Here is a 60948-nt window from a genome sequence, read left to right on the forward strand (position 1 = left end):
TTTGTTGACTGGAAATTTGTTAGGAATCAAAAATAAGAATAATTATAAAGGCTTTGAAATCAGTGAAAACTTAGAAGGGGAGTGTGAAATCAAGCCCAAAAAGCAAACATTAAATTCAGAAATCCATAGTGAGGCATTGGCTATCAGTTTGGGTAAATCCAAAGTAGGTCTAAATTCTGGGTTTCTGGTGTTCATAATAAATTCAAATCTGTTCAATATCAGGAGGTAGAAGATGCAGTAGGTTTAATGCGCACATATGGGAAAAATTGTGGGTTGTTTAAACTGGATATTCAGAATGCATTTAAAATCATTCCAATACATTGTTCAGATTGGGAATTGTTGGGTTTTACTTTAGACAATGAATACTATTTTGACAAAACTCTCCCTACGTGACTTAGTTTTTCTTGTCAGTTATTTGAAGAATTCAGTACTGCAGTACATTGGGTATGTGAAAACAAGTTAGGCTTACATGGGAGACTAGTTCATGTTTTTTTTCAAGGATATTGGTATTCCAATTAAGGAGTTAAAAACTGTCCTTCCCTGCACTTCGCTTATATTTTTGGGTATTGAGTTGGATTCTATTTTGATAGAGTCATGTTTACCACAAGACAAGTTAACTAAAGCTAGACACCTAATATAAATTCACAAGTCTAAAAAATCTATAACATTACTAGAGTTACAGTCTGTAATAGGTCTGTTAAACTTCGCCTGTTCAGTGGTCATTCCAGGACGCCCATTTCCTAGGCGGCTAATTGATCTGTCAATTGAGTTAACTCAACCTTTTCATCATAAGAGATTGAATAAGGAAGCTCGGGCGGATTTAAATGCTTGGGGTTTGTTTTTGGAGCATTTACATGGCAAGTCGCTGTTTTCATCAGAGCAATGGGACAATTCTGACTCATTACAGTTGTATATGGATGCAAGTAACATTGGTTTCTGTGGTTATTTACGAAATCAGTATTTTAGTGGTATATGGCCTAAAACTTATCATATTACAATAAAAGGAGTTATTCCCCAGCGTACTTGCATTTCAGCTTTGGGCAGATCAGTTAGAAAATTGATGTATTATTAAATTTTTTTCACGGATAATGATGCTGTTGGGCACATCATCAACAAACAAACCTAAAGAAAAGTCAATCATGGTTCTTGTTTGTCGTTTAGTAGTGCAAGATTTAAAACACAATATTTTATTTCAAGGAAGACATGTACCGGGTTTAGATAATGTTTTAGCTTATCATCTTTCTCGCCAGCAGATTCCACAGTCCCTACAAATATTTTCCCACAACAACCCTGTAGCATGCCATAACAACGGGGACAATCTCAAAGTTTAGAATCAATAGCTTCAGACCTAATAAATCAGTCATTAGCATCATCAACTTATAATACTTATCAAAGGGCAATTGAATATTACCATTGTTTGGTGTCAACATTTTGCTTTGCCAAGGAAAGGTGTACCAGCAAAAGCAAAGATATCATTTTGTTTATAGTTTATTGTTACTGGCAACCTATGTTTCAGCATTAAGTATTCAACATAAGATAAGGAATATGAAAGGCCCAACTTTTAGTGAAAAAATGTTTAAAAGGTTACAAGAATAAGACAAGCTTAGTGGACCCTAGGTTACCTATAACACCAATCATTCTTAAACAGCTGATAGCTTCTTTACAATATACAACAAATTTATATTTTGTACAGGTACTTATGAAAAGTGTGTATTTAGTGGCATTTCACTGTTTTCTTAGGATTGTAGAATTTACAGCTTCAAAAGACAGAAATTGTCATTTATTGTCAGTACAATCTGTACATTTTTTAGAAAATACTTCAGACTGCCCAATAGGGTTGGAGTTGACTATGAAAACTTTCAAACATGGTAAATTGATATCTTCCACTTTGCATGTGGAAAATGACAGCAAAGATAACACAATATGTCCTGTTCAGGCCCTATAGACATATTTTCAATTACGAAAACCAACTTCTGGTCCTCTTTTTACTTTCATGGATGGGTCACCGGAAATATTGTACAGATCAGTTATGTTTGTCATTAAATTGGTGTGGGTTAGATTGTAAACGATATAAAGGTCACAGCTTTAGAATCAGAGCAGCCACAACGGCTTTTTCCAATGGATTTCTAGAGCAAAAAATTAAAGCAATGGGGCGGTGGTCATCAGACGCTTTCAAAAAGTACATTCGAATCCCCTTTGTAAACCTTTGACCGCTCACGAGGTGAGGTTGAGGTAATGAGTTATGACCATGGTGACAAGAGCATCTGGTCAGATTATAATTCATGACATTTCAAATCTACTCTGAGTTGAGTTCCTATAAAATAGTGAGTAATTTGTTAACTTGTTTGGTTGATTGCAATCAAGTGTTTTAATTACTGGTGTCACAAAATTATACCCAATCATGGTGACAAGAGCATCTGGTCAGATTATAATTCATGACATTTCAATTCTACTTTGAGTTGAGTTCCTATAAAATAGTAAGTAATTTGTTAACTTGTTTGGTTGATTGCAATCAAGTGTTTTTAATTACTGGTGTCACAAAATTATACCTAATCATGGTGACAAGAGCATCTGGTCAGATTATAATTCATGACATTTCAAATCTACTTTGAGTTGAGTTCCTATAAAATAGTGAGTAATTTATTTGGTTGATGTCAATCAAGTGTTTTAATTACTGGTGTCACAAATTTAAACCCAATCATGGTGACAAGAGCATCTGATTGTAAAATAAATATCAGACCAGTAATAGAGAATATGAGGGTTTGGACAATTGTCAAAATATGTGAACAAGTTTGACACATTATCTGTTTCAGGAAAGAGGAAATTGGCTTAGAAAAAACATTTTCAACCATGATGACAGGAGCATCTGGTTGTATCAAGAAGTAGTAAAGTTTTGATGTAATTATGCATTTAACAAAGTTTGTGTACAATGTTTAATAATATGGTATTGTTTTACAAGAGTTGAATAGTTTCTTTGTATGTTGGTAAGGTGTTATTTTTCATTGTTTGTATCCAGTTTGTATGAATTTTTAGGAATACTTCTATTGTAGTATGATTTAGACTCGCACTAGGGTTGGGTGGGGATTACTGCTGATGACAGTTCAGATCTGCCTGTCATTGGCAGTAAGTGGCATTTTTACCTTACCCCACCTTTGATGTAAACATTTTATACAGTAAGGTTTTGATCTATTTGGAAGTTGCATGTAGTGATATTGGTATCACTGCAAGGTTTATAAATGTAAATCTATCAAACTACATTTTCATTTTTGTAATAGTTTTACAAAATTGTCATTTGATAATGAATGACCTTTTTCAACTTCAAACGGTGTTGTGTTGGTATCAGATAGTGTAATATTACATCAAACAGAGCAACCTTTAGTGCGAGTATCAGGAAGATGGGCATAAATGAAATTATTTGCAATAATTACTATTTTATGTTCCTTAGTTCTCCTGCCAAACGACTGAGCTTGTTTTTTGATAAACAGGCAAAAACAAATAACATCATGCTGAAGTGAAATATGTCATTTATTAAAGTAAATGACGGAAAAGTAAAACACATTTAACAAATTGGGGGTCAGAAAAAGGAGGACTCAAATATAGAGTATTACACATCTTAGTCAAAATATTACACAATCTGACCCCCAGCACCATAATGACATTGTAACATGATGTACATAGGCAAAAGGGGGGTCAACCAGACTAGAATAATAATTCCAACCCTGTAATCTTTCACAAGGTACAATATACATGCATTTTAAGTTGACCCCCCTTATAAACATCATAAGTTTGGAAGACATATACAAAATGCTCTAAACTGCTGCCTGTCATCAAAAAAGGTGGGAAAACAAAATAACAAACAGCCACAATCCAATCAGAGATTGGATCCACCCACCCAAAGGCGTCTTGGCAGGAGACGCAAAATTCCTCAACAGGATGATTAATACAAAAGCATTTAAACATCTTCTTTTTTTTAAATTGACATATACTCAGTTCAAAAGACAATACAATAGTTATTGTGAACAAGAAAAAGAAACATCCAATAAGACTGAGTGAAAACATTACAAAGGGCAAAACATCAAATAATTTTAAAAAGTGTACAAAACACCTGTCTGTAGTAAATATTAACCAGACAGCAAAATGGGAATTTATAATCATGGACACTGACCTTGTAAACTGCAGACAACTTCTGACCAGTCAACAAAGTTGTTAAACTTACATCATTCTGCATCAAAATGTGCCTCTTGACTGCAGACAACTTCTGACCAGTCAACAAAGGTATCAAACATACACCATGCTGCAGTCAACAGAGTTGTTAAACTTACACCATTCTGCATCAAAATGTGCCTCTTTACTGCAGACAACTTCTAACCAGTCAACAAAGGTATCAAACAAACACCATGCAGCCTTTAAGTGCCTCTTAACTGCAGGCAACTTTTGTTCAGTCAACAAAGTTGCTAAACATACACCATGCTGCCTAGACCTAAAAATATGCCTCGTGACTGCAGACAGTTAACTTCTGAAGCAGTCAACAAAGGTGTCAAACATACACCATGCTGCATAAAATGTGTCACATGACTGCAGACAACTTCTGACCAGTCAACCGAGATGTCAAACTTATAAAAATGTTCCTCTTAACTGCAGACAACTTCTGACCACTCGAGAGGAAAAACAGATTACCAAACTGAGGGTTTGAATTTGTGAGGATAGGTATAAGGAACCAACAGACAACTTCTGGCTTGGCTTGGCGGAATCTGACAATACAGATAATGTCATACATATGGTATAACGCTCTGACATACTATTGGTAACTGATGTCAGCAAGAGACATTTCAAATAAATTAATAAATACTGTGTATATTTAAAGTAATGAAACTGCCTCAACACGTATGGCCACGTGCTCAGTGACATATAGCATATACAAAGTGGTATAAATTCCTTAACACGTATGGTCCCGTGTTTAGAAAATCTACCAATTACAACATGTGACCCACTAAACACGTATGGTCCCGTGTTTAGAAAATCTTCCATTTACAACATGTGACCCACTAAACACGTATGGTCCCGTGTTTAGAAAATCTTCCATTTACAACAGTGACCCACTAAACACGTATGGTCCCGTGTTTAGAAAATCTTCAATTTACAACATGTGACCCACTTAACACGTATGGTCCCGTGTTTAGAAAATCTTCCATTTACAACATGTGACCCACTAAACACGTATGGTCCCGTGTTTAGAAAATCTTCCATTTACAACATGTGACCCACTAAACACGTATGGTCCCGTGTTTAGAAAATCTTCCATTTACAACATGTGACCTACTAAACACGTATGGTCCCGTGTTTAGAACATCTTCCATTTACAACATGTGACCCACTAAACACGTATGGTCCCGTGTTTAGAAAATCTTCCATTTACAACATGTGACCCACTAAACACGTATGGTCCCGTGTTTAGAAAATATTCCATTTACAACATGTGACCCACTTAACACGTATGGTCCCGTGTTTAGAAAATCTTCCATTTACAACATGTGACCCACTAAACACGTATGGTCCCGTGTTTAGAAAATCTTCCATTTACAACATGTGACCCACTAAACACGTATGGTCCCGTGTTTAGAACATCTTCAATTTACAACATGTGACCCACTAAACACGTATGGTCCCGTGTTTAGAAAATCTTCCATTTACAACATGTGACCCACTAAACACGTATGGTCCCGTGTTACTGAAACATTCCATGTACAAGATGATCTAACTATTCAAATACATATGGTCCTGTGTTTAGCCAATATCTATTACAACATGATGTAACCTACTAAACATGTATATGGTCCTGTGTTTAGTAAAACATTTCATGTACAAAACATCTACTTTCTAAACACGTATGGTCCCGTGTTTAGAGAAATATTCCATATACAACATGATGCAACAACTTAACACATATGGTCCTGTGTTAACTGAGATATTCCATATACCAAGTGATGCAACTTTCTCAACATGTATGGTCCCACGTATAGTGAAACAACATTACATACAACAATCGAATGCATAAGTTTAAAAGCATCATCAATAGAAATTGCAGGGTTAATAAGCATGTATTTTATCCTGCATGACAGTAAATCCTCATTAGGATAACATTATGCTACGGTAATTTGCATTTGTCAAACGTATGGTCCCGCTCGACGACTACTGAGCTCTGCAGAGATTGATTATAGAGATGATTCATGAACTGTGTTCACCCTTTGTTTCATATTTTGTAGAACAACTATTATAGGAGATATGATTTCAACAAAATGTGTATCTTTTAAAGGACCTGTGATTTTACCATTTTCTTTCTTTTTCCATCTAAAAATATATATATTAATGATCCTATGATCACCCTAAGTCTTCTTTGATTTCTAGAAAGTTTTATTTTAGGTAGTTTAGTACCATCTGACATAAAACTTGTAAATATCCCTCTGATATGACTTTCAGTTTACTAGATCTTGATCAAAGCTTTGAAATATTCAAATGAATCTCTTTATCCTGAATGAGGTTAGTTTTTAGATTAGGGTTTTTTTTTTTTTTTTTTTTTTTTTTTTTTTAAATGCATCCGTCAATTGAGTTAAAGTGATTGGAATTTAAAATTTTAGGCCCTGCTGCATATCTCTAACCCCTGTTTCAGAAGAATTAACTAAAGTTTGCTTCATGTACTGAAAAAAGACATGAAGTGTATAAAAATCATTATTTCAAAATTAGGATATATATATATATATATTTTTTACAGAAACTATTGAATTAAGTGAAAAACCATTCGATCATGATATTATCTTACTCAATGGACTTGTTGACAGAGCAGTCCCCAGAAACATGAACCAATACACCACCCAAACTTAAAGTGGCTGTTGCCACAATACTTTGCTATGTTGAGGCAATGTCCTTGGTAATGGGCACTTGTTTGTCCACTGTTGTGTTGTCTGTGCATGCATATCTGATTTCTGACTGTTGTTTCCACATGGCCTATATAGCTTCTGCAAGTGTTACCCAGCGTGGATAGTGTCTGTTTCTAATTTGGTGGGATAGGTAACTCTGGAAAAATAAAAGTGTAAACTACTATCCAGTATATGATATTCATTTTTTTAATCAAGTGTTCTGATCTAAATCAATATTTTAAGCCATGTCCTTTACAACTGAACAATCAGAACATGCAAGATAAATTCTTAGAGAATGACATAATTATTTTACTTTGGGTATTGCACAGCTGCAATAAATCAACAGGGAATAACAGGTTATGTAAATTCCAACATGAGAATATGTCTACATATATGCAGCATAAATTATTCTTATTATAACATTATATTACCAAAAAAGCACTTCAAAATTTGCATGTCATAATATACTACCATGCAGGTCTTGCACAAATCAACAAACACAAGTGCATTATTGTGCATATGGTCCTGCACAATCCAATAAAATACATGTGTATATGGTCCTACACAAATCAACAAACACAAGTGCATTACTCTGCGTATGGTCCTGCACAATCTAATAAAATACATGTGCATATGGTCCTACACAAGTCAACAAACACAAGTGCATCTGATCCTGCACATTTTTCCATGCAAAGTTCAACAAAATTCATGTGTATATGGTCCTACACAAGTCATCAAAAAATGTGTGCATAGGGACCTGCATGAGTCAACAACTTGCATGTGCATATATTGTCCTGCACAAGTGTCTAAGTCAACAAAATACATATGCATATGGTCCTGCACAAGTGACTAAGTCAACAAAATACATGTGCATATAGTTGCGTACAAGTCAACAAAACAAAATGTATGTCAATTTGGCATAATTATGTATGGTTCTGCATGAGTCGACAAAATACATGTGAATATAATTCTGCCCAGATCAACAAAATGCATGTGCATATAATCTTTCATGAGTCAAAAGGTAATACATATGCACATGGTCTTGTCCAAGTCAACAAAATGCATATGCATATTGTTCTGCACATGTCCACAAAATATGCGTATATGTTCCTACAAGAGTCAACCAAATGTGTCAGTGAAATGAATATGAATATGGTCCTTCACAATCATAAAATACAACATAACGTGTAAATCAGTGGTGGGTTTGCATGGTAAACATAAGTAGTGTACTGTAGAATCACAAATTTTCGTGGGGATAAAATTTCGTTGATTTGTCATCAAAAATAGTTTCGTGGGCATTTAATTTCGTTATTTTTAAATTAATCCTACTCAATATGAAGTCATACGAGGGTCATTCAAAAAGTTCGTAGACTTTTGTCCTAACTTTTTTATTTAACGTCATATTCTATCCAAATTTGGTACAAATATTTTAACAACAGATTCAAATAATTTGAGTAAAAAAAATGGAATGTATCCTCATATTTATTAAAATTACCAAGGATTTAGAACAGCAAAAATGGGGTCACGGAGCACCGTCAAAATTGAGTAATTTTCTAATTTTCACTTTATAGTATTTACAGCTATACCTCTAATAAATGGAGCTGAAACGTAATAAAATTTACATGTTTAATTAAAGTATTGCTGTATTAATTAAAATTAAATCAGGTTATGTAATATATCGTTCCATTTAAAAGATATCAGCTTCTAAATACATATTGACTTGATTTAAAAAGGCAAAAAACAATGACGTTGGAGGACGTCACGGAGCAGCAAGTAGCAATAAAATTAGACTTTACATTCGGGAAACTTTTTCTACAAGCTTAAAAAATCCTTATAAATCAGGATCTGTATGAAAAAAAATCTGTGTATTTGTATTCAGTTGAAAATACAATTTTTGAGTGGTAGCGACTTTGAATCTGACGATGGATTGTCTGGAAAGAAACAGGTTAAAGTTAAAAATATTGTCAAAAGAGTTAGGAACGTCATTGAACGTGATGTGTGCTTCAATGTTGCAGAAATAATAAAGTTGCATGGTAAATCAAAGAATTTGAAAACAATAACATTCTAATTCAAGCTATATTTGTACAATTGTTAGCAAACCAGGTGTTAAGTATTGTGGATAAGAGTTTTGAATGGAGAAGACGCAACAAACCGTGTTTGAAATAACAAAAATGTGTATACTTTTGACAAACTTTCTCAGCGTTGTTTTTGACGTTACAATATTGGTTAACCGTGCTCCGTGGTAACAAAACATGTTGCTTTTAATTTTGGCTAATGTGAGTTCTGTTTAATCAAATGGAATGAAACTTCACACTTCGACAAAATAAATGTTTATGTTTACGAAAATGTGTTGATCTATAATCTTGTAATAATCATATGACGATGAGAAGCATTGTCTACGTATTTTTTGAATGACCCTCGTATAAAATTTCGTGTGGGATTTAATTTCGTTGATAATTGTTAACAACGAAATAAACGAAATTTAATCCCCCACGAATATTTGTGCTTTTACAGTATGTGGACCTCACTTCTACACTAATTCTCAGTAAAAGGTCACCTGAAACTATGGTGTGCACCCTTAGCAACAATACTATATCAGCATTAAATCATGTAAATCATTCTACCTATATACAAGCTGTGCCTATGACCTGCACAGTTTATGTGATAAATGTGTATGTGGTCCCACGTACACTATATCTTGATTCAACAATTGAAAATTTGAATCATACACGATTTGTGTACCCATATAATGACAATATTTTACCAACATCATATAGGCAACTAACACCAAACAATATTTTTGGCTCCATGAACAACTTGAGTAAACTTGAGTAAGATCATTCATTGTTCAAACTCTTAAAAGGAAAAGCAGAATTTGTTACCAAGTATAATACCTGTATTGGTAAAAATATTGCAAAATTATATAAGGAACCAAAAAACTTTAGCCTTTAATAATGAGCTAATTAACTTAATTTTAATGGATAACACATGACTTCATCAGAAGTACTATACTATACTGGCCTGTTTTATACTGGGAATGCAGGAGTGTCAAGTGAATACTACATCAGCATCAATGGAGATCTCATAACTTGTAAAAAGGTAACACTCGTCACTGCTGAGCTGTTTATATTCACTCATCAATATCTGGTTTGTGTAGATGATTCTGACATTCAAGTCCTTGAAGAAGTGAAAGGTTTCCACTGTAACAAACAGGTTCTTATTCCCCGGCCAAGGTGAATGTAAGAAGCAAAACTGTCTTGTGATATTTTGGATGGACAGTTAATAAAAATGATGTTATCACATAGTTGCACATTTTCACAGCTCAGCAAGTTGCAAATCACCGTAAATAGGCAAAAGTTCCTAAAGGAATGAAGTTACCGGTGTGATTGATAAAATCTCCAGGCTTGATCATGGTGTTAGGATTAACGATGTAGGTGAATCACTGACGGCCAGTTGCAAAAACCTCCCGGGAAAAAGTCTATACACTGTCAGGTCTATAATGTAATTGTATATTATTGTTTACAGCAGAGACCTACAGCGAAGGGTCTATGTTTACAGCTGACATAGTGTAGGTAAGAGTTTTCGGGATCTCGAGCCCGACATTATTATACCCCCCGCTTGAAAAGCGGGAGGGTATATAGTGATCGGGATTTCCGTCCGTCCGTCTGTCCGTCCGTCTGTACGTCCGTCCGTCCGTCCGTCTGTTACGCTTTTTCTCTTATCCGCAACTCCTCTTATACTACTGAGTGAAATTAAATGAAACTTTCACAGAATCTTTATTACATATTGCCATTGTGCACCTCCTATTTTACTTTTTTACTCGACGCGTATTTTAGGTTTCCCAGAGCAAAACATGGACATTGTCATTTTTTGTTTACCTATGACGTCACATAATAGAAGCTTCTGGATAACATTTCATAGGACGAGTTATTCCTCTTTACACATTACCGTAAAACAATATAAAGCAACACATCGACATTATGGGAGGCGGGGGGTATCATTTAGTGAGCTCATTGCTCACAGTACCTCTAGTTTACTACATATTTTACACCACTGTAGATACACTGACACTGTTTATCGATCGTTTACCAAATTTACTTCAGTTGACCATATTATTCCCCAGACGACTCGTAGTAATAGAATATCCATGTAAGAATCGCATGTAAAGTATCTTGGTCGTCCTGAATTGCGACTTCCTCAGCATGCTTAATGCCCGCATGTAAACTTTACAAGGCCGATTTCGCAACAAAAACTCACTTTACAGACGTTTTTCTGCAAATAACAAGCAGATCACATCGTCCGAAATCTTCAAAATGGCATCACAACAAAAGTTGTAGGATTTTCTTTGGGAAATATGGTATAAATTCGAAAAATTCAGCAGTTCAATAAACCAAGCTTTCTCGTTTGGTAAACGGATCAATAATGATCACGTGGAAAAGGGTAAAATTAGTTCAAAAAAGGAACCGAATAGCTACTTAGTATAAAACTATGTCCAATACAGACACTGTTTTATAATAACATAATAAAACAAGAACATGTCACAATTATTTGCAATAATTACTATTTTAATTTGTCAAAAATGATCCATTCTCGGCAACAGAGTGGATGGATTAGAATATCCTTCCAAAAATAAGCATGGCGACCATCAAAACCTAAATCTTCTGTCTCGGGAGAGACGTTTATTCACGGTGGATAGAGAATGGATGCCTCCTTTTTATCATATCTAATATTTTTAAAATCTAAAGTAAATGATATCTTAGGTATTTGATAATTATGTTATTGTTGAAATATTCAGTTATTTTTCAAAGTGTAAATGGGAGGTCTTTAGAAGCAAATTGCTTGATTAAAACCACATCTCTTTTCAAACTTGCTTTCACTGGTCAACATAACAAGTATCATTTTTAAGCATCTGCCTTGCTTCACAAAACGATCAATCCTATCAATGATTGAATTTATAGGACGTCATTTGTCTTAATAAACTATGTACAAATAAGTATATGTTTCTTCAAAGGGATTTCTAAGATATACCATAAATTTTACAGTCGTTTGTTGAACGGGTTCGTTTGAGAAAATCATTTTTCGTCATAAGTGACCTGTATAATGACGTCATTTTCACAGTGTGACGTCACAAACAAGGAGCAAAACTTTATTAAGCAGATGCTATTTATAGAACTTATATATGGCTATGTGTGTACCATTTTTTTTTAAAAAATCTGAATTCTGGTTTTGAAGATATAGAGATAGTTTACTTTTTTAGAAACTTTTTTGTCAACATCAGAGTACCTGTGTGCACAATCAGAATTTGTTTTAACAAAATAATTTTGCAAATGACCAATGACCAAAGACAAGGTAAGTTAATTTACAAGTTATATTTTTCTTTAAAAAGCAGCTGTCAAAAACCTGTACTTTAATTTATCGTGGGAAAAGGCTGTGTATAAAGATGAAAACTCGAAAGTTTTTAAATTGTTGATTCTGTTAGAATCCTATAATTAATTGAAATTGTCCCAAAGCTCCTTTGGAATCTTTTTGTATCCAAAGCTGATTTTCACTAAGATGTAAATAAAGGTAGAAATTGTTCTTTCGCCGAGGATCCGACAAAAAAATCGAAAAATATGGATCTTTTGCATAAGGCATTGACATGATTAAGAATGTTCTTATGGTCCATTGGAGGCCTTTCACCAAAATCCTGTAATATATTTAGATGAACACGATTCTTTTTTTTCTAATTTATGATTCTTAAAAAACCTATAGATTCATGTTTTCGTTTTATACAAAAATGTAACTTCAGATGTCTTTATACAAAATGATTATACTGGATGTTTACATGGGTATTGTTACTGTTGATCATAAAATTTGATACAAGAGAGGATGAAAGGAGAAATATTAAATGGTTGAAATTCTTTCTCTCTTATATCGTTCAGTGTAGTATGTACCCAAAATACGAAAATGATAATGTAAAGCTTACGACACTGGATTTAAGGTCTGTTATCATTTATGTTTTATGTAAAATGATACCGACAGTAAAGGCCTTTTAAATTCTAATGATGGAGACCTTTAGTGTATTTTCGCACAAATGTCATTATTTTTTTCAAGAGCATGTAAAGCTATTACAATGACTAGTTAATATTAATATCAATCTTCTTGGTAAAACCTGAATGTATTTTAAACTTGAAATAGTAACTGATATAATGTTCTTTATGTGGTGTGCATACAATGAAGGGTATTGTTCGGTTTGGTCAAAACAAATGTCAATCGACACTATCAGTCTTTCAGACAAAATGGATTAGATTGATTATTGCTCTTTTACGACGAGTCGGCAATATGTCAGCCATATTTCGGCGACAAAATGGACAAGAAATTAATATTAAATGAGGCCAGGGTGAAAAAAGGAAATATGAAACCTCCCTGTGTGAAACGTTTTTCCTCAATTCAATCCTTTAATCGAAACACCGAGCTACATGGCAAAAAATAGAATTAAAAGCTTGGCTTTTGTTATCATGCAACATACCTGAGATATGCCTTTTAAGAATTGTGTAGAAATATCGTTTATTGGCGGTACTACATATCAGTTGACTCAATGATAAATTGTATTGACTATGCAGAGAACTTACGAAATGATAACTTAATATAAGTAGTGATTCATTCTAGAATATATGTGAGATTAAGTTAAACCTTATGTATTAACATTATATACATTCTTATTGCTTATTAGAATAATGATATTACTTTAATCGTGCTTCAATGCAGCCAGTCTGCATCACTGTCACATAAACTATATGTCAAGGAAAAAGGATTAAATTATCGAACTGTGAGTATGCTCCTTTTGCAGGAAATTAATATTATACCAGGATTTAAAAAAGTGGAAGGAGGGGCACAATAATACTCTTGCCTCTCCCCTTCTTCAAAAGTGGTCATAGGGGACAATATATAGCTCCCTATTATTCTGCTTACTATCTAACTGCTGATTTTTCTCCATCCTCCTTTTTCGAAACATTTTTTGAGCTTGTCTAGCCTATGAATCCCGAGTAAAGTGAAGATAAAGCAAAGCTAAGTTCTTCAATAACAATATTTTTCACTTCTTTCTCCTCGAAAATATTCCTACATTAACACAGATATATCATTATATTTATTTTTTATCGACATAACTATACTAAAACGATTAAATATCTTGCTTTAATCGGTATATTAATTTTTTTTTATTTTTATGTAAATAAATACCAAAAGCACAAAATAAATTTAATTAAGGAAGTTGCCTTCAATCATGCAAAACATTTAACATACAATTCAAAAATAATTTAAAATGAAGAGTTAAAAAACTTTTTTGTCGATAAAAAATCAAATATAAGAGAATATATAATTTATAAAAAAAAAGAGTGTAGAGATTCTTCAGAATACTTCTAGACAACCAAGCAAAAAATAAGCTCCGACATAGTAATCGATCTGTTTTTATACATGTAGCCATGAAACACTTGTTCTGCTTCTAGTGGGTAACCTTCATCGTTTTGTTCTGTACTACACATTAAAAATCACAGCCTTACAGAACAAAAGAGTGATTACATTTTTAGTGTTGATAGTCAATTGTGAAGAAATAAAATGTTTGTCTTTAATTACTTTGAGTAAATGATTTTCATTGTTATTGTTTTATTGCCTTTCAGAAAATAAAAAAAAACATGAGCCTGTGAATGGTATGACTTCTCAATGTAAGATTGTAATCGCTGTCGAGACGCAGTACAAAAACATAGATCTAATGTATTTTTTCTGACAAGAGGAGGGTTCTACTATGTTAACCCGACAATCCCCCCAAGTCTGGGTCTCAACATTTTCATTTATTTTATTATGATGGTTATTGTGCACCATACTTTCATTTTCATCGTATAGTCCATACGGACCTGTTTTGAACTAGTCTACATGTATCTACCCACCAAATTTCATCAAGATAGGATCACCTTCAATGTGGACAATATTACATGGTGTTCCCTCAGACTCAATCTTAACAATGGTCCTTTAATCTTTGTTTTACTAATTTATTTATTCATTCTACTTTGTCGTAAATAAAGTTTTCTTACTACATTCAATGTATATTCCTCTTTCTGTTATGTTGTGGTTCCTGATTTCTGATCCATGTAAAATATTGATGGACATTTGAATACATTAATTACATGTACAATGTTATGAGCTTCATACTTGGTAATTTGATATATGTCACTATAAAAATGTTTTCATAGTTATATATTTGCATATCTACTGCTGTCTCCCACTATGAACATGCATTCAGCAACTGCGTTCATAGGACTATAGACGCAACTGCTTCTGCTGTGAGTGCAACTGCTCTATCACACTCGTGTAGAACAATCTCTACTACACTTAATAAAGGTGTTGAGAAGTATATATATGAAATGTTTAGTAAGAGGAATAAATATAAGTTTTTAATATTATTCTTTGAAACAAAAAGAAATTCAGAATATTTAAAATTGCCCATTTTTATCTTTAAAAAATCAATATTGGTCAATGTATTTAATTGTATTATAAAACTTTTTAAAATTTCAGAAAACTGCCATATTTTTATTTTTTCGGATCATGCATATTTGTACAAAGAAAGATAACTCTTCGCACTTGGGTAATAACGCTCAGAAAGAGAAAATTTCTTCAACTAGTATATCTATTTCAAGAATGATATCAGCTATAAAAAATAAATAGAAAAACTTAACTAAAAAAAAAATCATAGAAAAGTATTCTGGAGTAATAATCATTATAAAAGCATTCTCATTTTTCATCATAGTGTCAAATTATTGATTTTTGTCAGAAGGTTTCAATAACGTTGATCGGTGACGTCACAACTTCAAAACAAAAGTTTAAAAGAGAATGTGATGACAGCGCTGCATGCTTGTATCCAGATAACTGTGTTTGAGAGGGAAATACTTTATAAAGTGTTTGTGATTTATTAGAGAAAAGGAGCATTGATCAGGTGTACTAATTTTAAAACCGTATGTTTTTCTTTACTGAATACAAGAAGCCGAGTCCTTATGTAGGCCTAAGTCAGGATTTCCTCTGATATTCTTGAAAAAAAAATCGAAGAATGCAAATATAAGTAATAAACAACGATTATTCAGTGAACATGGCATTATGAATAGCAATAGCTCTGCTGGCATATTTTCCATGCTAGCGCGCATCATGGAATATGCCAGCATAGCAATTGCTATTCATAACGCCATGTTCACTGAATAACGTTGTTTATTTCTTAAATAAATACAAGACATGGTTGTATAAAATTGAAAGAAAACGAAACCAAGAAACTTGGTGTTCTGAAAGCATGAGAGTTTATTCATTGAGCAAACTATAAATAGCCTGAATGTTGGTTAAGTAATGACTAATGTGACCTGGTATAAAATTTATATTAAAAATCCCAATACTGAATAAGTCTTTTTGACATTACAGACATTATTTTGTAAGTACGTTTTAGTGCGAACAGTATTAGGTATGTTGTTAACTAAAAATAAATTCATTATTTATAACAATATTAAATCGTTATCTTAATCGATTGCATCAAATTAATGTATCCCTGCTGACGTATCATTGTTATTATTGAACCATTTTTTGTCGAAGAAGAAGGATATGGAGGTAACGAACAGTATTCAATCTCAAAGTCCATAAAACAATACAAAATAAGAGCAGAGCAAACACGGACCCCCGAAACAACAGAGGTGGGATCAGGTGCCATGGAATAGTGAGCATCCCCTGCCGACCGGTCACACCCGCCGTGTGCTCCTTGTCATGATCAGGAAATAACGGGAAAATTCGTCGTCAATTCAGTGTATAAATAAAGGACTAAGAATTGGTATGAAATACGTCAGTCAGCATTTGACTCAATGATAAATTGTATTTGCTTACAAGGTCATTGTATCGACCATAGAACTTACGAAATGATGACTTTGAATGAGACTGCTGATATTCTGGTTTCATCATTAATGGTGTTTATAACGAACAGTGATATAGATTTCATCACCATTTTAAAGTTTTGCCTATCAGGAAATCCTAGTACATATATTGAAAGGACAAGTTGCTGTCCTTTAAAAAAGGACTACAATACGTGGACCATATGCAGATGTTTCTAACTGAAATTTAATTAAAGAAAAAAAATTCGAAGTTTATTGAATATTCATGTAGGTTCGTTCACATTTTCTACAATGATCTGCCTACTTTTACTGATAGTACATGTACTTTCATAGCAAAATTTTGTTAAATTTAATCTCCGATTGGCATATAGTTTTGTCATTTTAAAATTCGGGCTATTTTGATACATTTAACCCATAATGACTGGTACTTTACATATATACTATAGTATTCTAGATTCATTCTTAAATAATCTAGCATTGCAAAATTAAAGCTGATGTAGCAAAGCTTTTAAATACGCAGATTTTTTTCAAGTTGTATTTAGATTCCTATATATCAAATTATTTTGCGAGCCTTGATGCACAAAACTAATGCCGGTGAAGACTTCATCTATCTTTTAAAAACCCAGAACTAGTCGTTGAATGAAGTTTTTTAAATTTTTAATTCAAGTTGTTAAGTTATCTCTGCATTGCAAGTTCTTCCTACTTTTTAAATTCTTGTGTCATAGAATCAATGTTTAGTTTGTATTTAAAAGTACTTGTATACTATTGGAAATTTGGATAAACTTTCAATCGCATCATCTGGGTTTTTCCATCAGAGGTCGGAAAGCTTGTCGGAAAGGCCCGAGAAGTTGCGATTGGTGTGGCGGAGTCAGCCGAGGATTGCCGATTGGAAACCTCTAGAGTTCTCGCGCATGATAAGGCTGGCGTATGCCCAGGGCATCCGGTTAAATCTCGCTTATATATTAACTGCGTGGACCTCAGGGTCCTCGCAAACATATCATCTATTCAAATTACAATACGAGAAAATAGCTTAATTATATGCATCAAACGAAAAAAATGAGATTTGGGATAAATTGAAAAAGTATGCGTAAAGTTTTATGTCAACTTGTTAAAAAAACTTTAGATATACTCAACAACAACAAAAAAAGAAAGGCATATTCGGAATAAAATGAAAATCTAAGTTTTCCTTAGTTGTCTTATGTTGCAATTTGAAAAGTCAAGTGGATGTCAATTTCATCAACCCCCAAATTCAAGGGGCATAACAATATGTACTGTGCGACGTTTCAACGCTAGTGGGTTTCCAATGTACAGATGTCGTGGACGAATACCATCTCCTCTCAGTCTCTTGCGAAAAATTTGTGCAATTTTATGCTGATTTCGCCAACCCGCAATTGTAGCAGTTTGTGCAGCAGTTCAGAATCGATTGCTGAAGGGGGTCTGACGGACCTTTCTGGGTGTGGTAACCCGTTGACAGCCACTTTTTGATCTGTTATCCGTGTTCCTAGCTGGTGGAGATGTACGTTAAATCGCTGTAAATCCGATTGATGTACACTAAATGCAGTTGCAAACTCCTGTTACGTAGCTCATATCATTATCATATTTAGCCCGTATTGCGTTCATCTTTGTTAAGGCGTGAAATTGCAGCATCAACATTGTTATCAAATCTTAAATATAGGTTTAATAGGAGTGTTTATTGTTTCTCTAAATTCAAAATATCAATAAAATTTACAAAAAATCATGAAAAACAATATTTTCATAAACATGATTATTCAAGGGAAATAATGCAAACAAATGTACGCGAATATCTCAGTTTTATACTATTTTTCAAATGTCATAAATATCAACCAAGAATCAACCATTTGATTACAATAGATTAAAGTAAAGGTTGTTCAGAATAAAGTGTAAATCTTACAGATTAAAGTGTAAATCTTACAGATAAAAGTGTAAATTTTACAGATCAAAGTGTAAAATTTACAGATTAAAGTGTAATAAATGATGTCAAAATAGAAATTTAAAACACATTGGAATTGACATAATTAAACTTATACATTTAAACGTAGTCCGACACTTCTGTTTCAAACTTGGATATATAAGAGTTTGAAAATTTGCTGAGACAACTTCTTTATGTCTAAAACATTAGTCAAACGTACATTTTAAAAGAGTGGATTTTATGTTTACATGCTTGAATGAACAAACTGATTTGAAGGGCTGGTTTGGCTCGCTTAATGTTATATTTATCCATCTGCAGGTACCTACTGCTTTGTTGTATTTGATGATTATTTATATGTAACTGTTATATTTTAGAATTAAAATTAAATGATGATAAAATCGAAAGGTTCATTCTTTAAAAATCCATTTTCCGGTCTACGATAAAATTACAATAAAATGTAATTTTAAATAACTATAATCATTCTAGTTCATGATTTTAATGTTTGTTTTTCAACATAGATCATCTAAGTCACGTGATTTAGAGATTAAAAAATGGCTGTCGGTTAAAGAAAAATTGAGGGTAGGTCTATTTAAATCAAGTTTTTTAGTCCAGTCAATCTAGCTCAAAAACACCGAAACCTCAAACAAATTGCAAAAGAAATTATTCTAGTGGAATTTTGTTATTTATAATGTGCCTTTTGATATATCAAAACTCTAGAAAAATATATTTGTCCAAACATCATTTTTTTTCGATTATCAAAAAACCCAATATTTGTTCAAAAATGCCAATAAATCTACTTTTGAATATTCTATTCATGCATTAAAATAGTTTTGCCAGGAATATGATCTTGAATTTTTTTGACAGCCATGCGTCTGCAAACTGAAATCGGTGATTATTTCACTAGTTGCTATGGATTCCTGTTCCCATGGCAACAGAAATTATAGAAAAGTTAAAACCTTTCCAATGCCTTATTAATGCTTTGAGCAGGGACAAAAAAATGTAGCTATAGTAGGAATGAATTAGTGTAGTACTGTATTAATTTATTAGTGAGGACCTAAGATCATTTTTAAAAAGTCATAGGGGATAATGTAAGCACAGACATCCAATATTTTTTTCGAGGGGGGGGGGGGGGCTCAAATCTCACAGATGTTAAGTCTCATAATTTTTTGACAAGCAAAAATAAATATAGAAACAAGTAATAAGAACTTAAAATAAATAATAAATAAAAATAATTTTTTTGCAAGGGATATGCGATTTTATCGATATACCGATATATCGCAACCTTTTTTTTTTTTTTTTTTTTTTTTTGGTAATACGTATTGTGATGTGGAGACCTAAATACCGGTATTTAGGTACATATCACAAATTCCAGAAATTATTCATTTATTTATTCAACTTTTCAAATAAGAATTATGGGAAGTCTAAAAAAAAATTGTAAAAGGTGAAAAAAAAACGCACCTTGCCATCCAAACATGATCAATTTTAGGTAGATAAAAATTTCAGAAAAGTGAAAATTTGTTTCTTAACATATTTTTATGAAAAATATAGTCATCTTAAATCATTGTAAAAATTGCTTGTTAAAATATCATAAAATTATTGTGATATTTTGGGGAAAAAATCGTGATATATCATGATAAAGAATTTTTGGCGATACTCATCCCTATATAAAATAACCTCAAACTTCAAAACCTCTTTTAGGGGATGGGGTGGTCTATTTTTATAAGTTATATGATTTCTTGACATTTTAATGAGTCCTGGGGAATGGATTCTGGACATGACATACCGGAATAAAATTAAAAATCTTTAATATCAAAGGGAGGGGGCTCACCTCGACATATCCACCTTTATAGCAATGCATATGAATGGGACATTCGTTCGGAATATGTTATATCTATAGTTAAGTAAAACCTAAACGAAGTGTTATAAGTCATATCCCCCCATTTCTTTTATTTGAAATGTTCAAGATATAAAAGATAAAAAGTCATAAAATCCACGGAAGATGCCATGGAATCCCTAAAAATGCATTAATTATTATCTTGAAACTGGAACTGGTTTCTCTCCTAAATGTTAACCTCAATAAAGTATCCGAATTGCTTCTCACTGTATTCAATATATGTCCATTGCTAGTTCTTATATCCTTTCGTATTTTTTTTTGTAATTGTGTGTGTGCTGGGGGGATATCAAATTATTAATTAAGCTCTTGGCACTTTGAAGTAAACTTTGCAGGTCTTCAGGATGAGAGCGTTTCATGTTACATGTAGTCGTTGACATGCTCAATGGCCCCAAGCACCGAGTAAAAGTCTAAATTTGAAGCCCTTCGGTATGTGGTGAAGTTTTTATTTCAGTAAAAAGTTCCCAAGTGGGTCGTAAAACATCACGCAATCAAGCACTCTGGGTCTTTGGATGAGACCTATAAACCGGGGTCCGAGTAAAGGACAAAATTTGCAGCCCTCCATTAGCAAGTGCATGGTGGCGTCTCCACAGTAGTGAAAAATTCTCTAGAGGGATGTTAAACAATAATCAAACAAACTAGCGCTATTTATCTATGGCATTGATTCTTTCTTATGACAATTAACATTTTCTATGCAGTTTTATATTTAAATTCTACTTATTGTGATAGGAAAATAGTATTTTTTCTAAAATTTTTCATATATATGCACGTGTATTTGAAATTTTTTTATTTGAGTAAAAAGTTCTCGAGCGGGGCATAAAACAACATACTATCAACCGATCTGGGCCCTTTGGATGAGACCTATAGATAAGATAAGATAATATTATTCTCCAAATTTGGGCCCAGAAGGCATAAAGGTTTTTTTACAATGACAAAATAGAAAAGAGGTCCCACGAAAAAGATCCCTCGGTCTGCTGTAATTTGGATAAGTGGAAAATATTGGGTAGTTTTTAAAAAGCTGAAATGCACGAATCTATAAATAATATGATATGTTTTATAAAATATATGAAAATCTTAAAATGCGGTCTATTTCAAAGACTTCCCATAAAGTTAAATCCCTTGTGTGACCCTACTTGGCTCCATGGTTATGTTCAGAAATAACCAGAAGCCGAATGTGAATCAAAGTGATTTATAATGTTTAATTAAGAAAAATGTTTACAAATAACAAATACAGTAAAATAAACTTTACATAATGAGCACCATTGCAATACCGAATACACACACACAGGTCAAGATAAGATTATCTTTAAAATAATGCTTGTTTAAAGCAAATAAACAATTTAATAAACAAATAATGCTTCTCCAGAATCGGGGTAAAATTATTTGTAAAATCCTTTTTCTAGAAAATTTCAACATATTTGTTGATGAGATAAGAGGTATAAAAAAACGTTTCATATCCTGGAATGTAAAAAAAAGTTATATAGAGTCAGTCTGTCAAGAGAGGGCAACCAAACATTTTTTTAAAAGATGTTCTAATCTACATTGCATGTTTTTTTTTTTACTTGTAAAGTATATCTCACTAATAGAATCAATATTCTAAAGAAGAAAAAAAATATTAAAGCAAAGGCAAACAACAAAGTTTTAACTTTCAGATAATAAAATATGCTTATGTTGCAATAAAACCACTATCGACTCTCCATATATTATTTCCCCTAATGTTTCAAACATCTAGTAAAGGAGAAGTTAACACTACATTTAGACATAATTATATAAAATTCTCAAATCTTTTATCTTTTTACAAATTGATTACTTTTATTATGCTTGTTTAAAATGAAAAGAGTTTTGTTTGCAGTGGTTAAAATTGTCTCCCTTGTTAAATATTGTATCACATTTCTGCAATACGTATTTTTTCAAACTAGTAAATATTTATTTCTAAAAAAAGACATCTTTCGCCTGTATAGATTTTTCTAGAGTTTTATATGTTAATTAGAATACAATTTACTAATTATAAATAAAGAAAAAAAATTCTGTTGCAATTTGTTTGAGGATTATATTATGACAGTTTGACTGGACTATTTATGCATGTTTCTGAATCTTAAAGATCAAAAATTGTTTATTTATGTCGGAAATACATCAGACCTAAGTAATAAATTCGAAGATTTTTTTAAATTTAAGGTTCAAGATACTTTTTATGACAAGAATTCAGATGTCCACATTTTGCATATTTTGAATGTAAATCTTTACGAAATTCACACTGAATGGTGCTGAAGAAGTTTGATTTGCAATTTATTGAAAAGTATTATATCATATATAATGATATTGTAACTGTATATCATTTCTTCAGATGTGGTACTTATTTTACGCATAAAATAACCATGTTAGAAATGAGGTTTCTAATTTTCTATTTGAACTCTAAAAGTTATGTGTCAAATTTTGAAAGCACTGAATGGATTTTAGTTGTGATTAAATAAAACGGAAGTAGTAATTAAGAAAATAAATTCGACAATTGCAAAAAAAAAAAAAAAAAAAAAAAAAAAAAATTAACAGCATGAGAATATTAATGCAAGTGCATATTGACTATCCATATACATGTAAATAGTCAATACATATAACTTAGAGCGGTTGCATTAAAATATATATCTCTAAGATAAATGAAATAACGTCGTAAAATGGCTTTGCTTTTATTTAATTATTCGTGTTGCCATTTTATTCAATTAAAAATGCCATCTAAACTTTATGTATTTACATGTATAAAAGTTGAGAACTACCCCTCCTCCCCGTGTCTAACGGCACAACATAAAATGGAGCAGAATTTTAACAGTTCCTTCAACTATGCATATCAGATTCTGAAGTTTTTGTATATACTTGTATACGGACTTTAGAGTTCTTCAACATCACAGGTACAAAATGGACCCTTAAGGTTTGATGCCCCTATCCCACTCTTGAAACCTGTAGGTAAAATTCAGTCTCTTTCCCAGTGCAGCGTCCAAAACTTGTTTAGCACGGATAGTGACAGTTCCATACCTTTAGTCTTTAGCATTAAAAGTAAATGTCATCGGTCTTTTGGATATTATCTTTTTTAAAAAAAAAGGTCCCGTCCCGCATTGGACGTTGTTTATTAATGCAACTATGCATTTATAAACACTTGACCTTTAGTGGATGATTTCTTTATCTGGTTGAAAAGTCCTTATATGGAATAAAGCAACATTCAATTATATCGATCACATATCACATTTAGGAATCTCTCTCCTCTTCATCAGTTTTTTTTTCTAAGACAGGACTAATGTTATCGTAATTTATATCGATGATATCAAAGAAGTGTGATAAATAGATTGTGTCCTCTCGATATTAAGAGCCAGTTAACAAAATATGGATGATATGATACTCGTACAGAAGTGTCCAAAAAACATTATGTGTGTACCCATAGGAAAATAGTCTATAACACAAATAATAAATGCATGTTACCACTTCAACAAAGATTGCTTTCATCATTTCTAGATCATATACAGTACTCATAAAGAAAAACAAAGAATATATGGAGTACTCATAACGAAATTCAAAGAAGTAGCACATATAGACATACTAAACTATTAATATAAATATGAAAGATAACTCATATTCACACCTTCTATCTATAGAACGTTTTTATTTTTTAATTTTTATCAGACATTTCAAAGAAACGTCACCACTTGTAATTTCATGACATCAAGTCTTCTCAATCATTTGATTTTAGATTTTTAAGTAAAATGTTCACATTTTGTAAGGAAATATGCATGGCTGATATAAATTTTAGTAAATCAACAGAAAATTGTACTATAACTAAAAGTTTATAAAAAGAAATAATCTACATAAGCTGATATCCTTCATTGTGAGTAGTTACGTGTAGCTTTTTCGGCAAATATCGTAAAAATGAAGTGAAAAGTTTTTATTTAGGTGTCATAACCACCTTTAACCAAATTCATAATCTGGTAATCACATTTTATGTTTATAAGAAATTCACATGAAAATGTTGGTGTTGGTTAAAGATGGTTATGACATGCGTAGGAGGTATTTAACACAGCCACCCTCTTGAGTTTTCCCATTACTCTAATGCTAATACGAACCGATAGTACCTTACTTTGCAACCCTATATCATTAAAAATACTATTGTATTATTAACAAACCAATAATTATCATTAAATTGGAATATAAGCCTAGTGATTCATGCAATTTTTTAGGGAAAAAATACTATCTGAAAATTTGAAGTCATTGTAGGTCGCAAAACGGCCTTATAGACAATGATTCTTTTAAAAAGTTTGTTTTGCTATCCTTTAATTGAACATATACCCCGGTATACAGTTTATTTCAAGATTAGAATAATTTTTTTGTTCAACTATTGATTTAAACGTCAAGCTTTGTGCGTAAACCAATGTTTAAATTACCCTGTGATTGATTATAAAAAGGGGAATAAAAAAAATACATTTCACTACAAATGGCAAAAAGTAAACACGGTTTATATTTAGGACTTAATCATTGCCAAGGCTACGATATAGAACTGTGCACTGCTTGTAACCGTTAGTGTTTTCCATGCTCTTGTGGAGAAGGTAAGTAATTTTTAATATTTCCCCCTAAACTTGATTATATACACTGTGTATATTTCTTATATGAATGCATTATGACTTTTTGCACTGTAATAACGTCGTACTCAGAATTTAAATTCTAATAGTTTTTCCCTTCAATATTTTAATCCAAATGCGTAATTGCAACAATCATGGTATTTTTTCATCTTAAACAGTCATATTAAAATTTTTTTTGCAACAAATCAAAGTTTCAAATTCCTTCGTAAGGTACATTATTTGACTTATTTGCAATCATTTTTTCAGGCATTATATATTAAAAAGGCAATAAAATCATTATTATTTTTTGCATTTACAAATTTATTTAATTACAATGACGGGAAAAATCCATTATTATGGATTTGACAACCTGTTTGGCTCATGTATAGTCATATGAGTACTAGGAGTATAATCGTGTATTTGCGAATTGTCGACAGTATGTCTCGTTACAGTGGCTGCAACGGTATTGTTGACAAACCAATCGTGTAGAATCGTTCGTGTATCGTGCGTGATCGTTCGTTCGTGTAACGTGCGAGATCGTGCGTGTATCAGACTCAGTTTTGCGGTTTTAATCGTGCAAGATCGTGCGTTTAGAATCGTGTAAATTTCGTTTTGTAAGTTTGTATCGGAATGTTATTTGTAAAGTAAGCAATAGGCTTTTCTCTTCTTTTTATTTTTTATTTACTTAAATGCAAATAAAATGAATGAAGCTCAATTTACATGATTGAATGCAGAACGAACTAATTATTGTATAACGTTAGAAGTAAAATATTTGAATTTCAGTATGATTTATTCAACCAGAAAAATTTCATGCGAGTGGTTAGTTCGAGATTGTTTGTGTGCTTTCGAAACAGAAAGAAAAAGGGATATCTAAGTTATTTCCGGAATTTTACAATCGTGATTTTGATTTGAACGCAGGCAAGTTCAAACAAATGGTCTGGGGTCTTCGGGGTATAATACAACAATCTGGAAGATTCATAAAATATAAAGTAAACATACATGATGATATATAGGTCTCTGTAATCCAAAATCAAGAAATATGGGATAATCTGAATTCCAAACCACAAGGCCAAAATTTTCATAATTTTGGAAGCGGTTCAATATGTGATAATTAGAGCCCAAACCTAACACAAGAACTTTTAATCCTGGTGCCATGAATTTCAGAGTGTTGGTAAAGGACTCAGTGCTTAAACCAATCATGCCAACAGTTTGACTCCTGGAGGTCCCAGAGTAGAGAAGATGATTTTTTTTTTAAAAAAATCTCACTAATTTTAGTCCGGTCCCTCTAGCTGAGACCCTGCGAAGGAACAATAAATTAAGAACCCACTCTACACCAGTTCAAAATGCTTTTTGACATTGGGAATATTATATTGAATAAAGGTGCAAATTTTGGCTCATATGTTTTTTTGTATATAATGCACACCCAGGTAAAATGAACAGAAATCAGAGTTTTTACTTCCATTGAAAAAATAAGTATAAATAATGTGTTAAATTAATTTATCTTTGTCTTCTGAAATGTTATAAATACTGGAATTGATTAACATTTGGTAATAAACTGTAAATTTCTATTTATTGGAATTTAGATTTAAGAGCAGACAACTCTAGCTGCAAAAAATCCAAAGAATCAGAGCTCTTTAGTATGAAGTGTAGAGAGATTCTTAATAGTTTTTGTTTCCATCCACTCATCAATGTTATATGAACAACAGGCTCTAGAGCGATAAAGATCACCTGAGTATAAATCATATATAAGTGTAAAATACAACAACTGATATATTACTCTATTGTGCTTTAAAGTAAGAGAAATATATCACCCCTACTAATGTGTTCGGAACTTTTTATTTTTCGGTGTTCTGCAAATTATAAAACCCGAGGAGTTCAAAGTAGCTTTGGCAGTAGCTCTGACGAGAGCCAGGGAGACTTAAGCGAGATAGGGTAAATTATAGGGTACGTAAATAGGGTAAATTATTCACAGAAATGTGGCTAGAAAGTGACTGACGTGTGGAGACATGGTAAACAGAGAAGTTCTGTTGTGTTTCAATTTTTACCAAACTCAACTTCATTTGAATTCATTCAACTATATATTATATATATTCTCTGTAATATTATACTACCCCCCGCTTGAAAAGTGGAAGGGTATACTATAATCGGTATGTCCGTCCGTCCGTCCGTCTGTACGTCCGTCTAGCTGTACGTCCGTTGTAATGACGAATAATGACCCCCATCGAATAATGACCTGGGGTCAAAAAAAGACCCCCGGTCAATATTCTACGGCGAAAAATGACCCCCGGCCATTATTCGACGTCGAAAAATGACCCTTTTGCCCGTAAAAGTGTCACCAGCCTAAATATTTGCAGAACCCACGTGAAGAAAAATGACCCCCGTAGAAAAATGACTCCCTGTGGATTAAAGCTGAAAATTTTAGGGGGCAAAAAAAATTAGATAAAGAAGCATATTGGCCAAAATGCTCACCTAAGCTAATTGGAAATAAATTGATGATATGTCGATCTCATAACATTATAAAATTATAGCTATTTATAGCTATATTTTAAGGTCAATGCGATGATTCAGAATCTAAAGGAGTAAAAGATTTATCGAGCCTAAAGGGTTAGGTAAACATTGTTTTTCAATGGTGGAAATTATCGTACTGATAGAAAAAATCAGCAGTATTATATATCATTATATACTGCACTTAATAAGCAGGAGTGTATATATTGATCGGGATGTTCGTCCGTCCGTCCGTTACGCTTTGGGGTATCCATCTCTTATCCGCAACTCCTCTTATATATAAAAAATGTGTTTGTGAAACAGCTATGCCCCTGTATGGCAACTTAGCGAAGATTAAACTTTTCTTAAATGCAATTTAAATATATTGGTCCCCAAAGTAGGGTCTTCTCACAAGAAATACAATTGCAAAATAGGAAAGCCCTAGCACCACTTCTTCAAAAGTAATGTCTAAAGTTTTTGAAAGGTGGGTCAAACTCAAAGGTCAAAGGGTTAAAGTTAATAGTTTCTTACGAAAGATTTAATGTAACAAGGATTACAGATGTGAAGTAAGAAAACCCTAGCTCTTACCGCTCAAAAGTTAAGGCCAAGGTTAAAGTTTTTTCATAAGGTCAAGGTCAAAAGGTCAAAGTTTTTAGTATCCAATGAAGGTCAATTTAATAAAATACATATGTAAAGTATGAGAGAACTAGTATCTACCGTTTAAAAGTTTTGGCCAAAGTAAAAAAAAATGACATTTTGTGTAAAATGGGACAAACTCCAAGATAAAGGTCAAATTTGGTGGTACCCAAAGTAAGGTCTTGTCACATGGAATACACATATTATATATGAAAGTCAAAGCTCCAATAAATGAAAAGTTATGGACAAGGTTAAAGTTTTTGCGGACAAATAGACCGCCAGATAGACAGACAGACATACTGACGGACACGTTAAAACTATATACTCACGAATCTTCAATTACGGGGACATAAAAGAAATGATCTCCAATTAACTTTTCATATCATGATACAGAATAAAGAAGAGGTTACAAAAATGAAAATGTTTGTTCTGATTTTTATATTAAATTCTCTGAAAAATATACTCAGACCTGAGTAAAGGGGTGGAGTAAAACAAGAATTAAGAAATGTAATGAATACTGTGTGCTGAATCAAAAGGTTATGTCTACATGTAAAGTTTTTTCATTAGACTAGCCCAGAGCTTTACAGAGCATATTTTAGGTGTTATACCCACTCCACCCCCTTACTTATTAAGGAGGAAGTCGATAATCAACAAAAGCAACAACAAAAAATCTATCCTACCTTTATTTTTCTATAAGGAGGGACTAAAATAAGCTTAAAATAATCTACTTTTATACTAATTTTCAACTGTTACTTTGCGGCAATACTTTCAAGTATACCCCCACCAACATTTAAAGTATGCTTTAATCACGGCGAAGTAAATTATGATATGATAGTACTTGTGTGAAGGCTTAACCTCATTTCAATATTTTATCTAGAGCCTTTTTAAGTATTATTGAAAGGTATAGAGTTTTATTTATATTTTTGCTTTTCATTTATTTATTATTTTTTTGTTTTGTTTTGATTTAACGTAATGTTCTTTGGGGGGGGGCTTTATAAAAAGAATATGTATTTGCAAAGATTTTAAATATTTTTAATCATATAGTGATAGTCTGCATGTATAGGATGGAACATATAAAAAATACAGCATCGAGGCGTCCTGTCATCTATTTCTATTTTAGCTCACTATAATGAAACCTTATTAATTCGAACAAATTACTTATTTGTACGCACAGATATTAATTCGTCTGCTACAAATTTCTACTTTTTCCCAACAAATATTTTTTTTTTCTGAAAAACGTATCCATGGAGCCAGTAAAGAAAAAAAATATATATTCATAAATTTCATCTCCAGCGTGCATTTGATCCATTTACATGTACCATCCATTTTCAGGTTTGCTCCTTTATCAGAGAAATGAAGATTAATTGATTAATTGTTAATTGCCTAAAACTGATTTGTCAATATCTCCAGAAACCGAAGTTTACTACCCCTACGTGCTAAGAAGAACAAAGATCATGAATTACTCGAAGGAAGAACAATTATAATATACAGCATATTTTTCCCTTTCACCTGTTATAAATTTTGCATCACTTTAAAGGGGGTCATTTTACAATATGGGTCAATTTTTTTATAGGACTAACATATAAAATATATTTAAAAAAATGAAACCGGGTGGGGGTCATTTTTACCTTGTAGAAAACCGGTCATTATTCAATGGGGGTCATTATTTGTCTTTACACCGTCTGTCCGTCTGTCTGTTACGCTTTGAATCTTAAATCCGCACAATAACATTGGTGAAATTTAATAAAACTTTTATGGAATTTTATTACATATTTCCATTGTGCACCTCCTATTTTACTTTTTGAGATGGCCACGGCAAAAATGGACTTTGTCATTTTAACCACATGGAAGGCCGAAGGGGGGGGGGGGGGGGGGGGGGGGGGTATTATTCATAAACTGCTCACAGTACCTCTAGTATTTTCTGCATTCATGCATTGACATTTTTTTTTGGACAAATATACATGTATTTGGAACAGAGAACATTTCCACCCTTTTCGTAAACGAATTTCAATTGTTTCACTTTTGTAATAATTTTGCTAACAATGAAAAACAAAAAAGAAACGTTTAAAGGTTAACCTTTCATACTACAAAGCAATCTGAGTCTGTATTGATTCCTTTGTTCAATATTGGTGAATACAATCGGCCAAAAAACACATATGATCACGGGTATTGTCTGTTTAAAGGTACTTGGACACATTTGAAGTCATTTTTTTTCTCTATAATATAACGAATTATATATTTTAATGGCATTTCACACAAAAATTAATTAAAAATCTTGTTTTATTTAAAAGTTATTAAAACTTCAAATTTTTTGGCATTCGACACATCCTTGCACTTTTACAAATTTTAATTTTACATTAATACTTAGGAAAAAATCTTGTTGTGCATGAATGAAAAATATTAATACTATAATCCAGAAAATTCTAGTGATGTGAAAGTGAACACACAATATATGTTTGCAGTTTTCATTTACAATTGAACGCAGGTGAAATCAAAACATCAACAAAAACAGAGTTCCTGCCTTGTTTACAAAAACTGTGTACATAAACGATGTATCGATTTGCACACACGACTTACGGAATGACATACTTGTGAAGGCGTTTTGCTTTCAAACATTTCTACTCTGAATAATTTTTTTTTCTGGATTAACGTTTTAATATGTCTCATTAAAACACAACAAGATTGCCATTTTTCTGAAGGATTAAGAATAAAATTAAAATATGTGAAAGTGCAAGGATGTGTTGAACCCCCCCCCCCCCCAAAAAAAAAATTGAAGTTTTAATAACTTATAAATGAAATAAGATTTTTAATTAATTTTTGTGTGAAATGCTAATAAAATATATAATTCGTCATATTACAGTGTATTATACAGAAAATATTAACTTCAAATCTGTGTCCAAATACCTTTAAATGGGTAGATGCTGCTTGGTTTCTTTACCCTTGAAGCTCTAGTGTTCTGAACTTGACACAAACTACTTTTTATTATACATATTTTCTAGCTAACGACAAATTGAAAATGCAAGTGACATATTTCATAGTTTCTAATCTTTGTATTTTTTCATATGAACATTTCTGTAGCCCATTTAATATCGATCATAGATTCACCTGAACAACGTGTTCAAAGTAAATAAAAACATGTATAGTTAGCGTAAACGTTGTGTATAGTTAGCGTAAACGTTGCTATTCATTCAACGATTGGTTAGTTGGTGCGCGGTAAAATAAGCCGTGCGCATTGATAACAATAGCCATATAAGGCATACAAAGATTTGTCAGTGGAAGTGCTATTGTAAACATATTTTTTCCTACCAAGGTATCGGGTTATTTTGGTTAAACCAATTTTCGCCATCAGTTGTCACAAAAGCAAAGGTAAAGTATTTTGTTTTGACACATATATCCTCAGAAAGATCTGTAAACACATTTTTACTGTTCATGTTTTCAGAATACAGACTATAGCATTTTCCAGTTTATTGCCAATTTTATTTATAAAACCGGTTCTACCTAGTAACCTTTAAATGGGTCAACCTAAACCACGTAGCTTGAATTTAAATCACAATAACATTGGTAGAAGTTGTAATGATTAAATTTTATAAGTAGAGATAAAAAAGGTTCATAAAGTACCGGTACTCCTTAATAAATCTAAAGTAAGATTTTTTTTTACGTATCTCTACCTACTAAAAAGTAAGGTAACCTATCCCAAATATAGATCGTCCTGTAATAAGAAGTTACGTGGGGGTTGGTCTTTTGCTCATTATTAAAAAAAAAACTTATCTTTATTTGTCCCTACTGTAAAGCAATGCATTCGAAATTTTACCAAAAACATTAAGTGGAAAAAGAAGAATATCAAAATAATATGAATGTTCTAGTGATATGGTATACAGAATATGTTTATTTTCATTTACACAAGTGTTAATTAGAGCTCCTACTTACATTCATAAATTACAACAAGAACTGCATCTTCGTTATTGCACTTGCATGATTGCTGTTTCTATTTACCACTTATAATAATCTTATTTTAATATGACAAGTAACATTTTGAAATAAAATAAAAAAATGGCCCATTTTTTTCAAATATTAGATGAATACTCAGTTTAAGTTTTAATTTACTTGCTGATGAAGGGTACATGTTTTGACGTTAACATTTATTTTTTAATCATGGATTTATTCCAATAACAAAATACTCCCTAGCCCTATTATATCTAATATAGTATTTGATATGGAAAAATAAATGTAATTTATTTAGTCCGTACTACCACGTACTCACAAAACTCATACAACGAGTTAAAGACTTAATTTCCCACCAGACAGAAGTTTTCACTGCTTGCACTGCATGTTATGGTTGATATTTTGGTTTAAGTGTTTCTGACAATATAATCTCAAAAAGAAAAAAAAAGAATTACATTTATGGACTGTTGCAGTTGAATTCTGTTCGTAATACCCATGTATTATCCTTTGATTTAGACTACAATAGAGATGTCATCTCAATTTTCGGAAGATTACCTAATTGTTGCAGCCATTGATTTTGGGACAAGTTACTCAGGCTATGCCTACTCCACTAGACACGACTTTAAAAGAAACCCAACTGAAGTTTCAGCAAACAGATTGTTATCTGGCAATTACCAATCCTTAAAAACACCTACATGTATATTGTTCGATTCAGAAAAGAAATTTGACTCATTTGGATATCAAGCCCAGAGTAAATATGCAGACTTGGCATCAGATGGTTCCAAAGGGTACAAAAAATGGTACTTCTTTCAAAGATTCAAAATGAAACTATACAAGACACAGGTAAGATTTAGGTAACTTTAATCATTCTATAAATATATTAAAACAAAATATATTTATACCAAACTTTTTATCTATATATAGGTAATAAGATGACGAAAAGTGTTTGATCGGGTACACATTCACCGGTGTTCAGCATCATTTTGCACACTAGAAATGGTAAAAAAAAATATGAAATAGAGTTTTATGTGTAATTCATTTTCTACATACTGGGATTATGTAATAATAAAAGTTCATACACTCATTGACATGTATGTTTTCAAACTATTTTCTAAAAATTATCGTCCTGGCTTCAAGTCAAAATAAGTTCTGAAGCGATTCGTTTATAATTTACCAATTATAACCAATTTATTTTATCTACACACGGAGGACCCACAGGTGTAGTGTCATCTATGTAAACGCCCAATTAAGACCTCCATGCCAGCCCCAGGCATTCACTGTTATCCAGGTAAATCCAAGCTGCATTAATTTCACGCTTGATTGGCGTTTATGCACGCACTATCTAAACTTCGAGAGATAGAGGGTAAAAAACAATGAAATGTGTGTAACACATCTTGGTTCGAGAGATTTCGAGAGATAAATAAATTTGCTTAGTTATGTAGGTTCACTTCGAGTTATAGAGAACTTCGAGAGATCGGAGTTCGAGCCATCGAGAGTCAGCTGTATATAGGTAATAAGATCATGAAAACTGTTTAATCTACACATAAGCACATTAGCATCATTTGCACACTAGAAATGGTAAAAAATATGAAATAGATTTTTATGGTTATTAATTTTCTAACTTAAATAATGACATCAAAGTACGAGGGTCACTCAAAAAATACGTAGACAATGTTCCTCATTGTCATATTATTATTACAACATTATAGATGAACACATTTTCCTAAATAACATGTTTCTTTGCAGACAATCCATCGTCCGATTCAAACTCACGACCACTCAGAAATTGTATTTTCCACATTATACATATACACGGCTTATTTTCCATACATTTCCTGGCTTAAGCAGAATTTTTCTAAGTTTGTTAAAGAAGTTTCCCGAATGCAAAGCAAAATTTTATTGCTACTCGCTGCTCCTTCACGTCCTCCAACGTCATGGTTTTTCCCCATTTTTAATCAAGTCCATATGTATTTAGAAACTGATATCTTTTAAACAGAGCGACATATTACAGTACCTGATAGCATCTTAAGTAGTACAGTAAGACTTAATTCAAACATGAAAATTTTATTTCGTTTCATCTCCATTTATTAGAGGTATGACTAAAGATATTATAAAGTGAAAATTAGTAAATAACTCAGTTCTGATGTTGCTCCGTGACCACATTTTTGCTGTTCTAAATCTTGAATGATTTTTATAAATATGAAGATATATCAAACTTTCTAAATCAAATTTTTCAAATTTGTTGTTAAAATACCGGTATGTGTACGAAATTTGGATATAATATGACGTGAAATGAAAAGGTTCGGACAAAAGCCTTCGAAATTTTTTAATGTTCTCGTATATGCAGTATTTTAGCACAATTTGTGCCGTCTTGCGCTAACTTAAGTTGTCATACTTTGTGTATGTTTTATGTCTGTTGTACGAGAGCTGTCCAATAAATAATGTCCTTGGTGGTCAGAAAGAAAAAAACGCTTTTCAATAATTAGGTCTTAATGATTTCACTATTCTCTTTTCATTAAAACACATGTCCGTACCATCTTTGTCTAATTTCGTATTGTTTATGATACACATTTTTGAGTATGTCCCTTCTTATCCTGAAATATGGCAGATTCTGTGGTTTTCTGGACTTGTTTCTTCTTTCTGAAAGGTGTTTTTTTTTCAAGTTTGGAAATGAAACAAGTCAAAGGGTGAACGATCTGGAGAATGTCGTTGGTATAACAAACCATTACTATTTGATTATCTCCAAAACTCATTTACTCTCTTGAAGGCGTGTGAGTTTGGCCGCAGTCATGAAGAAATTCAATGTGGTGGATTTCTGATTCTGGGTCCATTTTCTCGTAAACCTTTCAATTTTTTTTAACAAAATGCTTTCTATATAGACTTCTCTAAAAATTTAATTGCCTCCTTGAATAAAAATTATTTGAACAACAAGATCTCTATATTTAAGAAAATTTTACGCAAAAATGTTTTTGTGCTTTCGCAATTTTTTTGGATCTTTTCAGACCTTGGCTGTTTTTGTAAAATGTTTCTTATTATATATTTGTTTCGAGGGCTTAAAGCAATGTATTTTATTTATTTATTTTATTGGAGTTTTATTATCCGTTTGAACTTCAGACAAACATGAATAACTTCAATATTTAATTTTTTCAAAATAAACATTTAGTTATACTTACATGCTGTCTTTTTCACTCATTTTTCAAAATATTGGGTGACCATTGTGTACTCGTACAAAGCTTTTTTATCGTCAAATGCAGTGTAAAATACCCCCAAATGATGCCTATCAATTTCGCTATGAGTCTAAAGGCAATCAAATATCGTCAGGGAAAATGTGCTGAATTTTGGCACTACACTACACTGGTTATTGTAATTCCTTTTCGCCAAGAACGGTGCCCATTTTTGATGCCCATTTTATATTTGTTCATTGATATACACCTGCTCATGTGTCTATAAAACAGGCATTAATAGCTGTAAATTTCACATATTTCAATGAATATTTCTTTTGGATTATTAACGAGTTAATTGCAGCAGTTTTAACAAAGCGGGTTTTTTCACCCGGATTACTGATTCTTTACCATTCATTTTTAATGCAGTGTCTAGAATATCCCTTGTTTTCCAGCTTCTCAAATGACAATATGTGATGAAAAGTGATTACAAAACCTGTTATCAATTCATGAAAGATTGAACAATGAGAGAAAGTCAAACTTGTCATCGAGCTATTTATTGAATAGTCCTCGTATTGATTCATGAAGGAGAGCGACGTTTAAAGTTCTCCATATCTAGACATATTTCCTTGAATCATTGTGCAGTAAAGTGATATATTGACAATCATTTATTTGCTGCTGTACTGTAGTTTGCTTATCTAAAAATATTGGAATGAACGCCAAGAGAACCGTTGAACACTAAAAGGACAAAAAAATGAACGACAGTTGCCACCCATTAAAGCCCATTATAAATGTGTATTTATTGCCCACATAAAAAGCGCTGTCCCTCGATTTAGCTGTCCGTATACCGGTATCAAACAGTAATCTCTAATTTTACTAATCTTGTGTTCTTAACATTTTTTTCATGATTTTCACAGCGAAACGTAAACTATTCTTAAAAAAACACTTTAGACTGAAAAAAGTTTGCCTATTCATACTGCCATTTTAGTTGGGAAAATCAGTTAGTAGGAATTTTATGCTATATATCCAAATGTAATGCTAAATTCTTAGACATTGCAGGTATTATACATGCTTTAAAGTCATTGATGACAACAATTAATTTTAATGATATTGCTGAAAAATTACCTAACCAATTAATTTTGACTAGCACCCATATTCGTTCAAAGTATAAAAATGAAGTTTTATTAAATAATCAAAGTGATGTTGAACCCACTGTGAAAAAGATTTTTGTGGAAAATGAATGGAAGATGATTTTTAATCTTCCATTAACATTTTCAAAAATTAGTTAACTTCAGTGGTTTCAATACATTGTTTTGATAAAAATACTAGCGACAAACGTTTATCCATGTACAATTAGGAGAAGAGAAGATAAATTCTGTTCTTACTACGTTGTGAAAGAAGGAAACAATGATATATATTTTATGGGAGTTTGATAATGTACAGACCGTCCTCAATAATTTTGAAACATAATGTGAGCAGACGATAGGGTTGCAATTTTCACTCACAAAGCAAAGAACTATATACGGTGTACTGCATATCTTTTCCCCAAAAAAAGTCAAATTTTGAAAAATTCTTGAAATGTGTTGAATTCTTTAAATTGTATAAGTTAACACAACATATAATAGTTTTTATGACGTCACAAACAAGTTCAATTTTATATCATTTTTAGAAAAAGGGCAAAATGGACAAAATTTCAACAATTTAGCTTTAAAAATTAGAGAGCGCAAGTTTGCTCAGGAACAATGTTTACACATTTCATGGATTTTATCATTCTTCACATTGAATCAAAACATTCAGCCTGATCACACTTGTGCACGGTGATTTTTACTCAAATTATCGACGTAATATATGTTGCGGGTTCTTCCTTATTTCCTTATAGTAAATAACAAAAGTCACAAGCGTTTTCACATTTATCTAGATTACAATATCTGTACATAGTATACTCAACAAAAAAAGAAACGCATATTCTGAAAAATATGAAAATCTAAGTTTTCAGTTTAAACCTTATTTTATTTAAGCGATTTTAAAGTGTGTTGTGATAAAAATCAAACATGTCCTATGTTGCAACTTGAAAAGTCAAGTTGATGTCATTTTCATTGCCCCCAAATTCAAGGGGCATAATAATTTGTACTGTGCGATGTCTCAATTCTAGTGGGTTTCCAATATACAGATATCGTGGAGGAATACCATCTCTTTTCAGTCTCTTGCGAACAATTTATGCACTTTTATGCTGATTTTTTCATCCAGCAATTGTAGCAGCAGTTTTTACAGAAAGTTCTGAATAGCATGAGGTGCTGAAAGGGGGGGGGTGTCTGACGGTCCTGCCTGATTGTGGTTACCTGCGGATGGCCAGATAACGGTCTTCAGACATTAGTTTAACGGTTGCAAAGCCCATTGATTTATTCCAAATACAGTTGCAACTTCCTGTTGCGTAGTTCTCTTTAGTATCATCGTTAGCCTGGTTGTGTTCATCTTTGTTTCGGCGTGGCATTGCAGCATCAACACTGCAATCAAATCTTAAATATGGGTTTAATAGGAGTGTTAATAGTTTCTCTAAATCCAAAATATTAACGAAAATAGACATCCGATTTAGAAGAAATCATGAAAAACACTACTTTCATAAACACGTTTAATCAGGGGAGATAATTCAACACTTTGGTTTTAAATCCCCATGTTGTCTTTTAAATAGGTCAAAGGTATCCAATGATATAAAAAATAGTTGTTCCATGTACATTTTAAAAATTTCTTTGACGAGTAAAACAATATGCGTTTCTTTTTTTGTTGAGTATATATATTCCGGCTCCACAGTAACCATAACCGTTACACCACACACCATACAACACCATACAACACCGAACACAGGACGTAACGTAGGACGTGTAACCTGGAACGGAGGACGTATAACGGGACCTATATAACACAAAATTGTAAACACATTAAGTTACACAGTTAAATACACAAAGCTACATACAAGTTATTACCCACATAACCCACTATACACAAACATGGGATAATAGTGGGGTCAACATCACAGCGCTGCATTACAGAACTTGTATTAAATGCTTTTACACAATAATTACATTATTCTACATGTAACTTACACTTACACACAGTAATTTCACTTACATAGTTACTTTACGGTTTAGAATCATGATGAAACTAAATACTAGAATACTGGAGCCGATACTATTAATAAACACTACTCACTATAACATTTTTAGAACATACAAACTATACAAACGAACGAACATTCAAACAAATAAACTAAAATTAAAATACGTTGAAATAGCAAAGTTATCCCAGGACTGTTTAATTAACAAAACAGAGAAGAAAATGTAAATAAAACATTTTACTCACCTCAGAAGTCAGTGTCTGTATTTACGATATACAATACTATAACTTTAACTTTACAAAATTTTGGCAGTAAAATTTGACAGTCAGCTCGTGCTGCTACATCTTGGAAAGCCAGTTTTAAGAAGGGCGGAAGCCTAAACTCAGGTATATAAATACAGGTAATGTAGAGGTCCCAAAGAGGGTGTTCGAAGGGGTCCAGAATGGAAAACTTAGATTCTACGGAACAACGTTAGAAAAATTATTACAGTAAATTTAAAATACAAACAAGACAAATAAACAATACAACACCGTAAATGTGACAATATATATATTTTTCTGTAAAAAATCATGGGAATTTTAAATTTACGTCATTTTTGTGACGTCATTTCAAACATATGACGTCATTGCTTATGAAAATATCCAGTGCTTTAAAGACAGCATAAATCTCCCTGTTGATGAACAAAATTAAATATATAACCGTCAAAGTTTTATTTTGGGAGCAAATATTGGTTATTACCGAATAAAGTTCTTTTTATTTTGTGAATCTCGTAAATACCAAACATATCTACAACTTGCTGGCCTCATGGATAAAATAACATACTTCTTTCCGCCCAACGCGTTTAATTGATAAGAACTAAGGTTGACTTTTGCGATATCGAGTTTTGTGAATTCCATGAAAGAAATTTGAGGTCCACGCAAAAATATATAAGCGAGGTTAAACCAGATGCCACGGGCATACATCAGTTTACACATGTGCGAGAATGCTAGAATGTTCGCCCCTAAAAAACCTGTCCTTAGAATTTTTCGCTTTATTCGAATTAGAATATGTCATTCAATGGCAAATCGTGCCTTTAGTCTGTATCTTGTATTTATCTATTCTTTGGCGTATATTTTTTTTTTTATAATATTTACTTTGATATACGAGGGCTGTTCAATAAATATTGACATCGGTTCTCGGAAGAAACAGGAGACGCTATTCAATGATTTGGTCTTAATGATATAACCTTATATTCGCTTTCAATTGAATTATATGCATGTCTGTAACATTTCTTATTCAATTTCTGAATGTTTGTAGAATTCATCTTTGGGTATGACCCTTAGTATACTGAAAAATGGCAGATCCTATGATTTCCTGGACTTGTTTATTCTTTCTGAAAGGTGTTTTTTCAAGTCTGGAAAATGGCAAAAGTCAAAAGGCAAAAGATTTGACGAATATTGTTAATGTGAAAGAACATTTAACTTTCTGTTTATCCAAAAAACTTCTTTACTCCTCTAGGCGTGCGGGTTTGAACACTGTCATGAAGAAATTTAATGATGTAAATTCCTAATTCTGCTTCCTTCCTCTCCTTAACCTGTTTTTTTTACAAAATTTTCTTTCTAGACTCCTCCAGAAATTATATTGCCTCCCTGAATACGAATTTGAACAACAAGACCACTAATATTTAGGAAAATTACATATAAAGCTGTTTTATTGCTCTTCCAATTCTTGGCTCTTCTCATACCTTTGCTGTTTTTGTCAAGATTAGTACATTTCATTGTAACTTTTGTTTTGTTGATTTTAAACAATAATTTCAAGTTTCATTATCTGTTTGAATCTCAGAGAAACGTGGATAACTACAGTCATTGATATTTTTAAATAACCGTTTAGATATTCTTAGACACAGTCGTTTTTACTCAACTTTTTTTTTAATATATAGGGTGATCTTTGAGTACAAAGCTAATATTTTTACTGTCAAACTTTTCTTTCAAACAGCGTGAACTACTCCCGAAATAATGTCTATAAAATTTGTTATGTGTCATACATACATACATATAATTATTTGTTAAATTTTGGCAAACAGTACATAAGTTGTTTTAAGTTTTTGTTTGCAGGGACAGAACCAATATTTAATGCCCAGTAAATATTTCTATCATTGAAATCCACATGCTTATTTGTCTATAAAACAGACATTGATAGCCGTAAATTTTACATATTTAAGTGAAATTTTGGGGCTTCGTAACACGTTTTACAGCAGCTTTAATGAAGAGTTTAATTTCCCTGTATTTTACTGAGCACATGGCAGGTGTGACCGGTCACTCCTCCATGGCACCTGATCCTACCTCTGATGTTTCGGAGGTCCGTGTTTGCTCTGCTCTTATTTTGTATTGTTTAATGGACTTTGAGATTGAATACTGTTCGTTATCTTTATATCCTTCCTTACTGATTCTTTACCATTCAGTTTTAATGCAGGGTCTCGAATTTCCCTTATTTTCCAGCTTCCTTGATCTAATGTAAAGTTGTCACATAAACTGTTATAAATTCATTAAAGATTTAATATTGAGAGAAAGTAAAGCTTAATGACATATGATATCTGCATGGTATGTCATAGAGTTCAGGACATTATTTATTGAACAGTCCTTCCTCTTACAAACTAAGCATGCATTGGTTCGATGGCACATACATTTTTAAAAGTTGGAAGAAATTGCAGAATATAGATTACTTAACAAATTGAATTAAAAACTTCATTCAACGCATATACGAGGGGTTATCAAAAAGTTCGTGGACTGAGGCTATAAAATTAGTACTATGTAATCTGTGTTTTCAAAATTTATTTGGAACATAAAACAACACAAAATAGAGAAATGTTGAAAATTTTAGCCTGATACGTTCATTATTTGCCAAATTATTATAAAATGAAAACGACATTATATGATCACCCGGCGCTATCGTCGTTTATTTTCATGACGTCCGATAACGTCATTGTTTTTTCAATGTCATCTTCTACCTAATACACTTTTTTGATGAGATTCCCTGGAGCTGAGTAAGGACTTAAACCCGCCTTGTTTTTGTGAATTTACAATGTCATTAACAGTGGCCTTCAATAAATATAATATTCCACATTCATTAAAACATTGGGAGAGATCCGCGCTTGATTGTTCCTGCACATTTTGCTTTTGGGAGTTCAACATCTTCAACACATGATCAATGTCATTTTTTGATTTTTTCACACCTTGACTGCAAATCGACATTAACTGTGTATCCGTTTTCTATGAATCTATTTTGACATTAAAGACAAGTACTCCGGATGCATATTATTTCTCTGTAGCCAGTTTCAACATATTTTAGGTCTATACTATTTTTTCAGGGGCAAATGTTAATATAATGTTCGAAACAAAGTTCCCCCCTTTTACGTATTTTCAAGGCCTCATTTGTTTAGACATTCCGTGTAAAATTTACGATAAAATTTCAAAGAACGTCCAGAATAAAGTGGAAATTTCATATTTTACAGAGCAATTGCGACACAACACATACCTGAATTAACGGGATTTTTTGAAGTCAAATAATCATATTAAATGAGTTTTTCTCAGTTACACATATGTCGAAAAAACGTCGTTTTCGAAGTTGCGCCGCTTGGACATACCATTACTTAGAAAAACATTACTAATTTATTAAAAATAAAATTCATGATTTGTGGTTTATTCTTTCGATAGAAAAGATGATGCTTACTAGATACTTCAAAATTCATTGATGTACCTTGAGCGGTTTTAATTTTATGGCGCTAGTCCACGAACTTTTTGATAACCCCTCGTATAGGTCTAGGTTTAAAAAAAAAGAACATTTGATTTGTACTTCAAAGCTCGCAAGAGAATATTACATACAGCAATCCAAATACAGCTTAATACAGTAATGTATGAACGGTTTTCAGGTTCCATTTGGAGGAGGGGAGGGGGCTCCGAAAAATATGCGTATTACAGAGCATCAGACCTATTTTTCCAATTATAGATTTCTTCTGTATAAATCCAAAACAGATGCTTAGTCCCAGCTATTATGGTTTATATGTATCAAAATAGACAGCGTTTTTATGACAAGACTATGGGCCAATCCGAGATAATATCAACAAAATTGTTATGAAAGTAATATCAGACAAAGTAGACAGATCATGATAGAAAATCAAAAGGAACATGCACGAGTATTCACTTAAACTAGAAATTTTCTTCAATTAAAATTTTGGTTAGAAACACATGCATATGATTCACGTATTTTAGTCCCCCTTTTTAAAGGACAGCAGCTTGTTTGGCAATTAATGTACAGTTTTTTTCTATCGCAGAGACTGTACGTAGTTCCCCGGTCTGCCAATACCTTTCTTCGTAGAGCTATAGCTCTGCAGTTAATGTTAAGCATTAAACAATTCCTTGACATTATGCTCTCTTTAATGGATGAATGTTAATTGATTTTCAAAGTTTTATTTTATTATATCTAGTTTATTGTTAGGGATGTGTCATTAATCATTATGATAAATAAATTCATGTTCTAGTCCTGTTTGATCAGATTATCCGCGGCAGTCAACTCGACATATTACAGACCTATTGTCACATGTAAAATAATACATTGTATTGGAATTTATCTATATATAACAGTAACATCAAATTTGCATAGCACTAGGAATATTACTAGGAAATCCTTTTGTTTATGGTTATTTGGTTTTGGGGATGAATTGTTTGCTCAACTTACATGTACTACACAGCTATTCCCCATGATGATTTAAAGCACAGGGTTTTTGACATCATTGACAGCTGCTTTTTTCAATAAAAACGGTACTCGTAAATATTGGTATTTTGCAAAATTATTTTGAAAAAAAAAATTCTGATTGTACACACAAGGACTATGAAGTTGACATCAAAACATGCTTTAGTTTTTCATTGACAAGATCTATGTGGTTTTTGGATACCAAGCCTATATATTGGAATTCACTTGTGTATCAATTGCACCCCCGGGATTAGCACATCCTATTTCTGTATTCATATGAAGCAGAACCTCGGCAAAATCTTATACACGAAAAGAAAAAAAATCACTTGCTGTTGCCTTCAAATTGAAATTTAACAACAATATTGACGACGTATTGTCAATTAACATTATGCTAATTTCCATTCTTACGAGGGGTTATCAAAAAGTTCGTGGACTGAAGTTATAAAATTAGTACTATGTAGTCTGTGTTTTCAAAATTTATTTGGAACATATAACATCAAAAAATAAAGAAATGTTGAAAAATTTAGCTTGATACGTTCATTATTTGCCAAATTATTAGAAGGTGAAAACGACATTATATGATCAACCGGCGCTGTCGTCATTTTTTTTTATGACGTCCGATAACGTCATTGTTTTTTCAATGTCCACTTTTTCTACCTCATACACTTTTTTGATGAGATTCTCTGGAGCAGAGTAAGGACTTAAACCCGTCTTGTTTACATATGACTTTACAATGTCATTAACAGTGGTCTTCAATGAATATAATATTCCACATTGATTAATACATTGGGAGAGATCTGCGCTTGATTGTGCCGGCATATTTTGCTTTTGGGAGTTCAATATCTACAACACATGATCAACGTCATTTTTTGACGTGATTGATTTTTCACACCTTGACTGCAAATCGACATTTACTGTGTATCCCTTTTCTCTATGAATCTATTTTGACACTAAAAGACAAGTACTCTGGATGCATATTATTTCTCTGTAGCCAGTTTAAACATATTTTAGGTCTATACCAGTTTTTTCAGGGGCTAAACTTTATAAAATGTTGGAAACGGAAACCCCTCACCCCTTTTGACGTCATTTTCGAGGCCTCATTTGTTTGGACATTCCGTGTAAAATTTACGATAAAATATCATAGAACATCCAAAATGAAGTGAAAATTTCATATTTTTTGGAACAATTGTTTTCCGACACATATTTGAATTAACGGGAATTTTGGATGTCAAATGATCATATCAAAAGAGTATTTTTCAGTTACAAAACAGGTCGCAAAAACTTCGTGTTCGAGGTAGCGCCGCCTGGACATACCATTGCTTACAAAAACATTACTAATTTATTAAAACATAAAATTTATGATTTATAATTTATTCTTTAGATAGAAAAGATGATGCTAAATAGATATTTTAAAATTCATTGATGTGCCTAAAGCGGTTTTAATTTCATGACTCTAGTCCACGAACTTTTTGATAATCCCTCGTATGTCAATACAATATATCCTGCTGAGCTTGATATAAAAGATAGCACAGTCTGACATGTTTCTTTCATGTTTGGATATTTTACTACATTGAAAAAGACGCTTACTGCAATATAACAACCAGACTCTATGATAAAGGTGATAAATTTTCTATGGTCAACTTCCCTTGCTTGTGCAGCAATATACCTTTCTCAAATGCACACGGATCGAGTTTATCTATCTTAGTTAATTCGTGATACGCAAAAGTATGCTATACGTGTGAACATTTTTTTGTCAAACGAGGTGAATTATTGACAAAGAAGTTGAAACAAAAATGTCAGTTCTATGGTCGATACAAGGACCTTGTTAGTAAATACAGATACTAACTCCTCCATGGCGCCTGATTTAACCTCTGATGTTTTTGAGGTCCGAGTTTGTCCTGTTCTTATTCTATATTGTTTTATGGACTTTTGATCTTGAATATAGTTTGTTATTTCCATATGATTCATACCCGATCATTGCAAGGAGCACATGGCGGGTGTGACCGTTTGGCAGGGGATGTTCATTCATATATTGCATCTGATCCCACCTCTGATGTTTTGGAGGCCCATGTTTGTTCTGCTCTTAGTTTGCTTTTGAACTTTGACATTGAATACTGTTCGTTATCTCTATACCTTTGTTTGGTTTTGAGTGCTGTTCGTTGTCCCTTGTTTCATTAGTCGTTATGTAACATATTTCGTGGTGGACATGAATTGTTTGGTCTCTTCATTCCTCAAAAAAAAAAGCAAACCTAGTTTTTTGTGATTTTACAGTAAAGTACCTCCATTGATATATATATTTGTGAAAGCAAAATTTAAAATGAAAACAAATAGCACATACATGTATGCATGCTGTATGTATTATTGTAAAGAAGAAAAATTAAAGCAGCTCTATAGGTAATTCTTGACAAATATTTACACCAACCGTTATTTTCTCAGTAATAACATTTCAGTGAAATTCAGAAAATGCCTTTATAATATAAATTGTAAAAAGTAAACACAAGCTCTCTGGTACAGTGAATTTGATATTTTATATTCCAGAAGTTCAAGAACTTCATGATCAGTGACGAGAATGGTAAGGAAATGCTTGCACTAGACGTTTTCTCTTCTTCGATATCATACCTGAAGAATGATATGTTGGAGCATTGCAAGAACCAGCTGACTGGTATAGGAGAGAATGACATCAGGTGGGTTATAACGGTTCCTGCCATCTGGAGTGAAGCTGCAAAGTCATTCATGAGGAAAGCTGCAGAAAAGGTCAGATATCTTTAAGTAATCCTCAGTAGTTGCCCACACTTTAGTTGCCATCGTACATTAAAAGTAGTAAAAATATACATTTTCTATGCTTGTGAATTTTATTGAAACAACTCAAACGCATAATTCCCTCTCTTTCTTATTATGGATCCAACAACAATCATGTATAGATACAAACTACTGTATTTAGAAGAGTATCTATATAAATGTACGAGGGTTATTAAAAAAAATCGTGGATTTCTCTCATATCTATTTTTATTACTATTATTTCACGTCATATTTTATCCAAATTTGGTAGAAATATTTTAACAATAACTTCGAATAATTCGTATAACTGTTTTTTAAACGTAACGCTTTATTCAAAACTGATCCAGATTTTAAAATATAATACAAAAATCGGCTTGCGGAGCAGATCAAAATTTAGTTACAAAAAATACACTACCTAATGTCTGCAGTCATAATTATTTTTGTTTTACGCTAGATATATCCGAATAAATTTTTTAAATGTTTGAGGAATAAAAATAATGCCACAAGCGAGTTGTGCAAGTGAGGACAAATAGTACGGCAGTATTTGAGTGACTGAGACTCTGTATCGGATGAGGACAATCAGTGAAGAAACGGTTTATCTGTAAAAATCTGAATAACAACTTTAAAAAGTTGGAACGTCAATGAAAAATATATGTGCTTCCAAGTTGCTTATCTTGTGAAAGCAGAGTTAAGTAATAAAAGAAATTGTAATTTTAACAAAAGAAATTATACATCGAGAGCAATTGTTAAAAAATTCAAGTAGTAAAAAAATGTTTTTAATGAGTGGGTATTGGAAAATACTTGATGAAATGAGAAGTGAAAGTATTTTCTAGAGATTCTTGATGCTACTACTATGTTTTGACGTTATATTGTCGTTAATTGTGGTTCCCGGGTAGGAAATCATGTTGATTTTTAAATGAAGTAAATTGATTTCTGTTAAATCGAATCGAACGGAATGAAACTTTACACATAAAAAAACGAATATTTTTTACATATTATTTTGTGCTTATTTTAAATTTCTAGTGAGTAATATAGCAAGGATTGACATCGTCCAGGAACTTTTCGAACAACCCTCGTATAATATGTAAATATAATTTATCCAATGTTTAACCCTTTATCCCGTCGATATAGCTCATGTGATATCGTTTATGTATCCCACATTTGTGAAGTCACAAAAGGTTTTGCGTTAGGTGATTAAGTACAGTGAAGTGGGGTCCTTTATAAAAACAGTCTTTAAGGAGTAGCGACCCTCTGATAAGACAGATAATTTTCAAAACACAAAATATTAATATTACTAATAGTTTTCATAATTAGGGTTTCCTAATTGAGACCTCTGAGTAGTCAATTCGATGAAATCTAACATATGATGGAAACATGTATTTCTGTTTCTTTTGCCAGTTTTTTTTTTCAAATTATTTTGTTACCGGGGTATATTTAATAATAAAACAATTCTTTCTTGTATCTTCTTAAGGATCTTTTTAAGAATGTTTTAATGTTTCAAGTACTTAATACAGAATTCTTATTAGTGCTACATTTTTTCACATGAAATATTTAACAATAAAACAATGAAATCCAACTTTAAAAGCCTTATCTTGTTTTAAAGATCCTTTTTGAAAACAAATGTAAAGTGTGTTTTTTTTTCTGGGTTGTGACTTTATATTAATAAACTAATCTTTAATTTGGGACTCGAGAAATTTATCAATCGAAGGAATGTGTATTAATAAAGCTACACTACTTTCGCTTTTGCTTTTAATATTTCAAGACATAATAAAACACACTTACCTATACTGGCGGGCAGTAAATAATTCTTAACATCTTTAACTTTTAGACACAAAATTTTTACATCTTTAAGTTATTTTTCTGCTGATTTTCAAGCATTCATTTAAATCGTATAGGTGTGAATCAAAAACTTTAAAATATTTGGCGTTACAAACGATAATAGAAAGATTTACGGAGACAACTCCTCCTACAGATGCATTTTTTTCTTACAGCAACATACAGCATTGCGATTTACTGGCTTAGGAAGCATCGCTTCATGACGTTTTCTAACATGATTTTGATAGTGTGATACTAAGTATCATTTTTATATACACCTTAATTTGTATGAAACTACGGAAATTTAACAAAGTTTAAATTTAATGTTGGGATAATAAATCGTTACTCTTTCTGTTTTCTGTGTTGAAATTTCTTCATATCACGATCTTACAAAAAATAATTTCTGAAAAAAAAATAAGTTGCACTTCAAACTATTTTTCATGTGGCTCTAATGTCATTGTTGTTCATGAAAATCAATATATGAAATTTTCAATTTTCTTAGTGTATTTTGTAGCAGAGGATCGGGACTCCTTCATATTGTTTGTAATGTACAAAACATGGGATAAAAAGAATCTTACATAATTCGTAGTTAGATTGATTGATTGGTTGCATACTGTTTAACGTCCATCTCCAGAATATTTCACTGATATGGAGACGTCACCATTGCCGGTGAAGGGCTGCAAATTTAGGCCTATGCTCGGCACCTACGGCCTTTGAGCATGGAGGGATCTTTATCGTGCCACAGCTGCTGTTAAACGGGGCCTCGGTTTATACGGTCTCATCCGAAGGACCGCCCAGTTTATAATTAGTCGCCTTTTACGACAAGCAAGGGGGTACTGAGCACTTATTCTAACCCGGATCCCCACGGGGTGATTCGTTGTTAGATATGATTTTTATCCCACGAATTGTGTGGTTTTTATTCCCCATCCTTGGCTACACGCAACTGCAGATCATGCGCAATCCTATATTTATCTCATGTTTATCCCTTTACCCAGTGGGTATAGCTCAAGTGATATCGTTTTCATATCCCACAGTTGTGATGTCACAATGAGTTTTGAGTTAGCGCAATGAAGTAAAATAAAGTGGAGCCATATATATACAAAACCTCTCTGAAACATTCATTGTGAAGTATTAAACATACCATATAAAAAATATCCCATGATTTGTACATGTAGTTGGATATGACATTTACCCAAAGATTTGTGTGTGTTATTTTTTTTTATCCCCAAACCAAGGCTCAGGGATAAAAAAAAACACATAAGACTCGTTAGATAAAAATCAATTCCAACTACAAACCATGGGAGATCCTATTTACATAATTTACAATGTATATAAACACAGTTTCATTTTTTTCGACGAAATGTCTCTCCCTCTCCAGAATTTGAATCAAATGCTGACTAACATGTTCATACTAATTGTTAATCCACTATGTGTACACTGAATTAACAACAGAGTTCTTCGTTATTTTCCGATCAAGGCAGTGCAGCTAGGTTAAGGACTTCTATATAGATTAGCCAAAGCATAGCTTCGGGAAATAGATTATGACGTCACGGTAAAACTGTACCATTGAATCACGGCGAATATATAGTAATTTTCTTTTTTTTTACACTTTCAAATACTGTCACTTTGCATAAATATTGTAAACATTATACAATTATTGCAAGATAGTGAGGGAGAAGAAATCTTCATGTCTCCCGAATATTCATGGAATAATTTTGAAATATCGAATCAAGTAGAATGCAGGAAATATGAAGAAATACAATAAGTAAAGTATACATACATTTGATGAGAACAATATGAAACAGGTGTAAGTCACACCACTAGCGCTTCATTGAAATAGCCTTCAAGACAAATTATCCTGATTTACACACTGCAGTGTAGTAACATTCGTTCCCCAATCATGGAAACACTTTTCTAATTATTTATATTTTACAATTTCATATCGACATAATTGATCAAAGATATAAACAATCGAATTCAGTAGTAATCATCGCATTCGCCGCATTGTGACGTCACAATCGTGGAACACGACGTGAAACACATTCTGCACACCTCGGCTGATTACATCTAGATGTACAATGTAGGGTACCGTAGTCAGTCGAGGTGAACCGAAGTTTTGTTGCAGGGCGAACACGACGGTCAAGTGACTATCTCAACCAATCAGATTCCTTTTTACTTGTGTTTATTCATATAGGCCTAAATAATAACTAATGTAAAACTTATCGTGCCAATTTAACACTAACTGAATATAGAAATATTTACATTTGCAAATATCTTTCTTAGATGAACCTATTGAAGAGAAAATACGTTCAATTCTGTGTGAATTTCATTTAGGGGTCAGAGGTCATAGCGGGACCGGATCACAGAGCGATGTGATATTTTGACCAAACAACTTCTAGGTTATTGCGCGTCACTACATAGCAATACGTATGCCCAATACAATTTGACTCGAAATGTATTTGTTTAAAATGTAAATATAAGTACTTTTTAATATTGTTGTTTATTTCTTAATTAAAGCTACCTTTATCTCTCCATAATGATTCACATGACGTCGTAGACTAGTTTGACACGCAGTTTTCTGTACTTGCGATATATGAAATATCATGTAAACTGCCATGGCTTTTATCCTCATATTTCACAAATATAGCAAATGGATTGTTAAATTAAATTTCTAATTATCAAAAATAATGTGCTTGTTTTAGCATATAATGTTAGAATATCAGAATATTTATACGAGGGTCGTCAATAAATAATGCAAAATGTCCTTCGATAAGGCCGTTTCTCGGCTTCATTTTCATAAAAATAAATTTCAATTTATTTTTTCAAAATTTGTTTAGAATTTAAGATGAGTATCTTAATTTTTGTTATTAATATTTCAAAAGTTAATATGATAAATCACACCGTGACACAAACTTAGATGTACCCGCAAATGCGTTAACATTAGGCCTATGGGAAAATATAAGAGGGTGGCATTTATAAACGATTTTTAGAATATGAAGTTGCTCACCTATTTTTGCCCAGTTATTAGATATTGCACACTAATAGTTTACAATATGATGAGTGTCCGTGTGCATCTCTCCAAAAATTAAAAATTGTTTAAAATTTGCACTAAAATGACTTCTGGTTACTTGATCATACACCAGGTTAAAATGCCAAAAGTGGCACATTTTTAAAAGCAAAGTTTTCTTGAAAATATTAACAATATATGAAATATCATGTAAACTGCCATGGCATATTTAACGTCATATATTTCACAAATATAGCAAATGGATTGTTAAAAATTTTTAAATTTATATTTATCACAAATAATGTGCTTGTTTTAGCATCTTTTTATAATGTTAGCAATGCCAATATCATGAATATTTATACTTGGTTCGGAGGGTCTGACTTACATTTCAATAAAGATAATGCAAAATGTCATAAAGTAAATTCAAATTTATTCAAGTTATGACATTCCTTAACGTTCTGAATCAAACATATATCAGAAAAAATATCATATTAGGAGAGACCCTCTCAATGAGATAAAAAGTTTTATAAAGGAAAACATATGTGTGCTATTTTTCTGGCATTTATTGTATTTTTATCACCATAAAAGGTTTTTAGAACATAAGCATCTTTAAGTTGTTTTTTAAAAATATACTTTTGTATAAAATTATTTCACAGGCTGGGATTTAGTTTTCTACCTGCAAGTATAAGTAATCAAAAAACATGTAAATTCCAATTTAATAATTGAAAAATCATTGAAGGAAACAAAATACAAATATGATCTAACTGCAGCATTAACTTAGTGTGTTTGAAAAAAAACAACATCCTAAAAACAAGTTTATCAAAGTTTGCAAGCAAGCGGAGAAAAGTGATGGTAAACTTGGAGACAGTCCCTCTGGTTTTCGGTAGGGGACTAATAATTGTTCTTGATAAAATATAGGATACATAAATACATTGTGTGCTTTTGAAATAATATAAATGTGTACTTGCATTTCAGGAGGAAATCCATTTGTTTTTCAAAGCATGATTAAAAATTAAATTCAATAATAATATAATTTCACAATAAAATTTGCGCTATAAAGAAGTACTGTAAATTACACTCAAAGTTGCATAAATTTGACTCGGGAAAACCTAAAATGATTATTATATTCAAATATAAAAGTAAATAAAAGATACTGTATATATATTATAACTTTTAAAGAAAAGTTACAATTAAAATAAAAAGCAACTGTAAAATTAATATAGAAATTGGTTATTTGATGTCATCACATTATCATTTCAGATATTTAGAAAAAATTAGTTGTACACAAGGAAATAAAAAATGACCAGAAAATGTATAAATTACAACAATCTACAACATATCACAATATATCCGTCGTGTAAACATTCAAGTTATGACTCAGGAGTAGGGAGAGACCTCTCAATGAGATAAAAAGTTTTATAAAGGAAAACATATGTGTGCTATTTTTCTTTTTTGGTATAAAATTATTTTTTTATATCTTCTGGCAGTGTGTTTGTAAAACAACAGTAGCAGATGTTCCAAAATACATGTACATAGATTCATAATTTCCTAAAATTAAAAAAAAAAAAAAATAAAAGTGTTCATTACACAAGGAAATAAAAAATGTGAATATATCGTATGTTAACAAAGTATAATTTATTGTTTTGCAAGAATTCTTGTCAGTACAGAGCATTGTACCTTATCCTCACCTTTTCATAGAGACAGGCATTAGAGGAAATTCAAACAACTTACAATCTCGAAACTCGTGTATTCGAGCAATAATTTTAACATTTCTTTACAACATGGTGAAGATTGTATTAACATTATTAAGATAATTATAGAAAGATAATATATGTTATAAAAGAATTATTTGTAATCCCTGTCGTTTGTGCTAAATATCTAATCTTTTTTTTTTCTATCTAATTACAATTTGTTTTAATTTTTATTGGAAAATAAGAGTTTCTGTGGAGTTTCTGTGGACGGTTTTCAAGATATTTTACAAGTACCATACTGCTGTGAAGATTAAAAACAAGTATTTTGTGAAATTGATATTTTAATCATCTATGCTCAATTATTATTATTTTTTTTTTGAAAATAAAATTACCAACATGATTGGGATTTTTAGGCCGCGTATACATGATAGTGTTGTAAAAATGAAATATATAGAGATAACGAACAGTATTAAAGATCAGAAGTCCAAAAAACAATAAAAATAGGAGAAAAACAAATACGAACCTCCAAAACATCAGAGGTGGGTTCAGGCGCCATGGAGGAGTGAGCATCCCTTGCCGACCGATCACATCCGCCGTGTGCTCCTTGTCATGGTTGGATGATAACGGAACAATCTGTTGTCAATGTAATGGTTAAATAATGGACTAACAATAAGTATGAAAAAGTCAGTCAGCATTTGACTCAATAATAAATTTTATTTGCTGACAAGGGCATTGTATTGACCAATGATCTTACGAAATGATGACTTTGATATGCCGAAGCTGATATTTTTGTTTCATCGTAGCTCATGTTCATAAATCTCTTCAAAATGATGTTTAAACAATAGATCTTACGATTAACATGCTCATTAAAATCCGTGATATGTAAAAAGTTTCAAGCAAAACCTGCGACATAATTTTTCTTCTTAGTTAAAATCCGTCTCCTTGGGATACGGATTCAATGCCTCCGCACGAGTTTAAGTGTGCAAGAATTTCTCATTATCAGAATCAGATTCTGTGACCTTGTCTTCGGTATGGAGAACCCTACAACCTTTTTAGCTCACCTGAGCCGAAGGCTGAAGTGAGCTTTTCTGATCAAATTTTGTCCGGCGTCCGTCTGTCCGTCTGTAAACTTTTCACATTTTCGACTTCTTCTCAAGAATTACTGAACCAATTGAAACCAAACTTGCCACAAAGTATCCTTATGTAAAGGGGATGCAAGTTTGTTCAAATAATGGGCCACGCCCTATGGGTTTCAAGTTTGTTTAAATGAAGGCCCACGCCCTATTCCAAGGGGAGATAACTGAAAAATTACAGGCAATTATCAAAAATCTTCTTCTCAAGATCCACTGGGCCAGGAAAGATTGAAACTTATGTAGAAACATCCTGAGGTAGTGTAGATTCAAAATTGTTCAAATCATGACCTCCGGGGGTAGGGCGGTGCCACAATAGATGATATAAGTTTAACATAGGAATATAAAGGAAAAATCTTCTTCTTGAGAACAGCAAAGCCATGATTGGTCATATTCATATGGAAGCATTCTAAGGTAGTGTAGATTCAAGATTGTTCAATTCATGACCCCTGGGGGTAGGACGGGGCCACGATGGACGATCAATGTTTTGCATAGGAGTATAAAGGAAGAAAATCTTCTGAAGAACAGCAAAGTCATGATTGGTCCTGTTTGTATGGAAGCATCCTCAGGTAGTTTAGATACAGAAATTATTAAAATCATGACTCCAGGGTTGGGTGGGACTACAATAAAAGTTCAAACTTATAGGGAAAAAGCCACAGTTAGTCAAAAAATATGTGAGCATACTTAGTTAGTGTAGATTCAAGGTTGCTTAGATATAAGTTTGTTCAAATCATACCCTCTTTTAGGATAGGGACCACTTAGGCATTCACTAAATTGATGTGGTCCATGGGCATATTGTTTCAAATCCGTACCGGTTTCCTGACTTAGCCGTGACCAAGCCTTGTCAAGACTGCCTAACAATTTCGTTCGATTTTGTAATCATTTCCGTCAAAATTATAAAATATAAATTTTGTAATCTTTCCATTTTGGTGTAAATTATGACATAATAATTTGCTGGCGATTTATTTTCGTGTCATCTGAAAAGATACTTGTTATTTCCTTGAAAGCTTTTCATCAAATTAAAATTGCCTCTTTTATGCATTTTATTATGCATTACTTGATATTAGGTTAAACTTATGCTTTATAAATTTTCGTAAGCCCAAAATTTTTCGGAGGAGATAAAAATACTCATTTTCTTTTTTATTATTAAAACAAAAATTTATCAGGAAATACATAAATATATGCATGTCAAAATCAATTGATTTTTTTTCTCGAATCAAAAGCGTCCAGAACTCTTTATTGGGGCTAATTGGAGCTTCCCAAATTTAAGTATCAGTGACCTTTACTGATAAATTTTATTTTGTTTTGAAAGGTGGAACAGTCGATATCACTGTCCATCAAGTTGAAGAGGATGGAAAAATTAAAGAACTGAAGATTTCAGCTGGCAACAAATGGGGCGGAACAAAAGTCGACAAGGCATTTTTTTCTTTCCTAGAAAGTCAGATTGGAGGACATTCCCTGAAGAAGTATAAGAGGGAAGAAACATGCGACTTTGTTGAATTATACCAGGATTTCGAATTGAAAAAAAGACAATTAAATGAATCCATTAATTTGCGAATTCCCTCTTCCTTACGAAGTCTGATTAGTCAGTCCACCACCAAATCAAAATTCACGCTGAAATTTTGGAAAAAAAGTGGTTCAGAGAATAAATTTAATAATGATTCAGTAACTTTGAAAAATGACAAACTAAAATTGAAGAGCGAGGTAGTATATGGATTCTTTGAAAAATCGGTCGCTGAAATTTGCAAACTTCTTGGAGACATACTTAAAGCTACAAAAGCAGATTACATTCTTATGGTTGGTGGCTATTCGGAATCAAAAATACTCCAGGATGCTGTCAAACATGCCTTCTCGTCCAACTCACGAATAATTATACCACGAGAAGCCAGTCTCTCCGTTCTAAAGGGGGCAGTTATTTTGGGACATGATCCAACCATTATCAGGGAACGTATTTGCAAGAACACATACGGAGTTGTTTGTTCCACCCGATTTGTGGATGGAATCCATCCAAATGAATATAAATTTTGGAAAGACGGAATGTGGTGTTGTGGATATATTTTTCAAAAGCAAGTAACAGTTGGCCAAACAGTAGTCGTTGGTGAATATCAAACAGAAGACATATTGACGAAATTTTCAGACAGCGAAGATTTATCTATTGCAATCTATTTATCCCCTAATGAGGATCCCAAGTACGTGACTGACCAAGGATGCTCGAAAATAGGTGTCTTAAATCTGAAAGTTAAGGATGGAAGACACCTTGGCAATAGTAAAATTAAGATTGAGATGTCTTTCAGTGGTACGGAAATCCAAGCCAAAGCCACGTGTATGGCAACGGGAGCGGTTGCTGTCGTCTACTTAGATCACCCTCCTTAAATCAAAAAATGTAAAAGTCACATCAGGCTCATACATTGTAATATACAGCTCCCGTGGATAAGCGCAAGTGTCGTCTACTTAGATCATCCTATTTAAATCAAACTATCGTTAAAATCAAAATCAATTTCATACACTATTATATACAATCTCCGTGGATAAGCGCAAGGGATCTGTGAAAATTATATGGTGTACTTTAAGGTCGTTCGTGTTCGAGAGAATCAAGGATTAGACACTGCATACCAGTTATCAAATTACATTTTTAAAAGTATATACATGTATCAATGTAAGAATTAACCCTTTTAATCTATAAATATGCACAAGTCCTTTATATGTAAATCATGGTACCCAGCAGAAAGACACTGGTCTGATGAGCTCATGAATGTTTTAAGAGAACATTGACTCCTGTAGATTTTTAAACGATTGTTTTTTTTCTTTATTTTTTTGGTATTTGCTATTTTTTAAAGTGCCTCACATAATTGTTATATAGATCTACATGAAGATTTAAGTCTATTCTTCATTGCCATGTCATACATGTACAAAAATTTATTCAGAAAGAATTATTTATGTACTTATTGTTAAAAAAAATGTTCAAGAACTTTAACGACTCAATCAAAATTGCATGTAATGTAAAGTATTGCCTTTAAAGATATTTTGCCTTATATTCTAATTTTGTTAACAGTACCAAGTATGTTCTTTCAAATATAAAACTAACTTGATAAAATTTAGCTTCATTCAGCTTTATTTAACTTTATTTAGTTTTAAAATGTTTACATTGTTTTGCCTTTAAATTTTATTTTGGAACATATTGACATACTCATTTGAGGCAGAATTTGTGCAAAATCTTGTGCGTGAAAAGGAAGAAAACACTTGCTATGGCCTACAACTCGACATTCAGATAAATCGGCGACGCATTGTCAATTTACAATGCTAATTTCCATTCATATGGCGATAAGATATATCCTGGTAAGCTTGAGATAAAAGATAGTGCTCACAGAGTCTGACACATCTGTTTCATACTTGGATATTTTACTTGAAATGACGTTAATGGTAATGTAACAACCAAGCTCTATGATAAACATGATGACTTTAATTTTTCTATCGTCAACTTCCCTTTCTTATGCAGCAATTATACTTCATCACCTGTATAGGGAGTTTAAATATATCACAGTTGATTCGAAACGCATGACCATGCTCAACGTATAAAAATTTCTTAAACGAGGTAAATTATTGATCCCATCTCTGATGTTTCGGAGGTCCGTGTTTTCTCGGTCCTTCGGCTATTCAGTTGACCTAGATTTCTTATTTCCCATTTTGGATTTTATCTATGTAATGACATACAAACTTATTTGTATGTGTTTTCTGGGATTTACAGAGTCGATTATTAAATTATTTACAGATCCCCTGAAAAGTTGGTATAACTTCACCAATCTGATTAAAATACAGATCTCTACGTAGCCCTTGGTAGGTCGGTTTTACTTCACTTATTTTAATTTTTTGTAAGTTAACTAAGGAGAAGGAGTGGTCTAAGTAACAGTGGTGTTATTTACCTGAAAACCCCCAATTACCAAGATGTCAAAATCTATATACACGTAGCAGTACACAGGAAGTCTGTGTTTGGTAATTATTTGGCAACATTACGTGTATCGTGTCTAATTTTGAGTAAAACTACTAACTAATTTTCATTTAATTATTTCAATGCAAAATTTATTTGTAAACTATATATAAACGCAATCATTCCAACCTTTGGAAGGAATTAAAGAAATATAAAGAAAGATATTGTTTATAATTTTTTGTAAAAATAAAGAAATGATCACGAGTAAAGACTGCAAAGCAGTCATATCTTATTTTTTTTTAAATCTTCAATAAATGAATTCGTATGATTTTATTTGTGAATATTTAGATTTTAAAAAAATTATTTAATCTGTTCATTACAAATTTAGAAAGATATCAGAAAAATTCGAGCAATAATTCCATCATTTCTGTAAATCGTTTATTGTTTATTGTTTAACGGCACGTCGACTTCCAGTTACGGCAAGTCAAGTTTGAAATAGTTTCTGTTGACGGCCTTAATTCTACAGCTATCTCGGACGAAAAATTCTTACAAGTAAAGATTGAAGACAAATAATCTATGAAGTCAATCTTAAATTAAATTATCTCCTCTCATTTTTTGTTTTACCTAAAATTATCAACATTACTGATTTTTAACCAGCGTGTATACAAGGCGGGTACATGAAAATGTTTGACGCATGACCATACAATTGTCTTCAAAACAAGCAAACTCAGATTTTCAGGTAACACAGGTAGCTGCAGCTGGGCTGTTAATCAAAAACAGGAGCTATTGTTTTTTTTCTGTTTTTTTTTTATCTTGAAAGATTTTGGGGGCGTTAACATAAAATTGGGTGTTTAAGCAAAAAGAAATGATATATATACATATGCACTGAATGTGCCTTTTTATGGAGAAGCTTCTGAATTTATAGCAAAATTGTATTTTTTTTCTACGTACAGATTAAAGTTTTTTTGGTACAAGGACATTTTATACCACACCTGCTTGTTTCCCTTTTCCGATCCATATGCCGTCTTTCTTGCAAAAGAAAAAAGTTTTGTTTTCTTCAATTTAAAGATAAGTAAAATACAAATGGGTCATTATCTATTGCTTGAGCACTATTTGACCTAGCTGAGAATTGATAAGATATGGTGTAGTGCATGTTGTCAATATAGAACGAAGCAAAAGTATCACAACAAATATTTGAGGAAATTTGATGGCATTCTGAGCCCACTGGACAAGATGCATAGAAGAATTATTCTCTGGCTGGTGATAGTAGGTAAAAATGATTGATACTTTTAAACGAAACGAATATTTTCAATTAAGAAGGATATGGAGATAACGAACAGTATTCAATATCAAAGTTCATAAAACAATACAAAATAGGAGCATAGCAAAGTCGGACCAACGAAACATCAGAGGTGGCATCAGGTGCCATGGAGTGAGCATTCCCTGCTAAAATAACGAATGTCAGGTTCATTTTTCTAAGGCGTCATATGACATCTATTTTTCCATTGGTCATGTGAAAAATAATTTTGTTAAAGAACACTCTGATTGTACACACAAGTACTCTGAAGTTAATATTAAAAATTACTTGACTGTCAGTTTAAAAAAAAATCTACAGTATGTGCAGTTTGTTGGAAATCTTCTAACAATCTGTTGGAATATGCATTTTTCGAACAAAATTGTATCGCCATTATTACCATTCAATTGTGTACGGATTCTTCTGTATGTCCAATCATAACAAGGAACAAATATTGCACATATAGTATGGGGGTTGACAAGAGAAGCTTACTCCTCCATGACACTTGATCCCACCTTTGATATTTTCCCATGAAAAGAGGCAAAATTAGGTTCTACAGTGCCGAATTCATAAAATTTTAAGCAGTGTCGATTTTTCAAAATCGGAGATTTTTGCAATATCTGAACAAGAAAGACTGCATGCACGTACATAATGTTCATGAATTAAGAATCAATATTAATAAGATCAGATTCAAAGTGTTTGTGTTAAGGAACAGAATGCTTTTAAACATCTGTTTGTAAATGACCAATGAGAGGATACTCACATTTGTTGGGTTGTTATTTGCATATGGAAGAAACATTTGAAAACGATTTCAAAGTCTAATTTTTCATAACATGAAACATTTTTAACATGAGGACAATTGTGTGATTTCAAACTTTCTAAAAGTTTTTGTATCTTTAAATATAAGTTTATTATCTGCATATTATAGTCACTATTTCCTGAAGGCATTGTTTTACTGACTGTTCTGTCGAGGCTTTATCTTCACAGATGTTAATATTTTCGTGAGGAGTGAAACAACAGCTTAGGCTTAGTTGAATTATGTTTGCTTGTGAGAGATTTTAATGACATTTAAGAATCCATTTAAGGTATAGTTATTTAAATCCAATGTGTTGTTTGAAACATGGAAAATGTGATACAAATGAAAAATTGGTGGGTCGTCCGTGTCGAATAAGCTAACGTAAAATAATTCGTAATTTTGACCCTTATCTTATGGAATTTATTCGAATTTAATATATCTACTTTGGAAATAAAATTTATTAATTTTCAATCAATGAACTAAATGATTAATTCCCTATCATTTTAGACAAAGACAATTGATGTTCTAAAAATTTAAAAAGTATATAAATAAAAATTTTTCTTTCCGTCGTTGATGGAAAAACCAACAAAATGGTGACGTTATCAACGACAACAATGTCAACTACAGACTCAGAGTCCGTCTGTCCGTCTGTCTGTCTAGCTGTCCGTCTGTCTGTAAACTTTTCACATTTTTGACTTCTTCTCAAGAACCGCTAAGCCAGTTTCAACCAAATTTGCCACAAATCATCCTTGGGTATAGGGAATTCAAGTTTATTTAAATGAAGGGCCACGGCCTCATTCAAGGGGAGATAATTGGGAATTAATGAAAATTTGGTGGCATGTTTTAAAAATCTTCTTCTCAAGAACCACTGTGTCAGGAAAGATGAAACTTATGGGGAAACATTCTCAGTTAGTGTAGATTCAAATTTGTTCAAATCATGACCCCCGGGGGTAGGGCGGGGTCAAAATGGCCGACCAAAGTTTTACATAGAAATATATAGGAAAATTCTTTTAAAATCTTCTTCTCAAGAATAACAAAGCCATAATTGATCATATTTATATGGAAGCATCCTCAGGTAGTGTAGATTCAAGTTTGTTTAAAAAATGACCCCGGGGGTAGGGCGGGGCCAAAATGGCCGACCAAAGTTTTACATAGAAATATATAGGAAAATTCTTTAAAAATCTTCTTCTCAAGAATAACAAAGCCATAATTGATCATATTTATAT

General features: G+C 32.3%; 1 protein-coding gene and 1 long non-coding RNA gene across 3 annotated transcripts in view; both read left to right on the top strand.

The window, feature by feature from the left end:
* Nucleotides 1-2969, top strand: part of LOC134235929 (uncharacterized) — a 5213-nt gene extending 2244 nt beyond the window's left edge. Inside the window, exon 3 of one of the 2 annotated variants that reach the window (XR_009985501.1) lies at nt 1-978. This exon is cut by the window's left edge and continues 271 nt beyond it. This is a non-coding gene — a long non-coding RNA (uncharacterized LOC134235929). Of the gene's footprint in view, nt 979-2813 lie in introns of those variants that run through there. The other variant, XR_009985502.1, reaches the window with a different exon arrangement.
* A 29828-nt stretch (nt 2970-32797) lies between these two features.
* On the top strand, nt 32798-56080 carry LOC134235920 (heat shock 70 kDa protein 12A-like). Its single transcript, XM_062718095.1, has 4 exons — nt 32798-33128; nt 45825-46040; nt 52374-52380; nt 55020-56080. The coding sequence occupies exons 1-4, from the start codon at nt 32814-32816 to the stop codon at nt 56078-56080; spliced, it is 1599 nt and encodes a 532-aa protein (XP_062574079.1). The 5' UTR covers nt 32798-32813.
* Nucleotides 56081-60948: the final 4868 nt, after the last annotated feature.

This window comes from Saccostrea cucullata, unplaced genomic scaffold, assembly GCF_032062105.1.
Source record: "Saccostrea cucullata isolate Sc308-1 unplaced genomic scaffold, CSIRO_AGI_Scuc_v1 ctg1034, whole genome shotgun sequence".
Lineage (NCBI taxonomy): Eukaryota > Metazoa > Mollusca > Bivalvia > Ostreida > Ostreidae > Saccostrea > Saccostrea cuccullata.

Coding starts and splice junctions, on each gene's coding strand:
- LOC134235920 (XM_062718095.1), top strand. CDS start 32,814: ATGTCATCTCAATTTTCGGAAGATTACCTAATTGTTGCAGCCATTGAT. Junction 33,129..45,824: donor TGAAACTATACAAGACACAG/GTAAGATTTAGG, acceptor TTTATATTCCAG/AAGTTCAAGAACTTCATGAT.